We start from the raw sequence: 58,662 nt of genomic DNA on the forward strand, positions 1-58,662 counted from the left end.
CTCTAGTATTTCCATAGCTGTGGGGTAAGTTCATAAAAATTTCTTCCTTATGTGAGCTTATTTTCAGCACAGAAAACAGCCATTCCTAAAGATTAGTCGTGGTGTGACTAAATCATAGCTACTGGATGTGTCTAAAGTAAGTGGATCTTTCCAGATGGAGATGGCAACACAACATGAACAAAGAACGTGCACATTCAGCTTATCGCCATCTTTCGGACTGCGAATAGGGTCGAATCATTGCCGTGAGAGACATAGGAGTATCATAAAGACAGATCGTACAGACGTTTGACTCTAGTGCAAAGAGTGGGGAACGAATGTGACACGATGGACTCAGGACAACAGTGTAGGAAGCAGAGTAGGCACTGGTCTTTAGAGAGGGGCTGCACTACGAAAGTATCGTAGGATTGTTCGAATGGCTCTGACGAAGAGACATATGACAATGGCTAAAATTCGAGCAGAGATTACCGGCAGAGGTTCACCACGAATCGTCGGAAACAGATTAGTGGAAGCTGTGTTGAGAGCTCTAGCTGTCATACATCGTTTACCGCTGACACAGCATCAAAGACAACAGAGTTTTGCACTGTGTAGAACAGATGCCGCCAAATTTTTTTCACAGCGGGCTGGATAACTGACAAAACTGACTAATGCGGGTCGCATCATCAGACTAAATTACTTGTAAGCCACAAGGAAAGCTCTGGGGAGAAATACGGAAAGTTCAACATTCTCTGTTAATAACGGGTGAGGGGCATACAATACATGAAAAACAAGGACAACCGATATATTTATTTCATAAAAAAGTTATCAAAGAAGGCGATGTTAGCAAAAAGATAGTTACATCAGGCCTACTGTCCACATATCCGAATCTCACAAACTAATGAGCAATAAACGTTAGTGAGATTTGTGAAACTGATGTTTGGCTTTCAAGATACCATGCATCCAATCACGAGAATAGCTCTCAGATGTTCCTCAGTCGATTTCGATCGGTGTGCTGGCTTAGCAAACCTCATTTCCTAAAATGTTTGCCCGCAGATATAATGCACAAATCTCTTCAGTTTCAGAAGCTCAACATCAGCTAAGCAGCGGTAAATGTCAACAAGTTTTCCCTTCTGTGCTTCTCTTTCAACAAGTCATTTGATTCGAAATCAGTGAGCTCCAACTGTAGTCCAGTTGGCACGTGAGTCAATGTTACAATCGGACGGATTCTGGAAGGAAGAATATAGATCTCTCTTCTTTCGAGATCTGAAGATCTCTCCAAATTATGTTTGTTCAAGTCATGAGATTTTAGCACAAAACTCTTTGAAACAGTGAAAATGAATAAAAAGTGTTGTCCTTCCAGTTGTGCTTCAAACAATGACAACTTTCTCCGAAACACTTTGATGATTCTGTAGAGGTCAGAGACGAGGTTATACTTTTCCAGAAGTTTAAAGTTCAGTTCATTCACGTTGGATGTGATGTCGAGCAAAAATGACAACTCTGACAACCAGGTTGAATCTCACAATTGTGGATCAGCTCTATCTTTTTCAGTTAGAAAAATATGCATTTCGTTTCGGAGTTTGAAAAACAAAAACAGTACTTTACCTCAGCTGAGCCACTTCAGTGCTGTGTGATGAGGCAAGTCACAGAATTCATAATCACTTTCTCCACGAAAAGTATGGAACTGACGGCGATTGAGTGAATGTCCTCGAATGAAGTCCACAGCGGAAACGATTGGTTTCAGTACACAAGAAATATCTAAGGCACATAGCAACCAGGAGGTCTCCACATACATGAAGGTCTCCTATTGTACTAATATATTTAAATTCTATCACAACATCTCGAGTTCCACACGTTTTCAAGCAGATTCAAGTACCGCCGGCGGACCGGATGAACTAACGCCGCGGGCCGTAGTTAGGTTACCCCTGGTGTAGGGCCAGAACCAACTGGGTCATTGATTGGCATTCTGTGGCGTTCAACAATGTGTTTCGCTTCTGTTTGTGGCGGTCGGATCGACGCGACGCATCTGTAGACGACCAGGTGAAAGATCACTGCAAACAGAGGCCCATACCTCTCCAGTTCCTGGAATCAAGGTGTGGGGAGCTACTGGTTACGACAACAGGACTGATTTTGTAGTTGCTGAAGGTAGGCTGATAAATCGCCAGTAAGTGGCAAGAATGGTAAATCCTGTCAAGATTCTCTTCATAACGGGGGTACCAACTGCCATATCGGACCGCCCGGCTAGCCGCGTAGTCTAACGCGCTGTTTCCCGAGCAGGAAGCAGTGCCGGTCCCCGGCACGAATCCGCCCGGCGGATTAGTGTCGAGGTCCCGTGTGCCGGCCAGTCTGTGGATGGTTTTTAAAGCGGTTTTCCATATGCCTCGGCGAATGCAGGCTGGTTCCCCTTATTCTGCCCCAGTTACACTATGTCGGCGATTGTGGCGCAAACACTGTCTCCACGTACGCGTACACCATAATTACTCTACCACGCAAACATTTGGGGTTACACTCGTCTGGTGTGAGACTTTGTCCACTGGGACCCGAACTGCACGATAACCCCGGGTTCTTCGGTATGGGGCGGCGGTGGGGTGAGTGGACTGCTGTGGCCTGTTGTGAACCACTGAAGGCTATGGCGGGGATGAAGCCTCTCCGTCGTTTCTAGGTTCCCGGTTCCATACTATATAATACAAACTGCCATATTCCAGCAGGATACTCCAAGACCCTACTGCAGTTCTCACCACAAACGCCTTGAGGAATGCATGAATCCTTGACTATCCCGTCCTATCCCCTGACTTGTCATCCAAAGAGCATGTCTGGTATGTGATGGGAAGACGCAGGGCGGTTGCTAGGTGTTCTGTCGCCCTAGACTAGAGTTCAAAAAAAATTTTCAAATGTGTGTGAAATCTTATGGGACTTAACTGCTAAGGTCATCAGTTCCTAAGCTTACACACTACTTAACCTAAATTATCCTAAGGACAAACACACACACACACATGCCTGAGGGAGGACTCGAACCTCCGCCGGGACCAGCCGCACAGTCAGAACATGACTGCAGCGCCTGAGACCGTTCGGCTAATCCCGCGCGGCTGGACTAGAGTTCAAAAATGACTCTCCCCGATATGACCCCTCAACTACCACCAACATCCAACGGCACACCCGTGCAAATCTCCTATCACACTTTTAATTATTAAACTAAGACGTCCTCATTTTCTGGGAACATTCCTCAATTTCATCCTTTGTCCTCGACTTCTTTAAAACTGATTGAGGAGAACAAATGTCCTCAGTTTCTTATTTTTTTGTCCTCCATTTTTGAAATTTCCCAAAATAATTTATATAGGAAGAATGTACTGAACAGTTTAAACTAAAACTCAATTGAATATAATAGTGCGATCAAATGGTTCGAATGGCTGTGTACACTATGGGACTTAACTTCTGAGGTCATCAGTCCCCTAGAACTTAGTACTACTTAAGCCTAAGTAACCTAAGGACATCACACACACCCATGCCCGCGGTAGGATTCGAACCTGCGACCGTAGCGGTTTTAATCTGTTATTATTTTTATATTGTAATTTAATGTACTGACGGGTTCCATGATCTTAGAAGTCTGCTCCTCAATTTGGTCCTATTGAACTTGACGTGTAAATAAATAAATAAATAAAATAAAAAATGATGATGAAATGATGATGACTGCAACAAACTTCCAGTCCCTGAGCTGTTAAAATCTCCAACCCGCCCAGGAATTCAAACCCGGGTCCCTTCCACGGCAGTTAGTCGCGCTGACCATTTTTTTAGCCAAATATGAGCACTTGTTTTTAGACAGGGAATTCTCCCAGGGGCAAAGTGGGCAGGATTAATTTTACGAGGCCTGTCCACAACGCCTCCGTCACCAAACAAAGAAATAGAAGGGTTAAATGGCCATAGGAGACTACTCATTTATTTATTGACAAAAACTAAATCCGCTTCTTCGTGACGTTCTCTGTCGCCAAGATTTTAAAAGAAGAGGGGATACGTGCCAATTGTGAAAAAAAAAGAAAACAAACACAAGGTAACACTTCTGGGACACGCACATACGGCGTCAATACTCCACGGTTGCTACAGCCCCATTTCATGGCATTTCTTTTCGTTATGTTGTGTACGGAGCTTTGTGTGTTCAATCTTATACGTGTGGATGTATCAAATTCGTCTCCTGCCATGAAAGATCCGGCTGTGGGGCGTATCGTGGGAAATGCTCCTCAAGAAATTCGAGAAGTTTTGGCTGCATTTAGGGTTCTTCACAATAGCACAATGACGATCCTTTAAATAGTTCCAAAACTCCATGAGTCGTATGACACGACCTCCAAACAAATAATGAATCGCGTGGCTTCTGATCCACGTGACACCGTTGTGTTTCGTCATCGGTTAACAAACAGCATCCGGGTGCAGGAGAGAGCGTGAATCGACATAAGCGGTCGACATCCGTAAAAAGAAAGCCAAAATTTGACGTACAAAGTACCTGATCTCTTCCAGCGGCCCACAATGTAGCCGGTGTTCGTCTATATCCTGAACATTGCAGTTAACGCATAAAGGCGAATCGGCGAGATGGATCCTATGGAGTGCCTCTCGAGTAATCTGGTTTTTGTTCACTGTCAAGTGCCAGGTCGACCACAAGTCTGAATCTAGCATTACCGCTTTGACAGTGCGCCGTAGGACCTTCCAGTGAATGGTAGGGTATGTCAATACGATGACATTAGGCGACGGAGGCGAAGTAGGGTGCAATAGATGTCACTGGCGGTTGGTAAGCGAGAGACAGAGAGAACGTGTCATAAGTAGCTATACTCCAGGTAAAACCTCCCAAAATAGGAAAATGGCACCGGCATCTCAGTAAGCGCCACCAGAAAGTCAAAGGAAGACGTTGCCAGAGCCTCCATTAGTAAACCCGTGAGACTGGTCGGGCAACGCCTCCAAGGCTTTAGGTGCATACCAGCATGTAGAGACACCGCTCGATCATGAATACTGACAAGGCCAAGTTCGCCGTGTTCTTTAGGATGAGTGAGGGAGTCGTATCGAAACTGAAGCATTATACTAGCGCTGAAAAATGAACCGAATGTCACCGTGAGGCTCCGAGCTGTTTGTTTTGGCGATGGTAGCGATTGCGCAACATGCAGAATTTGTGTTGCCTGATAGACATTAATAAATTCAGTCCGTTGATGAAGGCCCAAAGCACGGAGATGATGATCTACAAGTCCAGCACGAATATGTTGAAGAGGCTCCGATAATTGAGGGTCGTCGAACGTGAAATATCGCCCGTGAAGTCGATACCAGTCTGAGTGGGACCACTCAGCTACGAACTTCTCACTGAAGTAGCATGTCAGCCGGCATCATGAAGCTAGGTGCACCTCCTTCCAGTTTTCTCACCAAGGAAAATCTTTCGCATTGCAGCCAGACACCCTGACCAGTTCTCTCTTTTTTTCTTTTTTACCACTGAACTACAAAAGGCGGACCGTCAATCTAGTAAACTATTTCTATCTTTATTTATAGAGCTTTGTTACTGAAAAGGAAACTCTTCTCAGGATTTACACGGATTAGGAAAGAAATTGGTCACTTCGGGCATTATGTACGGCGATTTAATACAACCATGAAAGAGCCTAATCGGCCAGGCAGTCAAACCGCGGCCGTCTTTAACAGAGCATGGTAATGCCAGCGTTCTACCTCACCAGTTATGAATTATGCTTAGTTCAAAAATTGTTCAAATGGCTCTGAGCACTATGAGACATAACTTCGAGGTCATCAGTCCCCTAGAACTTAGAACTACTTAAACCTAACTAACCTAAGGACATCACGCACATCTATGCCCAAGGCAGGATTCGAACCTGCGACCGTAGCGGTCGCGCGGTTCCAGACTGTAGCGCCTAGAACCGCTCGGCCATCTCGGCCGGCTACGCTTAGTTAGTCACATAACTGTGTCATGGCGAAGTGACCATTTTGTAGGCAATCTGTATCATTTAGTGCCTTATCGAGACCAGCTGACCGCCTTTACACAATATTCCTACTTGTTTACGCGTGTACTCAGCACCACACGCTGTTTATGTCATTAGTTATTTATTAGCAGAAGTATTACTCCACTGCTTTTGTAACTGTCCGCTGCAAACTGTGGCTTCTTATCAGTTTTTCAGCTGACGTGAACTACTCTGAAACATATTTCAAAGCTTTTGTCACAACTTGTTTTCTAGGCCTGTGTTTTTCCTGTGTCCTTTTCACCCGGCATTCGACGCCTCACTGAAGTTTATCTTGTCAGATTCGTGACACTGATTTGGTAGTTCTAAGTAAAATTTTCCGCGCCACTTGTAACGTCAGGCAAGAATTTTTAGACACCTTATTACGAATGTGTAGTACACCATAATTCCTCATTTTCGGGCACTCACAATCCGTTACGAAAATGAGAAGTGTAATATTTTCCTCGAATTGTGATAGTAACCGTATATCTATTCCTTTTAAAATTTACATTATTTTCCAAAACTGCGGATCACGTTGGAGTATAATAGCTTCATTTTGTAAAGAGACTGTACATATGCAAAGTTACTATGCGCATCACTATAAAGTGTGTGGTAGAGGTTACGTTTTATTATGTCGGTTCACAAATTCGTAGCGTTTTTATTTTGCATATTGGAATTCCTGTTACCACTGGTTTATTTATGATTGTCAGTCTTACTTCGCAGTTCACTGATGCTGTTTGAGTTTACATATTATCATTTTGTCATCTGGAGATAGTGAATGGAGCCTTGGACGCTAGAAATTGGTGTGCCAAGCGCAGAAATCGGAACAATAATTTGTGGTAAGGACTATGGGACCAAACTGCTGAGGTGATCGATCCCTAGGCTTACGCACTACTTAATCTAATTTAAACTAGCTTACGCTTAGGACAACACACACACCCATGCCCGAGGGAGGACTCGAACCTCCGACGGGGGCAGCCGCGGAATTGGAATATAACCAATATATTCTTCTTCTTGAGTTCAGTAGAGGAGTGACAGCAACAGAGGCAATTAGAAACATTTGCGCCGCCTAAGTGGATAATGCCACTGATAGAGCACGGCAAGCCGGCCGCGGTGGTCTAGCGGTTCAGGTGCTCAGCCCCAAACCGCGAGGCTGCTACGGTCGCAGGTTCGAATCCTGCCTCGAGCATGGATGTGTGTGATGTCCTTAGGTTAGTTAGGTTTAAGTAGTTCTAAGTTCTAGGGGACTGATGACGAGAGATCTTAAGTCCCATAGTGCTCCGAGCCATTTGAACCATTTTAGAGCACGGCAAGAAAATGGTTTTCTCATTTTAAGGTGGATCATTTTGCCATTAGTGACTCTCTACGTTCAGGAAGACCTTCGGGGTTTTATGAAGATGGTTTAAACACATTAATCCACAATGATCCATGTCAGTGTACTTGAAAAGTGGCAATGTGATGAACTGAGATCATTCCACTATCTTGCGACATTTGCTTGCAATGAGGAAGGTTCAAAAATTGGGTGTATGGGTACAGCATGCTCCAACCCAAAATCACAAAAATCGGCAGGTGGCCATATATGTGTTGTGACTTGGCAAGACAGCCAAGCCACTAGGAGGCGAAGCCGAAAGGCACGCGTTTAAGCTCACGCAGGCTAGCGTGAGGTCTGGAACAGTTAAAGGAGTTATACTAGCAAAAAAAGTACGTAGCTTCTTGAATACTTAACTTTAATCCATAATTGGTGAACATCTGTCGGACGGTACATGCATAACAAGATAAATAGCAAATGATAATGGCGCCTTGCTAGGTCGTAGCTAATGACGTAGCTGAAGGCTATGCTACTATCGTCTCGGCAAATGAGAGCGTAATTTGTCAGTGAACCATCGCTAGCAAAGTCGGCTGTACAACTGGGGCGAGTGCTAGGACGTCTCTCTAGACCTTCCGTGTGGCGGCGCTCGGTCTGCAATCACTGACAGTGGCGACACGCGGGTCCGACGTATACTACCGGATCGCGGCCGATTTAAAGGCTACCACCTAGCAAGTGTGGTGTCTGGCGGTGACACCACAATATGCATCTCTGTTGCTCGTGAAGAACACCAACCATACCTATCCTGTATCGTTACTGATGACGAGAAATGCTGTTTCTACGCTAACATAAGAACAAGAAAGGAATGGTTGCATCTAAGCAAAGCAGCAACTCCCTGGACAATGACCTACGCACATCCACAAAAGATAGTGTTATACATTTGGTGGAACAGCGACAGGATGGTGTACTACGAATAGCTAACCTGAGGTGTAACCATCACTCCTGATATTTATCGTCGACCACTGAGAAGTCTTGCAGACGCAATACAAGGACAACATCCAGGAAGACTGCGTAAAGTGATGCTACTCCTTGAAAAAGACTACTAGACTGACAAAAACATTATAGTAGAGTTGAGTTGGGAAGTCATTTCGCATCCAAATTATTGACCTGATCTTGAGACCTCAGATTTTCACCTTTTCCACTCGATACCGAACACTCTTGGGCGACAAGGAAGGAGCCTCGCGAAGAATGTGCCAAACTTCATAATCACATTTGGGCGTACCCTGAGCAACAGTGGTTCACCGGCTAATCCTTCCAACCGATACTGCAACTCAACAAACATGTTCACTACAACATTAAATTCAAATGGTCTTCCTCAAGACACTAAAATTTTGACAATGGGCACAACCTTGAAGATCTGTGACCTAAATATCGAAGGAATCTCTAAAAGCAAGTGTCAATATTTCTCACGTCTGTTCTATGAGAACAATGTGGACATAACTACTCTGCAAAAAATACACACAAAAGACGACTGTGATATCGAAAGCAGAGGAATCCTGGGAGATATAGATTGGTAGATGATCTTCACGACGAACACCATGTGTACGGAATAGTAACATACACTGAAGCGCCAAAGAAACGGGTATAGGCATGCGTATCCAAATACACTCCTGGAAATTGAAATAAGAACACCGTGAATTCATTGTCCCAGGAAGGGGAAACTTTATTGACACATTCCTGGGGCCAGATACATCACATGATCACACTGACAGAACCACAGGCACATAGACACAGGCAACAGAGCATGCACAATGTCGGCACTAGTACAGTGTATATCCACCTTTCGCAGCAATGCAGGCTGCTATTCTCCCATGGAGACGATCGTAGAGATGCTGGATGTAGTCCTATGGAACGGCTTGCCATGCCATTTCCACCTGGCGCCTCAGTTGGACCAGCGTTCGTGCTGGACGTGCAGACCGCGTGAGACGACGCTTCATCCAGTCCCAAACATGCTCAATGGGGGACAGATCCGGAGATCTTGCTGGCCAGGGTAGTTGACTTACACCTTCTAGAGCACGTTGGGTGGCACGGGATACATGCGGACGTGCATTGTCCTGTTGGAACATCAAGTTCCCTTGCCGGTCTAGGAATGGTAGAACGATGGGTTCGATGACGGTTTGGATGTACCGTGCACTATTCAGTGTCCCCTCGACGATCACCAGTGGTGTACGGCCAGTGTAGGAGATCGCTCCCCACACCATGATGCCGGGTGTTGGCCCTGTGTGCCTCGGTCGTATGCAGTCCTGATTGTGGCGCTCACCTGCACGGCGCCAAACACGCATACGACCATCATTGGCACCAAGGCAGAAGCGACTCTCATCGCTGAAGACGACACGTCTCCATTCGTCCCTCCATTGACGCCTGTCGCGACACCACTGGAGGCGGGCTGCACGATGTTGGGGCGTGAGCGGAAGACGGCCTAACGGTGTGCGGGACCGTAGCCCAGCTTCATGGAGACGGTTGCGAATGGTCCTCGCCGATACCCCAGGAGCAACAGTGTCCCTAATTTGCTGGGAAGTGGCGGTGCGGTCCCCTACGGCACTGCGTAGGATCCTACGGTCTTGGCGTGCATCCGTGCGTCGCTGCGGTCCGGTCCCAGGTCGACGGGCACGTGCACCTTCCGCCGACCACTGGCGACAACATCGATGTACTGTGGAGACCTCACGCCCCACGTGTTGAGCAATTCGGCGGTACGTCCACCCGGCCTCCCGCATGCCCACTATACGCCCACGCTCAAAGTCCGTCAACTGCACATACGGTTCATGTCCACGCTGTCGCGGCATGCTACCAGTGTTAAAGACTGCGATGGAGCTCCGTATGCCACGGCAAACTGGCTGACACTGACGGCGGCGGTGCACAAATGCTGCGCAGCTAGCGCCATTCGACGGCCAACACCGCGGTTCCTGGTGTGTCCGCTGTGCCGTGCGTGTGATCATTGCTTGTACAGCCCTCTCGCAGTGTCCGGAGCAAGTATGGTGGGTCTGACACACCGGTGTCAATGTGTTCTTTTTTCCATTTCCAGGAGTGTACATAGATATGTAAACAAGCAGAATACGGAGCTGGGGTCGGCAACGCCTATATAAGGCAACAAGTGTCTGGCGCAGTTGTTAGATCGGTTACTGCTGCTACAGTGGCAAGTTATCAAGATTTAACTGAGTTTGAACATGGTATTATAGTTGGCGCTCGAGCGTTGGGACACAGCATCTCCGAGGTAGCGATCAAGTGGGGATTTTCCCGTACGAAAAAGATCCAGCAAGAACGGGACCAACAACGACTGAAGAGAATCGTTCAACGTGACAGAAGTGCAACCCTAACCCAAATAGCAGCAGATTTCGATACTGGGCCATCAACAAGTGTCAGCGTGCAAACCATTCAAAGAAACATCAACGATAAGGGCTTTCGGAGCCGAAGGCCCACACCTGTACTCTTAATGACTGCCCGACAAAAAGCTTTACGCCTCGCCTGGGCCCGTCAACACCGACATTGGACTGTTGATGACTGGAAACATGTCGCCAGGTCGGACGAGTCTCGTTTCAAATTGTATCGTGTGGACGGATGTGTATGGAAGCAACCTCATGAATCCATGGAACCTGCAAGTCAGCAGGGGACTGTTCAAGCTGATGGAGGCTCTGTAATGGTGTGGGGCGTGTGCAGCTGGAGTGATATGGGACCCCTCATTCGTCTAGATACGACCCTGGCAGGTGACGCGTACGTAAGCATCCTGTGCGATCACGTACATCCATTCCTGTCCACTGTGCATTCCGACGGACTTGGCCAATTGCAGGAGAGCCATGCGACACCCCACACGCCCAGAATTGCTACAGAGTGCCTCCAGGAACACTCACCTGAGTTTAAACACTTCCAGTATTGAGCATAACTGGGATGCCTTGCAACGTGCTATTCAGAAGAGATCTCTACCCCCTCGTACTCTTGCGGATTGATGGACGGCCCCGCAGGATTCATGGCTTCAATTCGCTCCAGCACTACTTCAGACACTAGTCGAGTCCATGCCACGTCTTGTTGAGGCACTTCTTTGTGTTCACGGGGGCCCTACACGATATTAGGCAGGTGTACCAGTTTCTTTGGCTCTTCAGTGTATGTTAGGATGGACATAGCTGATTACAGATTGGTTTCCAAGGACGCTACAGACAATATTTTTATCTTGGCAGTGATGACATACGGGACTACTATTATCGACATCTACAAACCTCCAATAGTGATCTGGCCCACTCCCCCATTCAGACTTTTTACTGACCTTGGCATCTTCGTTGGAGACTTTAATGGCTACCATCATGCTTCGATCATATAAGGAGAATGATACAAATAGGAACATCTTACATGATTGGTTGCCCTCGAATAACTTGTATTTGGTGTTTAGTGCAAAGGACAAAAGAACGTTCCAATCGGCAAGATGGCAGAGAGACTCTTCGTTAGACCTAAGCTTAATCACTACCGGTCTAGCTAATGGAAATTAACTGGCAAAAAGGAAAATTATAGACTCTGTTCCACACAGCCAGCATAGGCCCATTGTCACTGATTATGGCATCCAGATAGTGTTAGTAAATTCAACTGCTAAAGCTCGTTAGAATTTTAAAAAATGCGAACTGGCAACAATATGCTGAAAAATTCGACGAGATTGTTGATTTATTCCTGTGCAAATTATGAGCTATGACAGATTTACGAAAGCTGTCAGAGAACACAGGAAACAATACTGGTTTTTTTTTTTTAAAAAAAAAAAAAGCTCCTATGGGACCAAACTGCTGAGGTGCACACTACTTAATCTAACTTAAACTAACTTACGCTAAGAACAACACCCACAACCATGCCCGAGGGGGGACTGGAACCTCCGACGGGGGGAGCCGCGTGGCAAAGCGCCTCAGACCGCGCGGCTACCCCACGCGGCTGGAAACAATAAATCTCAGGATTGTCCTATGAGTGGGGTGAGCCATACGAAAATATCGACATACACATTCAAATAAAACAGTAGACGACTTTGTTCAAGCTCTGAATGACCACAGAAAGAAATCGCAAGAAGCTACACACAGCCTTGATTTCACCCATTCGAGACGTAAAGCGTGGCACTGGCGCTAAAAAGATACAAGCTGCTGACCATCTGGCATTAGCTTATCAAACAAGAAAACTGGAAGAGTGTGAAGCATCTTTTACCACAGATTTACACATACTTGGTGACTATTTCAAGAACTGGTGATTGAAGCGAAATCCATTTAACACTTACCATCCTAATAACTGTGAGACAAATCGCAAACTGAATGTGGTCTTCGAAAATGTCCCCCTGCAACATAACCCATATCCAAAAGACAGGAGGGTCATTTTAGGTCGCGCTGTTACCTTTAAGAACCTTCTAGAAAACGTAGAAAAAGAGGTGAACACCAGAACTGATATTGTCAAAAGAGTGGCTGGGTCAGGATGGGGTGCAAATGCAGATACACTTCATACCGCTGTACAAGCATTAATTTACTCCACGACAAATTACTGTGCTCCAGCATGGAAAAATAGTGCATATGTACGCACGCTTGACGTCCAATTTCATCAAACAATGAGAATAATCAGTGGCGCTAGTCAATCTACATTACTTCCATGACTGTCTGAATTATATAATATTGCACCTCCATCAATAAGATGAGGAACAGTAGCAATAAGACAGTTCCAAACGTGTTTCAGTCACCAGAACTAAATTCTATATAATCAGCTACAGAATACGCCAGCAGACTCAAATCTAGCCGGCCGGTGTCGCCGAGCGGTTCTAGGCGCTTCAGTCTGGAACCGCGCGACCGCTACGGCCTCAGGTTCGAATCCTGCCTCGGGCATGGATGTCTGTGATGTCCTTAGGTTAGTTAGATTTAAGTAGTTATAAGTTCTCGGGGACTGATGGCCTCAGATGTTAAGTCCCATAGTGCTCAGAGCCCTTTGAACCAGACTCAAATCTAGAGAACCACCCTGGTCAACCCAAGACGTGCCTCTTGGATATGGTGTCTGTCAAGAATGGAAAAAGGGTTGGCAGAAGTTTTCTCCGACTAATTCTTATCTTACAACTGAAAAATGGTTCAAATGGCTCTGAGCACTATGGGACTGAACTTCTGAGGTCATCAGTCCCCTAGAATTAAGAACTACTTAAACCTAACTAACCTAAGGACATCACACACATCCATGCCCGAGACGGGATTCGAACCTGCGACCGTAGCGGTCACGTGGTTCCAGACTGTAGCGCCTAGAACCGCTCGGCCACACCAGCCGGCTCCTACAACTGATCCTAGCAAAAGCATGAATGGATTTAGACTTTCCAGAAAACTGTGGACATCTCTGAATCGATTCCGTGCAAGTGCCTGTTTGTATGAATGAGGGTGCAAAGATGCTACAACGTGTGCCTGTGGTGATTCTGTGCAAACTATGTAGCACCTGACTGAAGAGTGTATACTACGAACATTTCCTGGTGGACTTAGCGATCTGCATTTGGTGGCACAAAGAGCTGTAGAGTGGTTAAGAGGCCTAGATGTTCAGTCATAATATTTCCCTGGATTGTTTGTTTGCTTGTTAATGTTACGTATATTTTTCTGTATATTTAACTTTATACATGTGAAATCCTTAAATAAGACTGTAAAATGACCATGTAAACACTACGAATAAATATATAAAATCTAACAACCTTCGAAACACTTCCTTTCCGGATGAAAATGCGCTCCGAACATGGCTCGACAAGTTCTTCACCTCAAAACCACATGATTTCTACAGTCGTGGAATCCGAAAGTTACCCCAGCGTTGGCAAATGGTTCAAATGGCTCTGAGCACTATGGCACTTAACATCTGAGGTCATCACTCCCCTAGAACTTAGAACTACTTAAACCTAACTAACCTAAGGACATCACACACATCCATGCCCGAGGCAGGATTCGAACCTGCGACCGTAGCGGTCGTGCGGGTCCAGACTGAAGCGCCTAGAACCGCTCGGCCACTCCGGCCGGCCCAGCGTTGGCAGACTTGTAAATAATGAAGGAGAACTTATTATTGATGACTAAAGTCTCTGTTATGTTTATCTGTTGTGTTTATTAAACTTATGAAAAAAAAAGCTACCAACTTATGCACCAACCCAGTATTTTGCATTTATTAAGGTGCCTTCCCCTTCCATTCACAGATGGAACGTGAGCAAAATGTCTAGCTCTACACTTCTATACTGCTATATGCCTAATTTTCTTTGCGTTATATCTGCAGTATCGATAGGTAGACGATTTAAAAATATTCATAGTTTCTGTCCTGAAATAAGACTCTTAGTGTTTACTAAGCAGCTCTTCGCGAGGTGTACGAGGGATCTTCAAAAAGTAAGTTGCATATGCCGAGCGAAATAACTTTTGCTAACTGCTGCACTGCATTTCGAAGCAATGCAAATACATGACACTGTTTTTCAACATAATCTCCAAGTCTCTGCAGACAATGTTCGGAGCGTTCTACCAATCGTTCAATTCCTTGACGATAGAAATCCGCTCCTTGATAACGGAGCTATTCAAGAACCACTTTGTGTACGTCCTAATCATTGGAAAAATCTCGCAACACCCCCCCCCCCCTCCCCTCCCCAGACGTTCTATCAGCCTTCCGAAAAGACGGAAATCGCTTGGTGCAAGATCAAGAGTTCCCGATCAGCATCCACGTCTGCGCGACCTTGGTCAAATTGACTCGCACCGGGGAGGGCGACGGTTCGAACCCGTGTCGGGCCATCCACATTTAGGTCTTGCGTAATTTCCCTAAATCGCTCCCCAGGCAAATGATGGGATGCTTCCTTTGAAAGAGCATGGCCGATTCCCTTCCTCATCCTTGACAATATCCGAACTTACGCTCCGTCTCTAATGACCTCGCAGTCGACGGGATGTTAAACCCAATCTTACTTCCTTTTTTGGTAAAACTGTTGATACCATTTCACTACGGCTGCACTCAACATCGCAGTTGGTCCATGTGCCGCCAGAATTTGACGGTAAATCTGTGTGCAACTTAGACGTTCTTCCCACAAGAATCGTACTGTTCCGCGGACTTCAGCTTTGGAGTACGATCCCAGTTGCCGCATCTTTTCAATGGTATACTGTGACACACATGTTCACCATACCGCAGCTAGCCTCTGTCTGCAGGAAATGCGCTACTCATCTTGCGCAATGGACTTAAAAGGTGACCGTACGAACCTCCCCTCACCAACTTGATTGATATTGGCAGTGTGTGTAGGTCACGACTAGGACTTTAACATATGTAAACAGGAAGACACAACTCTTAACCGTTTCTGAGGAAATCGAGTTTGAAAATGGTTGGCGCGATCATGTTGTCTGCTTTGTATCATCGATTGTGTTCACAGAGTCAAATGGCTCTGAGCACTATGGGACTTAACATCTCAGGTCATTAGTCTCCTAGAACTTAGAACAACTCAAACATAACTAACCTAAGGACATCATACACATCCATGCCCGAGGCAGGATTCGAACCTGCGACCGTATCGGCCGCGCGGTTCCAGACTGAAGCGCCTAGAACCGCTCGGCCACATCGGGCGGCCTGTTCACAGAGTCCGTAGCTGATCAAGTAAGCGCTTTATTTCATAAGCACGAGGTCTCTGGATCGAATATTGCTACGTTTTTTTTCCATTCCCATGTAATTACAACAGATTTATTATGACCGTGAAAACTATCAATATTTAATAATTCATCTGCTATTTTTCTAATCTTTAATATGAAAATGGAGGAAAAGTTTTTTTAAAGAAATTGGAAATGAAGAAAGGATCAATCAAATCGGTGTAGTTATTTCATTTATATTATTCTATCTACACCTGTGACAAGTATAATGTGTAGCCTATACAGCATTGCACGAATCAGGATGATACTGATAAACAAGGAAAACAATATTTAAAGCGACGTGTGTCTATTGCAACACAAACTTGCACTACAATCATACGCGGTTCTCAGTCGCCACACAATATCGAAGCATAGCACCGAATGTTGATGTAAGTAACTCACAAAAAGAAGTAGTAATGGCAGCGAGATTCGATCCAGAGACCTCGCAACTATGAAACTAACAAGGGGAACTCCCCGTCGCACCCCCCTTAGATTCAGGGGTAAAGTGGCCAAGTGGATAGCCCGTCAAAAACTGAACATTAAAAAATGTTCAAATGTGTGTGAAATCTTATGGGACTTAACTTCTAAGGTCATCAGTCCCTAAGCTTACACACGACTTAACCTAAATTATCCTAAGGACAAACACACACACCCATGCCCCAGGGAGGACTCGAACCTCCGCCGGGATCAGCCGCACTGTCCATGACTGCAGCGCCCCAGACCGCTCGGCTAATCCCGCGCGTCTAACTGAACATAGATCAAGCATGAAAAAAGGGAGAAGGTATACTGAACTGCGAAAAAAGAAGCAAAATAGAAACAGTGCAGGATTGAAGCTCAAGACATACAACATTGAGCGAATACTGGGAACCACGCCGTCGTGGTTGTGTGGTTGTGGTGTAGGACTGCTGAAGATAGAGGTCCGGGTTCACATCTCCCTAATGCTCGACTTTTTTTCACAAAATTATGACATTTCCGTCCGCTCACTGACGTGTCTGTTCTCCTTCTGTAGTCTTCGCAATTGTCATACTAAAAACTGATTATACAATAAGAGTCATACAGTAAGAATATACCGGGTGATCAAAATGTCAGTATAAATTTGAAAACTTAATAAACCACGGAATAATGTAGATAGAGAGGTAAAAATTGACACGCATGCTTGGAATTACATGGGGTTTTATTAGAACAAAAAAAAAAAAGTTCACAAAATGTCCGACAGATGGCGCGTCGTTTGGTGATGATCGTGTGCTCAGCCGCCACTTTCGTCATGCTTGGCCTCCCAGATCCACAGACCTCAGTCCGTGCGATTATTGGCTTTGGGGTTACCGGAAGTCGCAAGTGTATCGTGATCGACCGACATCCCTAGCGATGCTGGAAGACAACATCCGACGCCAATGCCTCACCATAACTCCGGACATGCTTTACAGTGCTGTTAACAACATTATTCCTCGACTACAGCTATTGTTGAGGAATGATGGGGGACATATTGAGCATTTCCTGTAAAGAACATCATCTTTGCTTTGTCTTACTTTGTTATGCTAATTATTGCTATTCTGATCAGATGAAGCGCCATCTGGCGGGCATTTTTTGAACTTTTGTATTTTTTTGGTGCTAATAAAACCCCATGTCATTCCAAGCATGTGTGTCAATTTGTACCTGTCTATCTACATTATTCCGTGATTTATTCAGTTTTCAAATTTATACTGACTTTTTGATCACCCGGTGTTACCGTCGCAAGTAAATGTGATGAATAGTGAGAGCAGGCGAGATCACGCATAGACCTCTTGCAGAAATGAAGAAAAAAGCAAATAAACGGGTGTGAACGATGTTGCAACATAGAAATTCAGGAGTCAAAACTTCCAAACCTGAACGCAAGAGTCATAACATGTGGTACTTGTGTATGACAAATACGAAGCATGTACGTGTGGAAGTCCCTTCCGTACACCTCGCAGCTGCAAACGGACGTTAACACCACGACACAGACACAAATACGAACACGACGAACCGACACGTCAATGACAGGACGGACAGTTCATAATTTTGTGAAAAAAATTGGGTACGAGGAAGATTTGAACACGGATTTCCCCATTGGAGCCCAACAGTGTGTTTTAATATGCTCGACTCTTCTCTGTTTCTATTTTGCTTCTTTTTTTCACAGTTCAGTACACATTCTTCCTGTTTTTATGGTTGATCTGTGTTCAGTTTTTGACGGGCCATCCACCAGGCCAACCTACCACTAAATCTGCGGAAGATGCGATGGGGAGTTTCCCTTGTAAGTGCTTATTAGCTCGTATGCTAAGAGTTCAGATTTTTCAACATTTCTGTTACACTCATTCGCCAGTCGCACCGCTCAATACTTGCATGATGTCCCCAGCCAATATGATCTGATATGAGGTGTGGTATCGATAGCAACGTTGCCACGGCTTAGGTGCAAGTTATTAAGTTGGCACTACGACAGACACCGACGACAGCGCCCTCTAGCCGGTGCTGTCGAGGTCTACGAGCTCCGCAAAAGATTCTGCCCATTTGATCAAGAGAAGACGGCCGGGACACTTCGCTTCAGCTTCGCACCTACGTACTAAGTTATTTATGCCTCTGTAAATATTCATGCACCCGTAAACCACTTTTAATCACTCGCAGTACCGACGTGTTTCACCTCACCTGCTCCTACTCGCTTCCTTCATTCGGCCAACCCTTCAGATTTCAGGAGCAGACCCACGCGCCACCTTCCACTCGGGATACAAAATGAGGTACACAGACTTCAGCAGTATGCAAGTGTGGGCTGTAGGAGTGTTTTGAATGCAACCTCTTTTGTAGGCAAACTGCAGCTTCCTAGTACAGTGCCACTGAATCGAAACCTACAATTTCTTTAACCTACAGCACAGCTTATGTGGTCGTTCCACTTGATATCTCAACATATTGTTACTCCCAAATACAGGGCTATTCCGTAGTAACTAAGCGAAACGCTTTTTAGCCTTGTTTCACAAATTTTATTATTACTTAACAGCATAGGTTTTGGGATATAAGCCCATTTTATGGTACATAACTGATCCCGAAGATGAGAACCAAGCGAAGGTAAACATGTCAACTTTTTAAAATACTGCAAAAGTTATCTCTGTTGACAATTTTTACAAAAGACATATGGATTTAAAAAATTCATTAGGACAGGGTTTACAATAACTATGACTAAACATATTTACAAAATTCTTAGGGCAGCATTTGCAATACCTACAATTAAACATGCATTGGGGCAGAGATACGCGCAGGAATGGTATTTTGCTATGTGAATAAAGGCACCAGATTTTTCTTCTATGTAGGTGTTGCAATATGTCCAAAAGAGGTGAATAATTGAATTGAGTTTGTTAATTCAGTAATACATGAGAGGATACATATGTCTGTTTCTTAATTTCTAAAATTTCTAATTGAGTGAGCTTCGTGCCCTCTCCCTCTATGTGGAGGGCTTCTGTGTCTATGACGTATCGGACGCTTCCATTCATGCAACGTTCGGCAAAGGATCAATCTAGCTTCTTTAACGTGCAATTTCTATAGTTTTTTCTGAGCCTAGTTGCAAGCTAACATTCCAAAGATGTTTGGGCCCACATGCGCTTTCGTCTCGTCGAAATGTCTTGGCTCAACCTCGTCTAGAGGTTGAAGTGGACGCGTCGCATTACGAGTACGTGCCCTAAATTAGACACTTGTGACTCTTTGGTTAAATTGTCTGGCTGATGGCAAGTTTGCGAAATTTTATGAGTCATTCAAAGTTAATATAACATGTAACAACAGTAATAATAATATCGGGAGCTAATTTAACGACCCATAAATGTTGTAGACCACACAGTTGCAATTTGGTTAGAATAATGTTTATTCAAAAAGCAAACTAAAAGTGAAAGTGGTCGTATTCAGAGTTACTGTTACACTCGAGCGCATATCCATTTGACACAGTCCAGTACTCCACCTCGATATTTACACGAAAAGTTCAAGAGTTCACACCAGTCAGAGACTCAAGTACCGCGATACCACACAACGCGAAATTTTCTAAGTCGTTTCACTTCCTAACTGCCTAAAGACCGACTGTCCGCCTGCGCGTCTCAATCCGAACTGTACCCTTTGGTGTCTAGACCGGAACTGTCTCTCTGCCCGTCTCCAGCCGCGTCTCCCGCGTGCCAAACATCGTCGCTCAACTGACTATTGCAGTTCCCATTCCTGAAGCGGTCCATCTGATTGGCTACAGTTTATTCTACATTATTTTACATTTTAACATATTTAAATAATCAAAGCTTGACCACTTTCACGTTCTAAATAAAGTAATAATAATATCCATTACATAATAAACGTTAAGTTATTTTACATAAACCAGTACGATTCCCTTCTTAACTTTGAATGTCACGGCCAGTAGCATTGTACCAATATGCTCTCTGATAAATAAATAAAAACAAGAGTAGCTATTATACACTTAAGTTTACAACGAATATTCTACTACCTAATGATTCAATAAGGTGTCATGCTGTCATCGTTCAATGTGTTTTGTGTGGAGGAAATGATGATCTGATGCTTAACTAAAAATACTGATAATTTAAATTCACTATATCTTTTAAAAAATAAAGCTACAGAGTCCATATTTACAACATTTGTTATTTTAATGATGCACTTCTATATGAAATATCGATCGTTAAGTTCGACCAAAGCGTTCAGATTCTAGCTTTCAGGATTTGTTACAAAACTTGTTAATTTCACTTTAACAGTAAATCCTAAACTATTATAGATATGGTTCAAATGGCTCTAAGCACTATGGGACTTAACACCTGAGGTCATAAGTCCCCTAGACTTAGAAACTACTTAAATCTTACTAACCTAAGGACATCAAACACATCCATGCCTGAGGCAGGATTCGAACCTGTGACCGCAGCAGTAGCGCGGTTCCTGACTGAAGCGCCTAGAACCGGACGGCCACAACGGCCGGCCTATTATAGATATGATCAATATTCAAGTTTTATTGGGATCACAATGAAAATTTATGAAGGATGGTAGACTAAAATTACTGGAGCTTCATTCCATGAATTACTACAGAATTAAATAGTTTTCCTAAATGTTTCCTTTTATGGCCGATCTTAGGTCCGCCATATTTAACACTGCTACGTCTCCCTGGCCACAAACGGCATCTACAGGGTTTCCCTATGACGTAGATTCTCGTGGAGGAGTGTTTAACGTCCCGTCGACAACGAGGTCATTAGAGACTGAGCGCAAGCTCGGGTGAGGGAAGGATGGGGAAGGAAATCGGTCGTGCCCTTTCAAAGGAACCATCCCGGCATTTGCCTGAAGCGATTTAGGGAAATCACGGAAAACCTAAATCAGGATGGCCGGAGACGGGATTGAACCGTCGTCCTCCCGAATGCGAGTCCAGTGTGCTAACCACTGCGCCACCTCGATTAGATTAGATTAATACTAGTTCCATGGATCATGAATACGATATTTCGTAATTATGTGGAACGAGTCAAATTTTCCAATACATGACATAATTAAGTTAATTTAACAACATAATTAACTTAATATAACAACTTTTTTATTTTTTTATTTTTAAAATTTTTTTTTGTTTTTTTCTTTTTTCTTCTTAATTTATATCTAAAAATTCCTCTAAGGAGTAGAAGGAGTTGTCATTCAGAAATTCTTTTAATTTCTTCTTAAATACTTGTTGGTTATCTGCCAGACTTTTGATACTATTTGGTAAGTGACCAAAGACTTTAATGGCAGTATAATTCACCCCTTTCTGTGCCAAATTTAGATTTAATCTTGAATACTGAAGATCATCCTTTCTCCTAGTATTGTAGTTATGCACACTGCTATTACTTTTGAATTGGGTTTGGTTGTTAATAACAAATTTCATAAGAGAGTATATACACTGAGAAGCTACTGTGAATAACAAATTTCATAAGAGAGTATATACACTGAGAAGCTACTGTGAATCTCTCTAGATCCTTAAATAAATGTCTGCAGGATGATTTTGGGTGTACTCCAGCTATTATTCTGATTACACGCTTTTGTGCAATAAATACTTTATTCCTCAGTGATGAATTACCCCAAAATATGATGACATATGCAAGCAATGAGTGAAAATAGGCGTAGTAAGCTAATTTACTAAGATGTTTATCACCAACATTTGCAATGATCCTTATTGCATAAGTAGCTGAACTCAAACGTTTCAGCAGATCATCAATGTGTTTCTTCCAATTTAATCTCTCATCAATGGACACACCTAAAAATTTTGAATTTTCTACCTTAGCTATATGCTTCTGATTAAGGTCTATATTTATTAATGGCGTCATACCATTTACTGTACGGAACTGTATGTAATGTGTCTTATCAAAATTCAGTGAGAGTCCGTTTACAAGGAACCACTTAGTAATTTTCTGAAAGACGTTATTGACAATTTCATCAGTTAATTCTTGTTTGGCAGGTGTGATTACTATACTTGTATCATCAGCAAAGAGAACTAACTTTGTCTCTTCATGAATATAGAATGGCAAGTCATTAATATATATTAAGAACAACAAAGGACCCAAGACCGACCCTTGTGGAACCCCATTGTTGATAGTTCCCCAGTTTGAGGAATGTGCTGATCTTTGCATATTATGAGACCTGCTTATTTCAACTTTACGCACTCTTCCAGTTAGGTACGAATTAAACCATTTGTGCACTGTCCCACTCATGCCACAATACTTGAGCTTGTCTAGCAGAATTTCATGATTTACACAATCAAAAGCCTTTGAGAGATCACAAAAAATCACAATGGGTGGTGTTTGGTTATTCAGATCATTCAAAATTTGATTGGTGAAAGCATATATGGCATTTTCTGTTGGAAAACCTTTCTGGAAACCAAACTGACATTTTGTTAGTACTTCATTTTTACAGATTCTCGTCTGTCTCACTCGCACACAACAGCTCTTAGGACTCATTCAGCACAATCGACGCCTGTGAATTTCCCATCTCGTGACGAATTTGCGCTCTTTGTGGCACACGGTCCTGGACGACAGGGTTCGTTTCACAATTCCTGAAGGTTGACTCTTTCGGCCATATACTTAAATGAGGGCGAAATGCTTGTTTACTCACATAGTGCAGATTGACCTCCCAGTCTGCTGAATATTAGAAAACTGCCACACTCGCGTGAACTTCTATACTACCATATAAAGACAAGTCATTGTTTAACCTTGATATCAAAAATCTCGAAAAGTTCTCCTGATCTTACACCTCTGGAGTTCTTTCTGTGGGGTACGTTAAAGGAGAATGTGTACCGTGATGTGCCTACAACCCCAGAGGATATGAAACAACGTATTGTGGCAGCCTGCGGCGACATTACACCATATGTACTGCGGTGTGTACGACATTCATTACGCCAGAGATTGCAATTGTGTGCAGCAAATGATGGCCACCACATTGAACATCTATTGGCCTGACATGTCGGGACACACTCTATTCCACTCCGTAATTGAAAACGGAAACCACGTGTGTACGTGTACCTCACCCCTCATGGTAATGTACATGTGCATCAGTGAAAAAGACCAATAAAAAGGTGTTAGCATGTGGACGTAATGTGCTGTTCCAGTCTCTTCTGTATCTAAGGTCCATCACCGTTCCCTTTGGATGCCTACGTAATTCGGTGCTCTCCGATACACACGATCGAACAGCGGAGGAGTGGTACTCAAGCGTCAACTTTAGGTTACAATATCTCCGGATGTAATTAACATTTTACAATGCAACAAACGGCACTGATTACGTATTTGTTTATATGTTCAGATGTGCTAACAAAACTAACGGGGTTCCATTAAAAAAAACGTAGGTTTGTGTTAAAAAACATACTTCCGTGCATTTTTTTATGGTTTGTATTAACCAGTTACACTAGCCCCTCTCCTCTCGTTCGGTCTGTGTAATCGATTCGTCAGTATTTGATGTGGTTTACGAAATATATCCAGCGGTAATGTTAGGTGACTCACCCTGTATATAGGGGAACCATTGTTACCAAAAACTCCAAAAGTTCTTGACTGATTTACTTCAAAATGCTTGGACGGACATAGGATATATATTTTTTAATATAAATGAAACATAACTGTATACATATTATATAAAGGGGGAATGTTGTCAGCAAATATCTACAGGAGTTCTTGACCGATTTACATCAAATTTTTACAGGACACTCAAATAAACTTCCAGTCAGACATAAGCAAAACGCACACACACGCATATATACACTACTGGCCATTAAAATTGCTACACCACGAAGATGACGTGCTACAGACGTGAAATTTAACCGACAGGAAGAAGATGCTGTGATGTGCAAATGATTAGCTTTTCAGAGCATTCACACAAGGTTGGCGCCTGTGGCGACACCTACAACGTGCTGACATGAGGAAAGTTTCCAACCGATTTCTCATACACAAACAGCAGTTGACCGGCATAGCCTGGTGAAACGTTGTTGTGATGCCTCGTGTAAGGAGGAGAAATGCGTACCATCACGTTTCCGACTTTGATAAAGGTCCGATGGTAGCCTATCGCAATTACGGTTCATCGTATCGCGACATTGCTGCTCGCGTAGGTCGAGATCCAATGACTGTTAGCAGAATATGGAATCGGTGGGTTCAGGAGGGTAATACGGAACGCCGTGCTGGATCCCAATGCTACTTACCCTATTCGAATTTTTAGTTATGAAAGGTAAACTGCAACATTTTCTTTTCGGTCTTTCTATGTTGTTTCAGGGTACAATAGGAATTCAGTTTTTTATTGAGAATTTGTTAATAACGTTGGAATCAAATTCATTATTTGTGGCATTTGTTTTTATTGTATTGAGTTCCTGCTCGTACTCTTCTTTGGACATGAGAACTGAAAGAACACGATGGATCATGTGGTGGAATACTGCATGTTTGTAGGATGTTGAAAGGAAGCTAGGTTTAATGTGTCAGTAATGGATTCTTTTCGGTAAATTTTAAATTTCTGGTTACTGTTTTCCATCTTTAAGCTGATGTCTATGAAATTAATGTTGAAACCTCCTACCTCTAACTGACCTTTAAGCTAGTATGCCATTGATGCAAATGTTCCATGAACTTGTAGAGCTGTCTATTCGAACCATTACACATACAGAGAATATTACGAACATATCTGTACTGATATACAACATTGTTTGCCAATGGTTTACTTTTAAGAAAATCTGTCTCTCACTTATCCACGAACATTTCTGGTAGCAAGGAGGATAAGGGTGAGTCCACTGCCAGACAGTCTGTTTGCTTATAACAGCTCCCTTGAAAGGGTTATTCGTAAGAATCTTCGGGGTATCAGAAGACGACTGCGTAAAAACTATAAGACGTAGAGAAAAATGGCACATTTCAGTGGATAAAGCATATATTCAGGATTCGATTTTCAGTACGTTCTGTGGCGTAGTAACACCAGGGGGAAGGCATGTCAGGACATGTGGACAGATCATCCTGTCTGTATTGTCACACAGAATTAGTTCGCACCTGCATACAGGCGCCCCAATGGACAGATTTCCAAAGCAGGCAGTTCTCACGCCTTCCTGGGCACTTTGTGTCAGTGACTTCAATTAACTGAACCACCTATTGACTTTTGCTGCATCACAAATAGTGCCCATATTAAGCAACTGTAATGTGAGTATAAGACCTGGAGAGGTACTCTATGCACTAATACGTGTCTGTTTTCTGTATGTCTTGTAGTCTTCACGCAGTCGTCTTCTAAAACCCCAGAGGTACTTATGAATAACTTGTCTTTGTATGAGATGCCTGACTCTACTTGCAGCTCACTGATCCGGCTGTCAAAAGACAGAACACGTCTACGTTCCGCGAAGTGCATAACTTTGCATTTCTCTATGTTATGACCAAGTTGCCAGTCTTTGCACAACGCTGATATACTGTGAACAGCTAACTAGGTATTACTACCGTTTCTACTGGACAGAATTTACTCACAGATAACTAATTCATATGCAGAAAAATCTGAGAGTGTAACCTATAGTACCCAATTAGTGTTTACAGCTGATAAAGATGAGAAACATGTTTTATATTCGAATTACCAATGCGTTGGATGTTTAGTTCATATCTGCCGGATATTGCTGAATTTCTGAGGCGATTTGGCGCACGCCAATAGACGAATTTGAGAGTGGCATTCAGTTTCTGGAAGTCCTTCTTGTAATGAAGTAATGTGCACCCTGTTGCAAACATGTTGTTTGGATTATTATTTCACACCAAGGTTTTACGAAGAAGGATTATTTGCCGTTAGTTCACAGGGAGACTACAATGACACAAAACGATCTTAACTTTTCGAATCATGTTCATTATTATAAGTACCACTAATTGATATATTAATATTCCGTTTTAAATTAATATCTTTGTGTGCGAGTCCACAACCGCAGTAAGCTTATTGAAATCAAAATCGTTTGCTCTCTACGTCTGTTCAAAAATGTTTGTTTCTTATTCCATCATTCACTTTGTAGTGCTTTACAACATCACTTTTGCCACCTCTATGAAATATGGTGAAGGAAGTTATATAATGTAATTTTACGCATATTAATAACTTAGAGACGGGCAGGAACTAATATTATAGATTTATCTGAAAAAGGTGGAGAGAGTGAGGGCGTTAAATTATCAACCAGGGACACATTGAGAGATTCTTAAGTGCTTTGAACAATCCATTGCCGTGGTTAGAAAATCGTGAACGAATGTATCTCTCATACTAACGTTCGTGCTCTCTACCAAGTCACTGAAATGGTGAAAGGCAGATCTAATAGTATTGAGGAGATATTAGTGAAATTGGATGTTAAATATATAAGCTAAATGGACTTAATGGCAGGATTTTCACTAGTGCGTTTGCACTATACTTCTACACTAGCTACTGCTTTTCTTTTTTAAGGCAGACCATATCAATTAAAAGTCATCTCATGTGATTTAAATGTGTCTATGAATGTAGTCATATGAGCCTTGAGCCAAGCCCTAGCACCAAACTTATGACATAAATTAATATTGTAAATCTATGACATAATGATTGCACTTAAAATGTGGCCCGAATACGCTGAACCATAAAGAGAAGTGTTAAAAAAAATTGAGAAAGTATTACACTGAAATTAACCAAATATCCATCAAGAGCGAAAGACGTAAAGTACTTAGGACATATTGTAAATGCTGAAGGGATAAGACCTGACTCAAGTAAAGTAAAGGCTGTTGCAAAACACCCATGACCTAGGGGTAGGAAACAACTTAAGTTTTTTCTAAAAGATACTTACCTGGGTTAAATATTGTACATCTGAATATAGTGGGCTTATTAAAACAAAGGGCGAAATGACAATGGGGTGATCGGAAAAGTAAGAAATATGACGAGAAAGAAAAGGAATTACTTAATTTTAATTTGTTACACCATCCTTGGTTCGAAGCAGTGTTTAAAATGTCCACCGATGCCTCAGTATATGAACTTGGCTGCGAGGTTTTTGGAGGTGATTTTAAGAACAACCATATAAATCATAGAGGTATAGCTTTCGCCAACAGACAAACATGAAATAAATTACCCTGTTACAGAAAAGGCAGCATTGGCCATTGTGTGAGGATTTAAAAGATTCCTGCATTTATTGGCATGGAGAAAAACTATAGTTTATACTGACCACAAGATTCATTCTCGCATATATAATGAACAACAAATCCTCAATTGATGAGATGGGTTTTGTTTCTACAGGAATTTAATTTTGAAATCCGTAACGTGGAAGATTGCAAAAACATTATACCAGACGTCTTATAGAGATTATCAGTAGGTTTAGACGATGAACCTGTTACTGATTGAACAGGAAGGGAATTTCACATTTATTTTTTTAAATGAAATACTATGAGTGTAAGTGAAAAATCGTTAAAACTGACCATTATGACTGAGGAAACTGAAGATCATTATTTAGAAAGTACAATAAACACTATGGAGAATAATAACTGCCCTAAAGAGATGAGAGACTACTGGTTAAGGTATGAAGGGATGATTTTTTGGAGATGAGCTTAGAAGGTACTAGCTGGAGGATATCTGTGCCTAAATATGTAACAGGGCATTTTGTTACACAGACCCATAATGGATATGGTCATTTTGGAATAAAAATGTTTCACCCATACGAACAATTTCTGTTACTGCAAAAATATGGGTAGACTGGTGAGAGCTAAATTACGAGTCGTGTGATTTGTCAGCAAGCAAAACAAATGAACTTGCAGTGTAAATTTAAAACGTATCCCGTAATATACAAAAGGACTGTGGAACCTCATTACTATTGAATTTTGTGGACCTTTACCCAAAGGAATACGGCGTCTTGCACACATTTTAGTAGTACTGGAATATTGGTCCAAATACGTGCAATTGTATCATTTAGAAGCCGCTACAACAAGAAGTGCAATTAAGTGCCTAAATAAAGAGTATTTCCTTAAGTTTCAAGTTTCGGGAATTTGTTTACCAGAACATTGTGCAGAGCGATCTTAGAGGAGTATGATGTTAAAAATATAAAGATTTCTAGATACTAACCTCAAGGAAAACCCACAGGAAGGGTCATAAGGAGTTATGTTGGTTGTGTAGAACGTATTGTGTAAGTCATCATAACCCAGTGGGTAGAAAAGCTGTGGGAGTTTGCCACAATCAAAAATCTTGAGAAGAAAAGTACTGGCCCTAGAATTAATGTGAAGTGGATTTTACATCTTTGTAAATTACTTACTTGTGATTTATTTATTTAGTTAATAGTTATTAAGCGGTAATTTAGAATAGAATGCTCAGCTGTTGAAACTTCCTGGCACATTAAAACTGTGTGCCGGACCGAGACTCGAACTCTGGATCTTTGCCTTTCGCGGGCAAGTGCTCTACCACCTGAGTTACCCAAGCACGACTCACGCCCCGTCCTCACAGCTTCACTTCTGCCAGTATCTCGTATCCTACCTTCCACACTTTGCAGAAGCTCTCCTGCGAACCTTACATAACTAGGACTCCTGAAAGAAAGAATATTGCGGAGACATGGCTTAGCCACAGCCTGGGGGATGTTTCTAGAATGAGATTTTCACTCTGGTCCCGAGTTCGAGTCTCGGTCCGGCACACAGTTTTAATCTACTAGGAAGTTTCATATCAGCGCACACTCTGCTGCAAAGTGAAAATCTCATTCTAGAAACATCCCCCAGGCTGTGACTAAGCCATGTCTCCGCAATATTCTTTCTTTCAGGAGTCCTAGTTCTGCAAGGTTCGCAGGAGAGCTTAAGTAAAGTTTGTAAAGTAGTAGACGAGATACTGGCAGAAGTGAAGCTGTGAGGACGGGGCGTGAGTCGTGCTTGGGTAGCTCAGATGGTAGAGCACTTGCCCGCGAAAGGCATAGGTCCCGAGTTCGAGTGTCGGTCCGGCACACAGTTTAGTCTCCCAGGAAGTTTCATATCAGCGCACACTCCGCTGCAGAGTGAAAATCTCATACTGCTCTGCAGTTGTGAGGCTGTGAATCACAATCTATGGATAAACACTGAGGATTATGGAATACTCACTGGTGAGACAACTATAACAGATACATGACCTTTTAGCCTAAATGTAATTGTCTACTGCATTAACAAGGAGTTATGAAACCGTTAAGATCGGATAAGTAGGCTATCTGTATATAGAAGCTAGTATATTGTTGGGGGAAGGTGCTATGTAGCCATTAAGTTTGGCTGGTGCAGAGGCAATGCTTACCTGGAAGATGTGATGAAGGTATAGAATTTAATAGTGGGGTAATTTGAATTGGACCTTTCTTGGTGACAAAGCAGAATACTATACTATATTTGTCTAAGTCATGAGCACTGTGGGAATGCAATATGATAGAAACAGCAGATAGTACGTTTTGTTAGGCTAGGCAAGAAAAAGGTTCTCATTATAGTGATGTAGTAAAAGATATTGGGGATTTAGCAGGATAAGCAAATCACATGACATCACTTGCAGAAGCAATCTGTCCAAGGACCAAATGTCCTCAATTTAAGAGCAGATGGGGCTGGTAAAACATAGTTGTGATACTTGTTGGAAGAAGCATACATAAGTAAAATTTAGGCTTGTAACATGTGTAAATTGTTCATACATGTCATAAAGGAAAAATTGTTGTGCCAAATCAATAACCAGTGAACAACAAAACCCCATAATCTTAAGCAGAAATACAATGGTGTGAACTCCAACACCTAATTCGAGGTACTAGTTTGCCATGTTAGATTCTACTGAGTTCAAGTACTTTTACGAGAAATGTAATACATTAATATCTGAAATTAAAATAAGGAGACTGACATACCGGTACTAAAAGAAAAAGAGTAATTTAATGTGAATACAGAAATATGGCAGAAGCAATGTATTCTGAACATATTGACCAAAAGTGTGTCTCTTGCAATCATCGTTAGACAAAGTATAAGTTTTTATATAAAAAGAGCGTTTAGTACTTTTGAAATATACTGAATGGTATTATGGTTGAGCTTACATAATTTTACATGGATGGCAAGCCTAACTGTAACAATACTAATCTAACTGAAGCTTATTTTGTGAGGCTGTAGGTATGTAAAAGGACGTTGATTATATTAAAATCGTTTGAATAAAACAGTCTAGATCGCCTGTGTGGTTGACCAATTAGTCCAGTTTGTAAAAATAAGATTTGAAAGGAAGCTGTTATGAGCATTATCTCATACTTCGTATGTTTTCCGAAACCTTTTTCAATGGCATGTCAGCGTGACAGCAATGTTCACATAGATTATGATCGATAAACAATAGTATAGCGCTAAAGTGAATTACATCTCAGAGAGTACGATCACTAATCATTATAAGCGAACAACTAATCAATTAATTGAGAACCTTGCAGTCGGATAGTCGATAATTAGCTCATAGCTATAAGAGAAGGAAGTAAAGCGAATCTAATTCTGCCAATTTCATGATACGAATCAGTCTTGTACGCCGTCCTCAAGACAAATTCTTGCAATTTTTGTGGCTCAGATCACGAATATAATAAAACTTCACGAGTCGCCTTTAGAGAATAAAAATAAGAAGGTCTATTTGTACGACGTATAATGCAAAAATGCAGCTAGTGATGCCTTGTAAATGAACAGCAGTTTAAAGACACCTTTTTTGTAACAATGCATCGAAAGAAAAAATCTTGTATGAAGTGAGAGTCAATGGGCTTTATGATTCTATTTATAATCTAATAACTTTTAAAAGACAGACGCTTGCAGTGATTCTTTATAAAAGACAAAAATAATTCAGAGCTGAATATGAATGAAACAGCAGAGGTTGGACAAAAATATCGAAACACCGAGAGAAACGCGTGCTTGAACATAAATGCAGATCCAAGCCAAGCCTGCGGGTTGCCCTGTTGTATTTGACCCCGAACGGCACCTTTGCAATGTCCTCAATGCGTTGAAAGTGTCAGACGTGGTCAGAATAGTGACCTGTGTAGATGTGAGTGCACTTTGTCGGAGTGAAGTGAATTCGAATGCGGGCAAACTGCAGGTGCTCCTTGGGGGGGGGGGGGGGGGGGGGGGGCGCCGTGCTTCCCTAAGGCCGGTATTACACTATAAAATTTCTTTGTCAAATATCTTTGTCCAGTATCTTTGTCAAAGATATTTGATGGTGTAATAGGGAACTTTGTCAAATGTCGTCCAATATTTGATCAAATCTAGGGCCTCGCTGTAGATTTGATCAAAGAAGTCTCTTGTCTTCTGTTCACTGCAATGTGACATATTACCACATGAAGCGCTAGCATCGCTGCAGCATTCTGTCGTCTCTAGTGTTTTTATAAACATTGCCGGTAAATACAATTTGTGTGTGCCGACAACTACAAAATTAATAGATGTATGAAGCTGATGAGGCGCTTTACAACGTGAAGCACGCTGAATACAAAAATAGATTAAGAAGATCGGAGACCTGTCCTGTCCTGTCCTGACCTGACCTGACCTAACCTAACCCTCTCCTGTAGCAAGGAATCGGAGTGTTACAGTGAGCCTGTCTTCAGCAGATGTTGCCGTTCTTAAGTGAATATTGTGCTTTGTGATATGAGGATACACTTCATTGAGCACATACAGAAATGTATGCTCATCCATTCTTCCCCCCCCCCCCCCCCCCCCCCCGCTTCTCTTCCGCATGTGCACACAGTGCAATTGTGGTACATGCAACTGCTGCAGTTAATAACAAGTTGTTGTCAGCCATCTTGAACTTTGACGAAAAATATGATGACAGTGTAATACCCCTTCTAGAGCTACGTCAAAGATCTTTGTCAAATATATTTGACGGAATATTTGATCACATCTTTGATCAAATCTTTGACAACGAAATTTGATACCGGCCTAACCAAGATAGCTGTAGTGGATGTGTTTCAAAAGGCACCATATCGAAGATTTATACCGCATACAGGGAAAGAGGAGAAACATCATACGCTAAGTCAAAATGCAGACGAAAATGTGTGTTGAGTGATCGTGACAGACAGTCACTGAAGACGATTGTGCCGAAAAATAAGAGGACGACTAAGTAACTGAATGTCTCACTCGCGAACCCTGTCAGCACTAAAACGACACAAAGAAAGCTCCGTAAGCAGGCAATTGCAAGACGTGCTGGAATTCCAAAACCACTCATCAGTGAAGCAAATGCCCGTAACTGGAAAACGTGGCCATAAACCTGAACTATGGAGCAGCAGAAGAAAGTCATTTGATCCGATGAATATTGTAGCCCACTGTTTCCAACTTCTGGCCGTATTTACATTCAAAGAGTGAAATGTGGCGTGGGTCGGTGGTGAAATGGGCAACCACATCGTGGTATTCCATTCCTCCATGGTTACTATGCGAGTTCGCGTTACTGCCTAGGATTGTGTTATCATTTTGGCTGAACAGGTCCATTCCACGGTACAACGTTTGTTCCCCATGGTGATGCTGTGTTCCAGGACGACGGGTCCACTATTCACACAGTTTGCACCGTCCAGGACTGTTTTGGGCAGCACGAGGATGAATTGTTGCTCATTCTCTGGCCACCACACTCACCAAATCTCAAAAATATTGAGCTTTTGTGGTCTAGTTTGGAGAGAAGTGCACGTGATCACTATCCACCACCATCATTGTTACTTGAACGTTCCAATATTTTGCAGAAACAATGGTATAAGATCCCTTTGAAAACCATACAGGACCTATATTTATCCATTCTAAGACGACTGCAAGTTGTTTTGAATACCAGCGGGTTTCCTACATCGTACACATGGTAATGTGTTGTATTTTCGGTGTTTCTGTGCTTTCGTCCACCCTTGAATGTAACACGTAACCTCAATCATGTTCTAATATTCTAAAAAGACACGAAGTAGTATTGGAATAGGATTAAGGTAATGATATCTAATTATGAAAGAACTTTGTCCTAATGAGTCGGTTAAAAGTAGAATATGGCAATATGGCCATAGAAAGGCAAATAAAACATTGTGCTGTCATAAGTGGTAATTTATAACAGAGCAGGTGTAATAGGTATCTCAAAACAGAAACTAAAGACTAAACTCCTCGCCGGCCGGAGTGGCCGAGCGGTTCTAGGCGCTACAGTCTGGAACCGCGCGACCGCTCCGATCGCAGCTTCCAATCCTGCCTCAGGCATGGATGTGTGTGTTGTCCTTAGGTTAGTTAGGATTAAGTAGTACTAAGTTCGAGGGGACTGATGACCTCAGCAGTTAAGTCCCATAGTGCTCAGAACCATTTGAACAATTTGAACTAAACTCCTCCCGAATAGGCCATGAAGGCCCAACGGTACCGACCGACCGCCGTGTCATCCTCAGCCCATAGGCGTCACTGGACGCGGATATGGAATGGCATGTGGCCACCACACCGCTCTCCCGGCAGTAGGTCAGTTTCCAAGACCGAAGCCGTTACTCCTCAATCAAGTAGCTCCTCAAGTGGTTCAAATGGCTCTGATCACTATGGGACTTAACTTCTGAGGTCATCAGTCCCCTAGGACTTAGAACTACTTAAACCTAACTAACCTAATGACATCACACACATCCATGCCCGAGGCAGGATTCGAACCTGCGACCGTAGCGGTCGCGCGGTTCCAGACTGTAGCGCCTAGAACCGCTCGGCCACTCTGGCCGGCAGTAGCTCCTCAGTTTGCCTCTCAAGGGCTGAGTGCTCCCCGCTTGCCAACAGCGCTCGGCAGACCGGAGGTCACCCATCCAAGTGCTAGCCCAGCCCAACAGCGCTTAATTTCGGTGATCTGACGGGAACCGGTGTTACCACTGCAGGAAGGCCGTTGGCTAAAATGGAAACTAGTTACGTGAAATGTGTACTAACTTTAAACTGTCAAGGAGTTAAGATGATATAGTATGATTCTGCGTATAACTATTAATAAATAAACATGTACTGAAGTTATATGTGAGGAACTTATTGACAAATTTAATCTTTAAAAACATTAAAGTGCAAGACAGTGCATAGTGCAGACATCAAGTATGAAGGGATACAAGTGGTTCGCAGCTGTCAGCGTGTCTTCGATTGCTACCACATGTACCATACAAGCGCAGGAGAATGTCTTCGTAGCATAATACTGCTCCCACCACCCTGCGTCCGTGGTGCGCTGCACGTTTCGAGCCGCCGTTCACCTCGATGAGGACGTTCGTGGAGACGATCAGCGACCTCGTGTAGCAAAAATATGATTCACCCGAAGAGCCGGCAGGTTTCCATTGATCGACCGTGCCAAACTGCAATCGCAACTGACGATGTCGCAGGGTCATCATGTAAACACGTAGGGGTGGTCTTGTCGGAGATCCATGTTTAACAATTTACTATGAATGGTGTGCTTCGAAACACTTGTGTGTACACTAGCTTTGTGCTCTTTCGGTAGAGATACCACAAATCACCATCTATCCTGCTTTACAGAGCAGACAAGCCTCCGAACCTCAGGTTCTGTGAAGACTCGTCGTCACCCAACCATTTGGCGCCTAGTGGTAGTTCATGGTAGTTCTTCCTGTTTCCATAGATGCTCACGACAGTAGCACGCGAACATTCGACCAGATTCGCCATTTTCGAAATACTCATTCACAGGCTCTGCGTAATGATAATCTGCCCATTGTCAAAGTCGCTTATCTCAATGGATTTTCCCATTTGCAGCCCATATGTTCGCTAGGGCGATCCCCCGTCCGTGCCTGCTCCGCTTACATGCTTTTGTTCCGCGTCACGTGCCCGCAACGCCACCAGGCGGCATCCAGCGCGTTGGGCAGTCGTCATAATGTTTGGGCTTCTCAGTGTGTATCGCGAATCTAGCGAGGAGGCTACGTAGTGATATAGCGTCTGAAGCTGCAAAACAATGAGTTTTACCGCTTCCATGAAGATTAGATGGGTAGGTCACATAACTAATGAGGAGGTATTGAATAGAATTGGGGAGAAGAGGAGTTTGTGGCACAACTTGACTAGAAGAAGGCATCGGTTGGTAGGACATGTTCTGAGGCATCAAGGGGTCACCAATTTAGTACTGGAGGGCAGCGTGGAGGGTAAAAATCGTAGAGGGAGACCAAGAGATGAATACACTAAGCAGATTCAGAAGGATGTAGGCTGCAGTAGGTACTGGGAGATGAAGAAGCTTGCACAGGATAGAGTAGCATGGAGAGCTGCATCAAATCAGTCTCAGGACTGAAGAGCACAACAACAATAACAACATGATATATTAATTATGTTATATAATCTACAAGGTGAGTCTGGAAATTTCGGTGAATGTTCTCAGAAAACAAACGAAACAAGAGTTATAAACAAACTACCTTTACTGTCCTTCAAAGTAATCACCTCATCCAAAAAAGAAGTCGGCTGACAAAATTCAACACCAAAGCGATCTTGATCGCCATTTCCGATAGCAAAGGCTTGATCCATCATGGATTTCTATCTGTGGGAGCTGGGGAAGACGATGAACACCATGGCATTGACTGTCGCTTGGTCTTGTAACACCGAAAATGCAGGTAAGTACCTTCTGCACCACCCAAAATTTGTTGCCGTTTAATATCCATTGATAACTTGTACTGTACTTCTGATTCTGTGCGCTTTATTACAGAAACTATATTTAATACGTAATCGATGTAATAGTGTATTTATTTGTGAACACATATATTTGATTGTAATTATAATGTAAATATTATAAATTGCTGGGTAATAGCCAAGGGAACTTTATTTTAATGTATCGAGAGCAACAACGAAGTGGCAGTAGCTGCGCCTTGTTTATCTTTGCAGATGGAGAGTCTGCCACTCTGCGGACAGAGAGGAAGCAGAGCATCTTGGGTCATGAAAGTGTGCCGATGTGTTTGTTTTGCTCTCCCGCAGACGGGGTATGTAGCTATGATGGCGCCAGTGTAGCCGCACTTACTTCGTTAACCCGCGAGTACTAAGGGCAAGGTAGGTGTGAACAGGCGGGGGAAAACTGCAATTCTAACTACTGGTTCAAATGGCGCTAAGCACTATGGCACTTAACATCTGAGGTCATCAGTACCCTAGACTTAGAACCACTTAAACCTAACCAACCTAATGACATCACACACATCCATGCCCGAGGCAGGATTCGAACCTGCGACCGTAGCAACCGCGTTGTTCCGGAGTGAAGCGGCTAGAGCCGCTCGGCCACAGCGGCCAGTTCTAACTATTGCCTGTGCCATAATTATCCGTGGCTCTGGAGACGACTCGTGGTTCTCAACCAGCAGCAGCAACAGTAGCAGCTCAGCGTTGTCGGCTACATTCTTCGCCGTCCGCACAGCTACAACATTGTAAGACTGTTAAGTGATAAAGTATAACTAATAGTGTAGAGGCATTATCCAGTAGCATTTCTTTCACAATTTTCGACTAACTTACATGAATAATAACCTGAAGTACAACATCAAAAAAAGTTTTGCATCAACCAGGTTCCCAGAACACCTGAAGACAGACGTTGACTGTGGATATTTTATCACAGACATCATCCCTTTGACTCTTCAGAGATGTCACTAAACCTGCCCAAAGATGTAAACAACTATGCAAGAGCAGCGCCTATTAGACGGAGGGGGTCCGACAGCCGATCAGCTCCATACATTCCATCAGGAAGGAAGTACACGGCTCATGTTCTCTGTAGTTCAACCATGCCTAGACGGTCAATACCACAGTTCGATTGCATCTGCATTGTTACTTTGTGCCAGGAAGGGCACCCAACAAGGGAAGTGTCCAGGTGTCTCAGAGTGAACCAAAGCGATGTTGTTTGGACATGGAGGAGGTACAGAGAGACACGAATTGTGGATGAGATGCCTCGCTCAGGCCGCCCAAGGGCTACTACTGCAGTGTATGACCGCTACTTATGGATTACGGCTCGGAGGAACCCTGACAGCAACGCCACCATGTTGAATAATGCTTTTCGTGCAGCCACAGGACGCCGTGTTACGACTCAAACTGTGTGCAATACGCTGCATGATGCGCAGTTTCACTCCCAACGTCCATGGTGAGGTCCATTTTTGCAATCACGACACCATGCAGCGCGATACAGATGGGCCCAACAACATGCCGAATGGACCGCTCAGGGTTGGCATCACGTTCTCTTCACCGATGAGTGTTGCATATGCCTTCAACCAGACAATCGTCGGAAACGTGTCTGGAGGCTACCCAGTCAGGCTGAACGCCTTGGACACGCTGTCCAGCGAGTGCAGCAAGGTGGAGGTTCCCTGATGTTTTGGGGTGGCATTATGGGGGGCCGGCGTACGCCGCTGGTGGTCATGGAAGGCACCGTAATGGCTGTACGATACGTTAATGCCATCCTACAACCGATAGTGCAATCATATGGGCAGCATACTCGCGAGGCATTCGTCTTCATGGACGACAATTGCCGTCCCCATCGTGCACATCTTGTGAATGACTTCCTTCAGGATAACGACATCGCTCGACTTGAGTGGCCAGCATGTTCTCAAGACATGAAACTTATCGGACATGCCTGGGACAGATTGAAAAGGGTTGTTTATGGATGACGTGAACCAACACACTCTGAGGGATCTACGCCGAATCGCCGTTGAGGAGTGGGACAATCTGGACCAACAGTGCCTTGATGAACTTATGGATAGTATGCCACGACGAATAAAGCAATGCATCAATGCAAGAGGACGTGCTACTGGGTATTAGAGGTACCGGTGTGTACAGCAACCTGGAGCACCACCTCTGAAGGTCTCGCTGTATGGTGGTACAACATGAATGTGTGGTTTTCATGAACAATAAAAAAGGCGGAAACGATGTTTATGTTGATCTCTATTCTAATTTTCTGTACAGTTTCCGGAACTCTCGGAACTGAGGTGATGCAAAACTTTTTTGAGGTGTATAGTTAAAGCTTGTAAAGCACCTGTGTTGTCATTGTCTTCAGACATGATTACCAGGTAGGGTCGCTCTCCTTGCCATGCAATCACCGAGTGTCGTCTGCTTCATGCAGTCACCAAGTGTCGTAAAAATACGAAAACTGATTTACTACTTTCTGCCAGTTTTGTTTGTTTGCTAATGACCAGTTTCAGTCTAAATTTTGTTGCTTCAGCAATTGTTCAGTCTTGAATTCCGCAACAGAGGCTTAACTAATTACAATTTTGATTATCAACTTCAATCACTTAAAGTAACGTAAAATTTCGCTGGCAAAACTAATATCTAAAGATATAGCGCAAATTAAGAGTGCACAATCTTTTAACATTACTTTCAAAATTTAGTATTTCAGAATAAGCAACAGCAAACGCAGTGCTTTTTGATTCATCTACTTTCTCATGGACTGTTGTGTTTTGGAAAAGCGTGACAAAGTTCTGTTGCCACGCCAGTGATTATTTGCTTAATTTTCCTTGCCGTTATCTTTCTTAGGATTTTGGACATTCATTGCCCTAGTAGGCTGGCGACAGTTTAATTATCCTTTTTTTGCTTATCAGTATTTCCTTTGTATTAAGTATTACGTGGTACTCCTTTCCCCCCTGTATGGTTCGTGACGAATGCACTAAATTTCCAACCATTTCAAATTATAATCAGTATTTAGATTTGGTTTAGAATAGATTCTTCCTTCCGAAGGGTCTGTTGTACACTTTCCTCCTACTAACGGGTAGTATTTTCCTTCGGCAGCAACAGCCTTACTCACTGTAAAATTTAATTTGGCATACGCGATCACGGTCAGTTATATCGCAGTCCAATAGTCCGATTAGGAAAGGGGAGGTTAGTCTCCGGATCGTAAAGGCAGCGCCGCGTCTCATCTCCTGCAATGATGCAGATATCCAACAATGCGTGGCCATGGTGCTTCCACTGATTGCACACGAAGCGTTTGCTAACAGTTCCTAGTACCTTTACAGCCGCTGTTACAAGTGTCCTGATACTAACAGCGATTACTTTGAAGGCCAGTGACGGTATTTTGTTTGTAACTCTTCTTTCCTATATTTTCTGAACCATTCGCAGAGCTTTGCAGGCGCACCTTCTATTTCTTAGCATGTTGATAAATTTTATTTTATAACTTGTATTCACAAAAGCTTTCAAAACGTTTGTCGGTGTCTTCCATTTCTTTCAAGCTCGACTTGGAGACTTGGTTTATACTGACGGATCTTTTGGGCATGGTGCAAAGTCGTCAAGTTGCTGGATCGCATTATCTCCGAGCCGACAGCGGATCCTCGCGAGAAGATATGTGAAGCTTTGCCAAGAACTCCGTTCTCTGTTAATGGCATACTAAAAGAAAACATATTAATGATAACTTTCTAACAGTTCTGTTTTGGGCATGGCTGCTTGCACATACATGCTGAGTAACTTAAATTTGTATTGCCCGGCAATGACTTGTACATTGCGATCTGCAATAAATGAATTTAAAGTGTCGAAAATAAAAATGCGTTCGTGTAGCGCATTTTATTAAAGATGTTTTTCTTGAAATTGTTTTGCACTATGTCTATGGGTAAATAATTAAAAAAATGGAAATGAGCGTTTGGCGTTATTGGCCGGGAGACCCCTTGCGGGGCAGGTTCGGCCGCCTTGGTGCGACGCCACATTGGGCGACCTGCACGCCGGATGGGGATGAAATGATGATGAAGACATCGCAACACCCAGTCCCTGAGCGGAGAAAATCCCCCACCCAGCCGGGAATCGATCCCGGGCCCGCAGGACGGCAATCCTTCACGCTGACCACTCAGCTATCGGGGTGGAAAATAACTCAAAAAGTACTCACTATCCAAAATTAAAACTTAAATGCAAGTACGAGGTAAAGCTATCACAGTTGACTGATCTCTGGTCTTTAGATATTACGACGAAGTGAACTTATGACAGATTATTTTGATATTTCTGAAAGGTAAGGAACTGTAAGTTGTCTGTCAGTGAAAAGTACGATACTTAATGACCTGGAAAGTGATCACGGTGACAACGAATCTTAAAACAAAAATTTGAATTTATTTAAAAATAATTAATGTGTATCCAAAATTAATGCATGTTGATGCGACGTTCTATTGTCACATATCTAGTTCACCTAACAACTCACAAAACAACAGCGCTAATACTGCGCAAGGCTTGAACTGGAATTTTTGCTTGGTAAACATAAAATCCATTGCGTTACTATTCTTTTCTAAAATTTTTAGACGAAGCCGCAATAAGATTCTTCGAAAACGAAGTGTTACATTGATATCAAAATAGTCAGGCAACTTCATTTTGAGTTTCGAATGCAAATTTGCTACAACTACGCTTGCGCTACGTACGCAGGTCATAGTATTTTAAGTTGTACACCATCGGATGCTTTTGCGTGCGGGCATTATGCAGGGCTTCAAAAATCTAAGCTACACTTTCACCTGACAGCAGTTGAAACAACATGGGAGAGGGAACAAAATTACATACGTGCTGCATCACACGCTATACAACTGATGACAGCATCAGAACAGGTGCAGGCACACCCCATGTTATCAGTGAAGAAATGGTCAACTTGTTCTGATGTCGCTTCAACGTATAAAGCGGTTATGCAGCACATGTTGGTTGTTTGGTTGCTTTGGCGGAACGGGATCAAACAGCAAGGTCATCGGTCCCATCGGATTAGGGAAGGATGGCGAAGGAAGTCGGCCGTGCCCATTCAAAGGAACTATCCCGGAATTTGCTTGAAGAGATTTAGGGAAATTACGGAAAACCTAAATCAGGATGGCCGGACGCGAGTTTGGGCCGTCATCCTACCGAATGTGAGTCCAGTGCGCCAACCAGTGCTCGGTGTGTAGCATATGCATGGGAGAGTTTCGATTCTACTTCCGTATTGTTTCAATGACTGTGAAACATAGATGGAGCTTTGATTTTAAAGCACTTGACAAAGATCACATTCTGACATAAGCATATACTGCTCAAGTAAATGATGAAATAAAGAAATGTGTATCCTAAAAATTCTGAACAGCTGTAGGTGGCAAACTGACTTATACCTTAAATTAATTTCAAATTATATCTAAGGCCGTGAACAAGGTGGTGTTTTCAAGATAGTCATGCCCCCCAAGGGGTTCACAACTCTTGAGAGTACCTCTCTACTGTTGCTGATCTTGTACGCGTTGCTGAATGACCTTCCAAGTTACACTACACACATCTAGTGGGTGCTATCCAATCCTGTCCCCCATTACCTCTAAAGTCTGACAAATCCACCAGCACCTTATATTTAACAAATTTCACCTAACAAAAGGAATGTAGTCTAGCTTCTTTTCCATGAAAAAGACACTTTGACAACAGCAGTTAAATTTATTGAGTCACCATAATGTAGGCTATAGGTTCAGATGTGCTAAAAAGGCAACGCCAGTACCCTGACACCAGTGTGAGCAGTCTATTGGAGATGGTTTGGTGGGAGGGGGAAGACGACCCGCAGCACCAGCTAAACAGCATCTAATTCCAATTGCTTCATTACAGCCCGCACCATGTGATCTTGTGCGTTGTGGCATAGCTCACGCACCCCATGCTGTCCATAGAGGAGCATGCCAGAGACGTAATGGTAGTGCCCCACTGCCCCTAGTCGACGGCTGGCGAGTTGCTTCCCAAGGCCGGTGATGTCCAGTTTTAGCGGTAGCACCAGGTCCCGTGGTCTCAGGGTAGAGTGACCCGATACAGCGTCGGACTGTGGTTCACGAACAGGATTCCAGATGGCGGCCAAGCGACACAGCTCCGTGGTGACAGAGCTGTAATACTAACAGAGGTGACTTTAGTATAAATGGCTAGGTATTTAGATGCTTCTGAGCTGTGCTTCTTTGGGCTTTGCTGTGCCTTGCAGCACGTACAATAAACATTTCTATGGCCGCTGGTTTGGAAAGGCTTAGGGCATTTAAATCTTGGGTGCTGCTGTGTCAAGTGTTTCCACACCCTGCCAGGCTGACTCGCCTCGCAACACTGCGAAGACTGTGTTATCTCTTGTAAACCATAACGTACGCACTACAGTTCTATTGAACCCAAATAGATCATATATTCTTGTCCAGCAAGATTGCGACTCCTTACTGATTTACACTGGCGGAAAAAATCGCAGCTCCAAAAAATAACTAATGTAGACTGACGAAATTTCGGGAATACATTTGTCTGGGCGACATATTTAAATGATTAACATTGAAAGATCACAGGTTAATGTAATCGTAAGATAAGCCATTGCAAATGTGAAATGCTGGCCTATTAATAACCGGCGCAACCACCAGAATGTTGAATGCGAGCACGCAAACGTTCATGCACTGTGTTTTAAAGGTGCCGGATGTCAGTTCGTGGTATGGAGTTGTATGTCTGTTGAATTTAGTCGGTCAAATCAGAGACAGTTAACGCTGTTTGTGGATGAGGCTAGAGTTGTATACGATGACATGTCCCATATGTGCACGATTGGAGACAGATCTGGTGATCGAGCAGGCCAAGGCAACATGACACTCAATAGAGATGTTAGGTTACAACAGCGATATGTGGACGAGCGTTGTCCTGTTGGAAAACACCTCCTATAATGCTGTTCGTGAATGATAGCACAACAGGTCGAATCCCCATATTGACGTACAGATTTGCAGTCAGGGTGCGTGGGATAACCACGAAAGTGCTCCTGCTTTCATACGAAATTGCTCCCCAGACCACAACTCCAGGTGTAGGTCCAGTGTGTGTAGCACCCAAGACAGGCTGAGTTCAGGTCCTCAACTGGCCTCCTCCTCTGCAACACAAGGCTACCACTGACCCAAACAGAATCACATTTCATAAGAAAACTCAACAGACCTCCACCATTATCCCCAATGAGCTCTCACATGACACCACTTAAGTCCCAAATGGTGATGGTTTGGGGTCAGTAGAATACACGCTACAGGGCGTCTGGCTCGGAACTGTCCTTGATGTATCCGATTTGTAACAGTGTGGTGCCGACTCTTGTTAACATTGCTGCTGCAAATGCAGTAGGAAGCGACAAAGTGATACGCTGAACACGATGGTCAACCCTCTCCATAGTGCCACGTGGCCATCTGGAGCCCGGTCTTCTTGCGACCGTTCATTCTCGTGACCACCGCTGCCAGCATTCATGCACACTGTCTATATTCCTGCCAAGTCTCTTTCTGTAATAACGCAGAAGCAACATCCAGCTTCTCATAGCCTTATTACACGACCTCGTTCAAACTCACTGAGGTATTGATAATGACGCCTTTGTCGCCTTAAAGGCATTCTTGACTAACGTTAACTCATTGCGTCCAGTCTCAAAGGTAGTTCGTAGACAGTGAATCTGGTGTAGCGTTATGACATCTTTGAAAAACTCAGTACATTAAGTATATCCCTCCACGATAATGAGACTAATATTCTTCAACTGTCAGACAAAATTTCAGCTTTCAGAAACAAACTACTCCTGTGGAAGAAAAAGTTGAATGATAAAGATATTCACTACGTTTACTCTGCCCTTCACACAGGTTTAGCAGACAATGAATCTTCTGAGTGAAGAATTAAGGTCTGTGTGGATCATTTAACTGGACTCAATGATTACTTTCCAAAGTACTTTCTAGAACAAGTTAATCAACAAAACTTGATCAAAGATTCTTTCAGTACAGAACTTCTATCCACACTTACCACTGAAGAACATCAATTTATCGATACTGATATAATCCACATTGAAATCGAAGTTCGTTTCCTCATTACTGCTCGAGTTTTGGAGCTTGGTGAAGCAGGAGCAGCCGTAAGTAGATAACAAGGTCCTACGAGTTTTGATACCTTTTGTAACATCCTATTTACGAGGTAGGTTTTTCAGCACTGGCAGTCATCAACACGAAATATAGATGTGAATAAATGTGAGGCAAGAGATGCCAGTCGCAGTTTCCAGTCTTGTGCCGAGATTTGAAAAACTGATGAAAAAGAAGCAAGCTTATCCTTCCCACTGATTTCGTTGCAAGAATAATTAAAAGCTGATTAAAATGCGTTATGTCATCAGCTGAAGAAATAAATACTATTATTCATTTGTTTCGAAACTTATGGTTATTTACTCCACACTTTGAGTCGTATGTCATGTGTGAAAGGAGCCGCGGGTGTTTACGTTCAGGTCAATGGAGCTGTTGGTAAAAACCACGGCAATAATTCATTATTAAAAACATTGTAATGATCCGACGCACCGGAGTTGCAGAACTAAATGAGGCCCCTGATCTGCTTAGAAACTGATGTATTTGTAATGTACATTTTGTGAACACGGAATATTATGAATGTAATGACCAACAAAAGAATTAACTATTTATAAGATGTGTGCTCTAGGCTCTAGTAATCGTAATATACACTGATCATCCAGAACATTATGACCAGCGACCTACTATAGACCCGTCCAGGCGATAGCAGCGTCACCTGCCGAGGCATGACTGCTAGTCAGACGCATGCACGGTGCATGCACTAGCAGCGAGCGTGCTGTCCGGGTGTACAATGGGGAAGGCACGCGATCTATATGAATCTGACCGAGGGCAGATTGTGATGGCCCGGAGGCTCCGCTCAGGCGTATCGGAAACTGCACGCCTTGTCGGGTGTTCGAGGAGTGCTGTGCTGAGTGTCTTCAACATGGACGAAACCAAAGCGAAACCTTTGTTTCAAAGTACTGCACTGAAAAGGTGTTTGAATGTTGTGCACGTGTGGTTATATTTAATGGAGTTAAATTTAATGGAGCTAAACTTCTAACTGTTGTTATTTATAGATCCCCAGACTCCGATTTCACAACATTTTTGTTAAAGCTAGAGGAGGTTCTTGGTTCACTTTATAGGAAATACAGAAAGTTAGTTATATGTGGTGACTTCAACATTAATTGTATAAGTGATTGTGCAAGGAAAAGGATGCTGGTAGACTTCCTTAATTCATATAATCTTATGCAAACCGTATTCTTTCCAACGAGAGTGCAAGGGAACAGTAGAACAACCATAGACAACATTTTTGTTCATTCCTAATTACTAGAAGGGCTTTCTGTTAGCAAAAAGGTGAATGGACTTTCAGATCATGATGCACAAATTTTAACTCTAAAAGATTTTTGTGCTGCAACACATGTTAAATATAGTTATCAACTGTTTAGGAAAGCTGATCCACTTGCTGTAGAGACCTTTGTAAACCTTATCAAGGAACAAGAGTGGCAAGATGTTTATAGCGCTGATACAGTAGATGATAAATATAATGCTTTTCTCAAGACTTTTCTCGTGCTCTTTCAAAGTTGCTTTCCGTTAGAACGTTCAAAACAGGGTACTAGCACAAACAGGCAGCCTGGGTGGCTGACTGGAGGGATAAGAATATCTTGTAGAACAAAGTGGCAATTATATCAAAACGTTAGAAACAGGCAAAATCTAAATGCAGCAGCCCATTACAAACAGTATTGTAAGGTGCTTAAAAATGTTATTAGAAAGGCTAAAAGTATGTGGTATGCAGATAGAATAGCTAAGTCTCAGGATAAAATTAAAACCATATGGTCAGTCGTAAAGGAAGTGGCTGGTCTGCAGAGACAGGTCGAGGATATAGAATCAGTGCGTAGTGGGAATGTCCGTGTTACTGATAAGTCGCATATATGTACAGTATTTAATAATCACTTTCTGAATATAGCAGGTGAACTAAATAGAAACCTAGTACCAACAGGGAATCATATAGCGCTCTTAGAAAAAAGTATTCCGAGACTGTTACCTGAAATGCTCCTCCATGATACTGACAAGACGGAGATTGACTTAATAATTAAATCACTAAAGAACAAGAACTCTCATGGATATGTCGGGGTATCTAGCAGAATACTGAAGTATTGTTCTATGTACGTTAGCCCAGTACTTAGCCATATCTGTGACTTTTCCTTTAGGAGTGGTCGGTTTCCTGACCGATTAAAGTACTCGGTAGTGAAGCCACTTTATAAAAAGGGAGACAGGGATAATGTTGACAATTTTAGACCTATTTCTATGCCATCGGTGTTTGCTAAAGTTATCGAGAAGGTTGTATATACAAGGTTACTGGAGCATTTAAATTCACATAATTTGCTGTAAAATGTACAGTTTGGTTTTATAAATAGTTTAACAACTGAAAATGCTATATCCTATTTTCTCTGTGAGGTTTTGGACGGATTAAATAAAAGGTTGCGAACGCTAGGTGTTTTCTTTGATTTAACGAAGGCTTTCGACTGTGTTGACCACAAAATATTACTGCAGAAGTTGGACCATTATGGAGTAAGGGGAGTAGCTTACAATTGGTTCGCCTCTTACTTTAAGAACAGAAAGCAGAAGGTAATTTTCCGCAATATTGAGAGTGGTAGTGATGTTCAGTCCCAACTGGGCACTGTTAAGTGGGGCATTCCCCAAGGGTCGGTGCTGGGGCCACTGCTGTTTCTTATTCATATAAATGATATGCCTTCTAGTATTACAGGTGATTCAAAAATATTTCTGTTTGCTGATGACACCAGCTTGGTAGTGAAGGATCTTGTGTGTAATACTGAAACAGTATCAAATAATGTAGTTCATGAAATAAGTTCATGGCTTGTGGAAAATAATTTGATGCTAAGTCACAGTAAGACTCAGTTTTTACAGTTTCTAACTCACAACTCAACAAGAACTGATATTTTGATCAGACAGAATGGGCATATTATACACGAGACGGAACAGTTCAAGTTCCTAGGCGTACAGGTAGATAGTAAGCTGTTGTGGAAAGCCCATGTCCAGGGTCTTGTTCTGAAACTAAATGCTGCTTTATTTACCATTAGAACAGTATCTGAAATAAGTGACAGTTCAATACGAAAAGTAGTCTACTTCGCATATTTTCATGCGCTTATGTCGTATGGTATTATTTTTTGGGGTAATGCTTCTGATTCAAAAAGGGTATTTTTGGCTCAAAAACGGGCTGTTCGAGCTATATGTGGTGTAAGTTCGAGAACCTCTTGTCGACCCCTATTCAATAGTCTGGGAATTCTGACATTGCCCTCACAGTATGTATTTTCTTTAATGTCGTTTGTTGTTAGCAATATTAGCCTATTCCCAAGAGTTAGCAGCTTTCACTCAGTTAATACTACGCAGAAATTAAATCTGCATGTGGAATGCACTTCCTTGACTCTTGTGCAGAAAGGAGTGCAGTATTCTGCTGCATCCATTTTCAATAAGCTACCACAAGAACTCAACAATCTTAGCAGTAGCCCAAACTCTTTTAAGTCCAAACTGAAGAGTTTCCTCATGGCTCACTCCTATTCAGTCGAGGAGCTCCTGAAAGAGCTAAAAAATTAAGCAAATTCCATTGTTACATTGTTAATTTTCTTTATTTAAACTTACGACTTGTCGCCTGAATATGTTTTTTATATTTCATTTTATCTGTTTCTACTATCGTGTTATAATTTCATGTATTGACTCGTTCCATGACCATGGAGACTTCTCCTTAATTTGGTAACACGGAACAATAAATAAATAAAAAATAAATCCAGAAGCCGTGGGTTTGGGCGGCCACCTCTCATTACAGATGTCGGACTTCGTAGGCTAGCCTGACTGGTAAAACAGGACAGGCGGTGATCTGTGGCGGAACTAACATCAGACTTTAATGCTGGGCAGAGTACAAGTGTGTCTGAATACACATTGCACCGAACACACCTAAGAATGGGATCCCGCAGCCGACGATCCATGTATTTGCCAATGTTAACAACATGACAAAGACAACTACGACTGAAATGGGCACGTGGCCATTGGCACTAGACGTTGGCGCAGTGGCAGAGCGTTGCATGATCTGATGAATCCCGATACCTTCTTCATGCTGCTCCATTATGCTCTGGGAAACATGGACATGGGCATCCACGGGTCCAGTGAAGTTCGCACAAGACATCATGACGGCCAAGGAGTATCGTACACTGGTTGCAGACCACGTATACCCATTCATGACGATCATGTTTCCCGACGGTAGTGACATTCTTCAACAAGATTATGCGCCATGTCACAAAGCCAGGAGTGTGATGGAGTGGTTCGAGGACCACAGTGGCGAGTTCCAGTTGAAGTGGTGCCCTCCAACTCTCCAGATCTAAGCCCGATGGAACATATCTGGCATGTGATTGAACGTGGCGTCAGATTTCAACGCCCCCTCCCCGGAATTTACAGGGATTAGGTGATACGTGTGTGCAGATGTGGTGCCAAACGCTCTCCAGCGACCTACCAAGGCCTCATTGCTTCCATGCCACCACGCTGTTATCCGTACCAAAGATGGACATACCACCTATTAGGTAGGTGGTCATAATGGTCTAGCTGATGAGTGTACATACTTAAATATATAGGTGAGAAACTTAGAATACGAGTCATTATTTAGCACAGCAACTATCAGGTGGAGTGCAAAGAAATAATAAAGAATAGAATAAGAAAATTACCTTGTATTTTAAACCTTTAGAAACAAAGCTTGTTCAATTATAGTATTACTTAGTTTCATAACTTATGTACGAGACAGTGGTTATTATTGATATTACTGTAGTTCATGTTTTCGTGCCTTTTTTTACCGAAATTCTTAATAACGTCATCGAAATATATTTCATCTGAAATTTTCTTTTAATTGATAAAATGGACAGACTGGCTAGTCGTTGTTGTTCATATGCCTTAGGCAATTATGTTCCGAGCAAGGTCTTAGGGGATGGGAGAGATCCACAGCGGTTTAATAGCTGTATTGGAAAACTGCTACGTAAACAAAGAGAGCTTCATCACACATTCAAGAGAAGTCAGAACCAGCTGACAAACAAACGCTGAACAGAGTGAAAATGAGAGCAAGGAGAGCACTTGAGATAAGTGTTAAATGACTTTGAAACTAAAACTCTGTCAGTCGATCTGACTATAAACCCTATGAGGCTCTGGTCATGCATAAAATCACCAAGTGGAGCTTGTACTAGGGTTCATCTCAACATCCTTTTGAATCCGGTCCTAAAATCTGGTGTACGCAAAGCCTGACGGCTCCCTGTACGTTCGCCTGTGTGAAAGGACCCCATATCACAGAAACGCCCAAAAAGGACTTGAAATATTGTGTGACGTGGTTGATGCCTGTGAGAGCAAACACCATCCCGGCTGGTTAGCGATATGAATACCGGACCATTCTACTGATTACAGCCGGCCGGTGTGGCCTAGCGGTTCTAGGCGCTTCAGTCTGGAACCGCGCGACCGCTAAGGTCGCAGGTTCTAATCCTGCCTCGGGCATGGATGTGTGTGATGTCCTTAGGCTAGTTAGGTTTAAGTAGTTCTAAGTTCTAGGGGACTGATGACCTCAGATGTTAAGTCCCATAGTGCTCAGAGCCATTTGAACCATTTTTTTGCTGCTTACAGTACGCTGCGTCAATCAACACAGCCTGCAACACACAAGGAACACACAGCACGTGGTCAGAGGAACTGTCGTTCGCCAGCGCCATCTACCGGGGAAACGATACTTTTCCGGGCACGTGTTTATAGGGCTTTTCTTTTACTCCATTTCCACTCATGAATCCGTCCCTCCAGTTTGTCAGTTTTATTAATGTTCACCCAGTATAAATGATGTACTTGAAAGCGTCGGAAGCCCTTTAAGATGGTTCAAATGGCTCTGAGCACTATGGGACTTAACATCTATGGTCATCAGTCCCCTAGAACTTAGAACTACTTAAACCTAACTAACCTAAGGACAGCACACAACACCCAGTCATCACGAAGAGAAAATCCCTGACCCCGCCGGGAATCGAATCCGAGAACCTGGGCGCGGGAAGCGAGAACGCTACCACACGACCACGAGCTGCGGACACCCTTTAAGACCTACAAGAAATTAACAAAGCCAGGAGATAGCATCGATTTGCAAAATGACCTACAGATGACTGATGAATGGTGCAGGATCTGTCAGTTGACCCTGCACATCAATAAACGTCACATGTTGGCATACGTTGGAAAAGAAATCTATCACTGCGCAACTACACTATCGACGACAAATTGCTGGACACAATATCTACCGTAAAAAATCTAGGAGTAACTATATAAAGCTACCTTAAGTGGAACGTCCACATAAAACAGATAGCAGGAAAAGCAGATGCCAGACAGATTCACAGCAAGAATCTCAAGGAAATGTAACTCATTCACGAAAGAAGTGACTTGCAAGGCACTTGTTCGGTTGATTCTTGAATACTGGTCTACATCTACATCTACATGATTACTCTGCAATTCACATTTAAGTGCTTGGCAGAGGGTTCATCGAACCACAATCATACTATCTCCCTACCATTCCACTCCCGAACAGCGAGCGGGAAAAAACGAACACCTAAACCTTTCTGTTCGAGCTCTGATTTCTCTTATTTTATTTTGATGATCATTCCTACCTACGTAGGTTGGGCTCAACAAAATATTTTTGCATTCGGAAGAGAAAGTTGGTGACTGAAATTTCGTAAATAGATCTCGCCGCGACGGAAAACGTCTTTGCTTTAATGACTTCCATCCCAACTCGCGTATCATATCTGCCACACTCTCTCCCCTATTACGTGATAATACAAAACGAGCTACCCTTTTTTGCACCCTTTCGATGTCCTCCGTCAATCCCACCTGGTAAGGATCCCACACCGCGCAACAATATTCTAACAGAGGACGAACGAGTGTAGTATAAGCTGTCTCTTTAGTGGACTTGTTGCATCTTCTAAGTGTCCTGCCAATGAAACGCAACCTTTGGCTCGCCCTCCCCACAATCAATCGGAGACCCTTACCAGGTGGGACTGATAGAAGAGTTAGAGAAGATGCAACGAAAAGCGATGCGTTTCATCATGGGATCGTTTGGTTGGCGTGAGAGCGTTACAGAGATGTTCAACGAACTCCAGTAGCAGACGCTAGGCCGGCCGCTGTAGCGGAGCGGTTCTAGAAGCTTCAGTCCGGAACTATGTTGCTGCTACGGTCGCAAATTCGAATCCTGCCTCAGGCATGAATGTGTGTGATGTCCTTAGGTTAGTTAGGTTTAAGTAGTTCGAAGTCTAGGGGACTGATGACCTCAGATGTTAAGTCCCATAGTGCTTAGAGCCATTAGAACCATTTTCGAGCAGACGCTACAAGAGAGGTGTTGCACATCACGGAGACGTTTACTACTCAAATTTCGAGTGAGTACTTTCTGGTAAGAGTCGAACAGCAAATTGCTTACTACCACATACGTATCGCGAAATGATACAACGAGAAAATTCGAGCTCATACAGGGGCTTGCCAACAATCATTCTTCCCACGCGCCACTCGCAAGTGCAACAGGGAAGGGGGACTCAGTTCGTAGCACCATAAGTACCCTACGCCACACGCCGTCAGGTGGCTTACGGAGTATTGATGTAGTATGAAGATAATTGTTTATTAGTTTCAGTTTAGAAAAACGTCTCCTAGTCAATGATTCACTGAAGTTCCATTTACTTGGAAACTGAATGATTTGTTGGGCTGTCCATCTAGCAACAACATCCACACTCGCATTGGATTCTCGTAGATGCCTACGATATCTCTTTATTATTTGCTGCATCCACTCCCGTCCGCCTGCTTAGCTGGGTTGTACCGTGCTCGCCTCCCATTCAAGCGGGCCTGGGTTCGATTCCCTGCGGTCTTGGAGATTTTCTCGGGTCGGGGATTGGGTGTTGTGCTGTCTGTCCTCATCATCATTTCATCCTCATCATCGACACGCCATTCGCCCAATGTGGGGTCGACTGAAATTAGACTTGCACTTGGGGGCCGAACTTCCTCAGACGGGGCCTCCTGGCCAACGATGCTATACGCTCATTTCCATTTTATGCACCCACTCCTTATCAAATATATCGTAAATTTCTGCAAGATTCTCCATTGTTTCAGCCAGAACGTCAGCGAAAGCTTCAGGTATAAATTTTGTTTCAACGATTTGGAGAATTCTGGTGATTTTTTCCATGGCTGTGCGTCATTGTAACAATTCTTGTAGAAATCTCTCTATGCATTCAAACATTGATCAGTAAACTCCTTGAATCGATAATCCAGCGTCATGAGATACTTCATCAGGCGTTGTTTTATTTACTTCTTTATTCCTCGTCGGTCAATGTTAATGACCACTGCATTTTTACTGTCAAAAGAAACAGTACTGTCTATTATTGTTGTTGGTCCATCATTAAAAATTCATTCAGGGTTTTTAATTTCGCTAGTCCTTTATCCAAAGTAATTTTTGAAGACTGTAGATATTGTTGCTCTAAATTGAGTTCCTCTAGCATCGTGTACCAAAAGTTTATGTATGTCAAAAAGGTAAAATCGCGTATAGCTGGAAGAAGCAAGCTTGATGCAGATCTAGTATCACGGTTTGCCTCAGATGAATCTTGCGTGTGTTCCTAAGTGCCCACAATTGTTCTATGACTTAACTGAATTGTAGTGAGCACTCCAGCGAGTATCGGGCAATCGTTTCAAACTTTTTCCTGTTTTTTTTCCCTACAAGTACTTTCCATCAATACATATGTAAAAGACGAGAAGAATGAATATAACTTCTCTAAGGTTCCAAAACAGGTGACGTTAGACGGAACACATGAGAATACATGAACTCCACAAAGATTTATGGAACATTTAACATAGCGACTGAGTAGAGGTTTTGTATTGACTTCTCTTAGTTTTCGTTACTCTCCATGTACACTTGACCTTGACGCGGCATTGACATAACCTAGAGCCCTCCATTTCAATAGCCAGCCCATCTTTTTTCAGCTGTTGTTGAATATCTTCTAACATATCCTTGCAGTCTTTCCTAACATAGAAAAAAGTTGCAAAACTTTTTTACAATTAGATCCGGCGTATAAAATCTACATGACTTTAGTGTTCATCTTAATGTCTACCGTTAGTAGAAACTGTTGCTTAAACCTAGATGACTCTATGAAAAGGTTTTCAGATCAGCATCGATTTGGTTTGTGTTATCGTGTGAAGTTTGTGAACAATGATGGACAAATTCAAGAGAGCTATGGAAATAGCGATACCTCATAACATCAGAAGAATAACGCCACGCTACAAGAACAAAGTGAGTGATTGTTTTACAAAAATTCTCATGTGAACAACAGATCAATATACAAAGTGACGTCGCCTCGTACTAGGTTATGCTCCACTCTCCTCATTTCTACAGAATAAGCACAAGTCACGTAAAGAAACTTTAATATCTATATACACTTACGTTAAATGTTTTTGTAATGCCAATACAGTTTGATGATGAGCTATCACCCCGAGAAATGTCGCTAAATAAATAATTTACTAGTCAACAAATTTTGTGAGTGGTGGTGGTATCCGAAAACCTTTTCATATTTTTGAAACCGTCATGGTCGATTAATGGTCAATATGGCTTTAAATTAGATGACTCTACTCTATTTCATCTAGTTGGATTTTCATATTCGTAAAATAAACTATATAATAATTATGTATAACTATTCATTAACTAATTTTCAGAATGTAATAATTTAGTTATTGATCAGTCACTGGTAAGCTCTTCACTGCACTTATGCGCGCATTTTTTAACTGGACTTGTAGTACACCTGCACAGATAGCATAGGTATCAAGGAACGTTTCATGTAGAATAACTGCGTCTAGCAGACAACTGGTTACCAATCTACAGTTTTTAAGTTTCATACAATGTTTTACAAAAATTCTAAAGATTCTAAACACACCCATTGACAACTGCCATGGAATGATAATAGGTAAGTTGGTACCTATGTTTATATTTTGCATACGTACAGGGCCTAGAACTCCAAGCTGTCTCTTATTTACTGAACATATTTTGCATTGTTTGGAAATTGATTAATGATCTGGTCCTGGGCGGGGGGGCGGGGGAGGGGTGTCCAAATATCGAAACCAGCGGCCCGTGGCGAATCACCCTCTTATTCCGCCACTGATAAGACGCTACGTCTGGAATGACTCATGTAGTTTCCTCGGGACTAAATACCAGGATCAAAATAACCGAAAGAATTCTTAGAGATTATAACTCATTTACAGAGTTGATGCCTTACAGAGCTCTGATCTATGTCGTTCTTCAGAACTGCTCATTTGCATAGTATTCTTGCCAAACAGAATTAACAGCAGAGATAAAGAAGATTTCAAGATTAGCCGCAGTTTGTCATGGGTCTGACATTTGTCATAGGTTGAGTAAGAGTGAACGCGTCACAGGTAAGCTACATAAACTGTAATTGGAGGCAGAGACAAAAGGTATTGGGCTCAGTGAAAAGGAATATTGTAAAAAATCCAAGAAGCCATCTTTCCGGCACAGTCGAGGAACGTATACGATGACTTAGGCCCGGATTTTTAAGACCTCAAACGCAGCGAAATAGGCAAGCATTTATGAGCTAAAACTTATATATGTATAACCCTAAAAAATTAAATATTCAAAAATATTCTTGTTGATTTTTTGTACACCATGTAACACAAAATTCACTTCCAAAAATTTTTAGTATAGTACTTACTTTTTGCAGCGTTTGAAACTAACTAGCACTTATTTTTGAAATTTCGGCATTTGTCTGATAAAAACAGGAAGTATAGTCAAAACAATAACACCTATCCAAACAATAAAACCGTGTTTTTACTATTGCACACAACTTATTTAAAGTACCCGAAATTATTTAACACATCCTGTCAATCTTCAGTTTCTGCAGAGTTGCACTGAATCGTAGGGTGCATACTCAGGTTATCCATTTTCAGGGAACTACGGTTGTCGCTGTTTCGTTCTTGGAAAAGCTCCTCTCCACAACCTAGGGCTTCAGAGGAGTGTATATCACAAGGTGGTGAGGTCACTGCAGGCCAGCTTTGGTTCATTGTATTCAAATGTTGTGACATCCACAGAGAAACGGTCACTAGTTTTGCACATTGCAGAATATCCACTATTCCGCTGGAGAATATTTTACAATTTGTTGTTCACTTTGTCAGCCACATGACCACGAGTTCGATCCGACTGACTCTGCACATGTTTCACAATATCCAGGGCGTCACAATATTTGAGTACGAGCAGCTTCAAGTCATCTGACGGCTTTTCATATCACTGAAAAGTTGGCGTCGATTAATGCCAAGTTTCGAGACAAGTTGTCCGCAGCTCGTGGTCTAGTGGCTAGCGTTGCTGCCTCTGGATCACGGGGTCCCGGGTAAGATTCCCGGCCGGGTTGGAGATTTTCTCTGCCCGGGGACTGGGTGTTTGTGTTGTCCTCATCATTTCATCATCATCATCATCAACATCTTTCGTGACAGTGGCTAGATTGGACTGTGTAAAAAATGGGGCTATGTAAAAATTGGGACTTTATATGGGCGCTGATGACAGCGCAGTTGAGTGCCTCGTAAACCAAATATCATCATCATCGAGACAAGTTGCCTCTAAAGACCTCTTTCACAGTTTTGATAGCACTTGATTCATTGCTATCATGCTCATAAAAGTGTTATTTTGGTGTAGTTGGTGCAGTAATACTCAGCAGCATTAAGCCAAGAATACCATCTTGTAAGAACAGCCTGACGGGGGAGGAGCAGTGAAGGTGTTTGTTCCTCGAATTTCTGTACCCGTAGCGGAGCTTTCACATAGATTTTCCTGCAACAGGAAATAAATTTGTCCACATTAGGGTAATTTGATCGCACCACTTCTGCAATCTGTACAATGCATGTGCAAGGCAAGTGACGTACACACTAAAGGAGTAGAGAATGTGAAGCCTCTTGACTGCTTTAGTCATGTATAAAGCACCAACTGTTTCTCCCAGCAAACGTTTTCTCTGTTCACACCGTCAGGCTACAGTAGCTTCGTAGAGTTATGAAACAAAACGTTGATCGTCGAGTTGTTTACTCTTCCGAGAGCTTTACTCATTCGGGAGAACATTTCTCCAAGCCCTTCAACTATTAGAAGTCCAACAACAACATTTGCTACATAGTGCCCATCCACATGGGTAGTTTCATCTATGGAAACCTAGACCCTTTGGCCAGTAACAGTAATTTGTATTTTGTTGAGCACCTCCTCATAGCACACGCATAAATAGTTTTTTCAGAATGTAGATTCATCTGGAACTGGATGTGTTGTGTACTTCTCCAAGAACTGTCTGAAAAGGGGATTCTTCAACTTCTCCAAGGGGATGTTGCAGGTCACCATTATTTCAAACAAGTTCTTGAAGAATGGTTGCACAGTTAACGATGGACCTGTCTGCTCAAATAATACCGTTTGTCTGCAGTCATTTTCAGCATTTCTCTTCGTACAGCTACTGTGTTTGGTGGAAATACAATGTTGTTGTACATTAAAGCGCTTGTCAGGACTACCTTTAACTTCAAATACACTATGTGATCAAAAGTATCCGGAAACCTGCGTGAAAATGACTTACAAGTTCGTGGCGCCCTCCATCGGTAATGCTGGATTCAGTATGGTGTTGGTCCACCCTTAGCCTTGATGACAGCTTCCACTCTCGCAGGCATACATTCAGTCAGGTGTTGGAAGGTTTCTTGGGGAATGGCAGCCCATTCTCCACGGAGTGCTACACTGAGGAGAGTTATCGATGACCATCGGTGAGGCCTGGCATGAAGTCGGCGTTCCAAAACATCCCAAAGGTGTTCTATAGGATTCAGGTTAGGACTCTGTGCAGGCCAGTCCATTACAGGGATGTTATTGTCGTGTAACCACTCCACTACAGACCGTTCATTATGAACAGGTGCTCGATTGTGTTGAAAGATGCAGTCACCGTCCCCGAATTCCTTTTCAACAGTGGAAAGCAAGAAAGTGCTTAAAACATCAATGTAGGCCTGTGCTGTGATAGTGCCACGCAAAACAACAAGGGGTGCAAACCCCCTCCATGAAAAACACGACCACACCATAACACCACCGCCTCCAAATTTTACTGTTGGCACTACACACACTGGCAGATGAAGTTCACCGGGCATTCGCCATACCCACACCCTGCCATCGGATCGCCACATTGTGTACCGTGATTCTCACTTCACACAACGTTTACCCACTGTTCAATCGTCCAATGTTTACGCTCCTTACACCAAGTGAGACGTCGTTTGTCATTTACCGGCGTGATGTGCAGCTTATGACCAGCCGCTCGATCATGAAATCCAAGTTTTCTCACCTCCCGCCTAACTGTCATAGTACTTGCAGTGGATCCTGATGCAGTTTGGAATTCCTTTGTGATGATCTGGATAGATGTCTGCCTATTACACATTACGACCCTTTTCAACTGTCGGTGGTCTCTGTCAGTCAACAGACGAGGTCGACCTGTACGCTTTTGTGCTGTACACGTCCCTTCACGTTTCCACTTCACTATCACATCGGAAACAGTGGATGTAGGGATGCTTAAGATTGTGGAAATCTCGCGTACAGACGTATGACGCAAGTAACACCCAATCACGTGACCACGTTCGAATTCCGTGAGTTCTGCGGAGCAGCCCATTCTGCTCTCTCATGATGTCTAATGACTACTGAGGTCGCTGATAAGGAGTACCTGGCAGTAGGTGACAGCACAATGCAACTAATATGAAAAACGTATGTTTTTGGGGTGTCCGGATACTTCTGATCAAATAGTGTAGTTTACAAAACAATATTTCCCGGTCGGTGCTGAAGAACTGCTCTCCAAAATCACGAAAAAAACTTCGTAAGTTCATGGTGTTAGAACACTTTACTTCCATCACGATGAATCAGATTGATAAGTGAATAGTCCAACCCGACACGTCGAAACCCACCCTGAAATTTTTCACACAGATTACACAAAAATAAATGCACTGTCAAAATCTAGCTGCTAAGGAACACTGGAAGTATTTTTCTTAAAAAATGTTAAAAATTACTCAAGTTTGCCGCACGAACAACCGCTCCTGACAGCAGTTTGTACAGCCCTGCCAATCTATCGTCGAATAGGTGAATAAGCAGACGCAGCCGTGACGAGAGCACTAGTGCCGCGTAGAGCGAAGACCACAGGGGCCACAAGCGAATTGCAAGCACTTAACCATGCCAAAAATGCTGTAACTGTTAGTTTTTTGAATAATTCGCTGTTACTATCGACAGCTAAACTGTTACACATGTAATTGTTACACGCAGTGTATGATGTTACATTACAGATGACTTCCATCAATCAGAACTTTAATTTGTTGACATTAAATATTTTATAACAGTTTCTGTAGCACAGTTATTATGATAATTTTTGAATAATGTGCATTTTGCTAACAATGAAGCAGTTTCTTATTTATTCCTTGTAGTCGTCACAACAATGCGAAGTGTCTACTGGACAAACATTTTCCTTGCACCAGGCACACCTGATAAAAGAAAAATTGAGGCCCTGCACAGTCATTAGCAGTTTTATTTAGACAGAACTTGAATGGTGTAAGAAACAGTCATACCTGTTCTTCTGAATATTGTGCTGCATGCCAGGCATACGTCATCAAATTCCTAAAATGTTAAGATGCAAACTGCCAAGTCAGAAATGC

The 58,662-nt window shown here is 42.8% G+C and overlaps 1 pseudogene; it reads right to left on the reverse strand.

Annotated features, from left to right (window-relative positions):
* Positions 1 to 34,051: 34,051 nt before the first annotated feature.
* Positions 34,052 to 34,168, reverse strand: LOC124557185 (annotated as a pseudogene).
* Between the last annotated feature and the right edge of the window lie 24,494 nt (positions 34,169 to 58,662).

Source organism: Schistocerca americana, chromosome X (genome assembly GCF_021461395.2).
Source record: "Schistocerca americana isolate TAMUIC-IGC-003095 chromosome X, iqSchAmer2.1, whole genome shotgun sequence".
Lineage (NCBI taxonomy): Eukaryota > Metazoa > Arthropoda > Insecta > Orthoptera > Acrididae > Schistocerca > Schistocerca americana.